Raw genomic sequence first — 60,948 nt, forward strand, 5'->3', positions numbered from 1 at the left:
AAGAGGTAAGAAGAGTCTGGAAACTACCCATGTAGAGAAAAGGGCTTAGGGTAAAAGGTGGAAAGGACCGAAAGGTCCCCGTGTAGGCTGGTGTAGAAGTAGGGTGTAAAAGGGTTGGGGGTAATATATATATATTTTTTAATATGTTAATGGACCCAGAGCCGTGTACCCGATTATAACCGGGTGTTTTGAAAACCAATATCCGGCTCTGAGTCTGGGTACCAACCCGGTTTTTGAGTTTTTCGGTTATTCGGAGCCGGTTGGTGCCCAGAGCCGGTTATTACTGGTCCGGATTTACATCCCCCTACAAATAACCGGATATGAATTTCAAAGCTCTAGAAACCAAATTTCTTACAACCCATCAACTAACATAGACAAGTTGACTACCAAAATTCAAAATTTTCAAAATCAAATAACCATTAAATCCTTGAAGTTCAATCATGAATGAGAAGAAACACAGGCTTATCGGCTCAAAGAATCACCTTCAACCGAGCAAGCGAGAGCAATCGTGGCTTCGACAAAGAGCAATCGTGGCTTCGACAGAGAGCCATCTCCACCTTCAACCACATGAAGAGAAGAGGGATAGAGAGAGGTTGAGCGAGCGAGAGAGAGGAAGAGAAAGATTTAGAGACAACAATGAAGAGGGACAGAAAAATGGTGAGAACAAATTTATATATATATATATATATATATATATATATATATATATATATATATATATATACATTGATTGCCCAAATATAGGCAGGCACTGTAACAAAATGTGGGATTTAGGGTCCGTTTGGGTTTACGATTTAAAAAGTGCGATTTCAAAATAGTGATTTTGAAATGTGCGATTTGAAAAAAATGATTTTTAAAAACGCAGTTAAGCGTTTGGCAAAATCGCAGTTTGGCCTTTAAAATCGCAGATTAACTTTTTAAAATACTGCGTTTTCAAAAAAGCACCACATTGCCTGCGATTTGAATAAGCACTTTTTTGCGTTTTCAAATCGTAATTTTTTAAAAACACAATTTCCAAACAATTCATTTTCTGTGATTTTGTTTAAAATCTCACTTTTTCTCTACGAAATCACAATCTCAAACGCACCCTTAGACAATGGGAATAACTAAAAATATTTGCATTTATCTATTATGTTTCGTATACCAGGATTGAGTAAAAAATTGATTTCGTTTGGGAGTAGCTATTAAAATTTGTTTTTAGTTTTAAACTATGAAATTGATTTTATTGTTAATCGTGTATTAGGGGTGAAAATGCGGATGCAGTTATTAGCAATATCCGCATCCGCATAATGTGGTTATCACTTGTAGGTATACGCATCCATATCTGCATAATGCGATTACTATCCGCATCCGTGCGGTTATGTGGTTATTATCCGCTATCCGCAGATGAGTAATACACATTTTGGATTATTATCTAAATCTATATGCAATATTAGATAATGCAGTTATTACTATATGCAAGCTTAAAGAAATTAAGGTTTCACTTGTTACGTAATTCACTACTATCAACCATAGAGGGTCATTGTTTCATAGAGTAATCGGGATTTGGATTACCCAAAGAAAATAAAAAAATAAATATAGTGAGGTATTATTTTGAGATGATAGTGAAAAAAACCTAACATAACCTAAAGGTATTAAACTTACCAAATTCAAAACGACCTCGTTTTAGTGAATTTAATTAAATATATATAATATCTATTATATATAAAGGGAATTCAGCTATCCACATCTACATATGCGGATAATGAATTTTGATAACAGCATCCGCATCTACACATGTGGATAGCGGATGCGGGTAGTTATTATCCGCCTGCATTTTCACCCCTATCGTATATATATACACACACACGAGAGAGAGAGAGAGAGAGAGAGAGAGAGAGTCATAAACAAGCGAATTCTCAAAATCCAACAAAACCAATCAAAGAGCCTCAAGCAATCATATATTAATTTCAAAGCTCCAGAAACCAAATTTCTTAAAACCCATCAACTACCATTGAAAAGTTGACTACTAAAATTCAAATTTTCCAAAATAAAAAGAACCATTAAACTCCTTGAAGAGCAATCATGAATGAGAAGAAACACAGGCTCAAAGACTAACCTTCAATCGAGTGAGCAAGAGGATTCTTGGCTTCCACGGAGACCCCGATTCCACCTTCAGTCACAAGAAGACAAGATGGTGTAATGAGCTAGCCACATCATATCTGAGCTATCACTCTAAAATTACTTATCATTTTAGAGTGATAGCTCAGATGTGGCTAGTACTTTTTGCTGGGTCATTACAAATGGTATTAGAGTGACCTAGTAACGTTAGACCATGTGGTACTGGAGCACTGCATAACGTGGCCTTGAAAATGACACTTCGATCCCATATTAGGAAGAGATAAGTAGCTCCTATAGAGTGAGTAGTTTATTAAGATACTTATGGGTGTTAAGTCCAATATTGCTTAGTTACTAAGTGAAACTAGGCTCTATAAGAGATTCTAGGAAAGCTCTAAATTAGTCTGTTTGGAGTGATAGCGTAGATGTGGTTAAAACATTTCCTTGGGTCATTACAAATGGTATAAGAGCCACCTAGTAACGCCGTCATGTGGTACTAAAGTTCTGTATGACGTGGTCCTGACGAGATAAAGATAGTCATGGGTACTAAGTTTTATATTGCTTAATTATTAGGTGAAATTGGGTTTTATAAGGAATTATGTGAAAACTCCAAATTGATTAGTCTTTTTAAAATGATAGCGCAGATGTGGCTAACACTTTTTTTTGGATTGTTACATAGGAATTGAGAAAGGTCTAGCGAGCAAGAGGAAGAGAGAGTTTCAGAGACAACGATGAAGAGGGACCGAGAAATAGTGAGAAATGATTAAAAAAGATAAAAGAAAAAGAAAACATGCATCAGGTGTAACAAAACGTGGGATTTCCACAATATATGGGAAGACAATCCTTTATTAACTAAATTAGAAAACAGGTGTCTTCTACATAAGCTGCTGGAGATGTTCTACAGTCTAAATTATATATTTTTAAACATTGTTGGAAAGTCTTATTCAAGGTCTGTCTATTCAAATGTAACAACAATTAATGTGTCTAGCTAGGTCAACAGACATAAAACTACACACTTAGCTTTCTTGTTGTCGTAGGACCGGCAAACTTTACCTTTAGAACAAAGTAACACAGATGGTAATTTAATACTTTTATAAATAATTCTTCTGTAAACAAAAAAAAAAAAATAAATAAAAAAAAATTAATTAATTATTAATAAAAGCGGCGGCGTTCTTATAAACTAGCACCGAAAGCATTTATGTCTGTTGACCGCGCGTACAGCTGCATGCTAATTAAGCTCTTCTAATTATATATACTTTACAAATACAATTAGATTCGTAGGTGCATGGTTGGTGATCTCTAGCTGTTCGATATATATGCTTGCTATGAGCCTATAATAAATTAATTAATAGCAATGGTCAAATTTTGAACTTGTGAGAGAATTTTTTTTTTTTACTTTCCTAGGCCTGGCCTCCAAGTGGGCTTTCTTTCTTTGTTAATTCAAAATTAAATAATATAATTGAATGCGAAACACAAGAATTAATGTATATTATGCCCAGTTTGTATGTTGTTCGATCAGCATGACAAGCTAAAGACATCTCTATTCTTGCAGCAAAGAACTTCTCTCTCTCTCTCTGTGGCAATTAAGATCGACCCAAAAGTATAATATTGAAAATAATATTACAACCCGCAAATTATATGATATTCTCTGTAAATTAATGAATATATTTATGGTTCTTGCAACATGCATCCAGATGCATGTTCAACAAAGTAAGGTGCATATAGTCTTTGGTGAGACAAGATCTTTCACCAGCTCAAATTATTGGTGGAATCGTGGAGACATTTGCTTGGGTCTCAAGTAAAAACCACTTCAGCGTACACAGGGCAAAGGTGATTACGTTATATATGCGTAGACGAAAAGTAGTATATAGAATATTGTGGCACATCGATCACGAGCTCCACAATAGGGTTTTCATCTGCTTTTAGTATTCTATGAGGTCATTAATATATCTCTTTTAGGGCTGGATCTGATGGTCATGCCGTACTTAATTCTCAGCAACATAGATTTGAAAAGACCAAAGGAGAGAGAGAGAGAGAGAGAGATAGAGAGATTTCTCTCGATGCCTAAATGACACATATATTAATATCAGAAATTCTTACATCTCAGTAAACTTTTTTTTTTTTTTTTTTCAAATTAACTATATTAGATTTGTAGCAGATCTTACAAATTTAATGATTAATTTAAAAAAAGATGTACCACATATCGCAGGTCTTAATTAATATACATTTTAATACGCCTAAATGCATTGCACAATCAATCGGACAAGGATTCTCTCCATTTCATTTCATTTGAAGCGTGTGAATAATATTAATTTCATAGTTATGATTTAAAGTTGATGTATTTAATGATATATGTATGATGTGTCAACGCTGACTTTATATGTATATACCGTTAGATGCATCAATTTTAAATGCTGACCATTCTGACTATGAAATGGCGATTGACTGTCCTATCAATAGTGTATTATGCTCCGTTTGTTTCGACGTATAATGGTTTCCGTCATAAAATATTTTTAACGAAATCATTTTTAGAAAAAATGATTTTCTCCAAAATATTTTCCGGCATTTGGTGCGCACGAAAAAATTATGAAAGGCGAAAATGCAACTGTTGCCGGAATCCGGCACTGTTCGGTCACCGTTGCCGGATTCCGGCGAGCATGTTTGGCCGGATTCCTGTCGGACTCCTCCAGATTCTGCCGGATCCCAGCCATTTTAGCCAGATCCGACCAGATCAGTTGCCGTATCAGTCCAAATCTGGCTGGATCTCGGCCATTTTGCCTAGATCCGGTATGATCAATGGTCAGATCCTGGCCATTTTGGCTAGATCCGGCTGGATTCTGACCATGGCCGGATTCCAACCAGTTTTGGCCGGAATTTGGTCCGCCGGCATCCGGCGACGGTGGCCAGATGTCACCGGATTCCAGTGCTGTCAGTATTCCGGTGGCCGGATATTGCAAGGTTTCGGCGCCGCCTAGATTCCGACAACCGACCATTGCTGGATTCCGGCAATCGGATATCAAACATGCGTGCAAGGACCAAGAGTTTAATTTCGCGATTTACGGTTTTAAAAACCGTAAATCGTTTTCCAAAAATTAAAGAAATTTTTCGGTCAAATCGAAAATGATTTTCGTTGACTATTATTTTCATCCTTAACAAATACCATAAAATGCCGAAATCATTTTTTAGAAATTATTTTACGGCGAAACAAACGGAGCATTAGTCTAATCAATTTTTTTATTTTTTATTTTTTTTCCTTCCTGATCAGGTAGTCTAATCAATTAATGCATAAGCATCAATACTCGTTTTAATAGAATACACAATCTTCCCCAGATAATTTTAGGATATATACTTGCCTTCAAAGTGGGGACAGGAAGGACCTCCTACAACCCAATAATGCAGCACATAAAGTGGTTGCGATTTGTCTAAATAAAGAATGCTGGCGATCATTTGACCATAAGCACATGAACATTTGCGAGCTTGGTGTCTAAATCAAAGCATAATCTGAACCAGTTGAAGAAGATTGGAATAATTAACATGCAATATATCTTGCAAAAGAGCTACTGTTAAATATATTTGGTTCTCTTTTTATTTTGATTTAATCCATCTTTTTCTTTCCTTACAATCAATATATCTTTTGAGATCCTGATGAAACCCATCCAATGTGTGAAATTTTGAAATGGCTTCTCGGCCGGGTACATTCTTGTCTAGTAATTGTACTAAAGCTCAAAACATATTTTAGCTATGTATCAGATACTTTGTGTTTTTCTTTTTCTTTTTTGTTTGTTTTTAGTGGGGGGAGGATTACACTAATTCATCCCTCCATGATATCACTTTTGTATTCCAAATTTTTAAAAAGGGATACTTAGTTCTATCACTTTCTTGCAAGTTACATTTTCTATTAGCTTCCGACATTAAAATGGATGGAAAATGACACATTTGATGTGCAAATGTACACTAATTTTTAACTTGAAATGCCCAAATTACTCCTATAAATTTGCAAAAAGTAAATATTAAAAAAAAAAAATTAAAAAGGTTGATGGGTGGTTTGGCTACCCCAAATTGGCCGAGCCACCCAATTCTGAGTCTTCCTCTTTTTTCAAAATAATAATAATAATTTTTAGGGGTAATTTTGGTATTTCAAGTAAAAAATTAGCAAATGAACATCATCTATACCACTTTCCATCATTTTTAATATCTGAAGACTTATACCAAAGTTGTAATTTAAACAAGCCAAGTATTACTTTTTAAAGTTTGCAGGTCATTTTGCAAAATAGGTGTAATTTTGGGAGGTTAAGCATAGTTTCTTTTTTTTCTTTTTTTTTTTTGAATTATTTTGACGATATAGGAGAAAATAATTAGAAATTCCAATTCTCCATTTGAAGAAAACTAGGGAAATCAGGTCAAGACCTCCATGTGCTCTTGGTAATTTTGACTTTAAGACTGGATTTTTAATTTGACATATATTTAAGACCAAAGATTTGGGCATTCCAAATTCTAGACCGGCCTCCACAACCTTTCCATCAAATAGATCACAAAAATGATTGTGACACTATTGTTATTCCCTCATATCAAAACTACTTTTTTAAAAAAAGGAAAAAAAAGTGGTTAGGCTGCGTAAATGTAGCCCAACCACAACCAAAGCCATGGGACATGGCACAACTTAGACATGGTCGGGTCTAGGCTTAGCAATTTTTGACACGACCTGTGAACCCGAGACAAACATGACACGAAAATACAGGGTTTGAATTTGGGATAATTGGGTTCGGGTCATAATCGGGTCAACTCGATTATGACACGGTTAACATTGTGTCCAGGTTGACCCGCTAACACGATTATAACCCTTTTTTTTTTAAAAAAAATGAAACAAACCCTAGCCGCACCCGCATCCCTTTTCTTTTCAGTTTTTTCACTTTCTTTCACCATTTCACGCCGCTTGAGTCCTCTCCTTCAGTCCTTCTTTCACCGTTTCAAAGTTGGGATTTTTTTTTATCGGAATTTAAAGGTTTGTTCATAATCAGATGACCCTTTTGTTTCTTTTCCCTTTTCTCTTCTTTAAGACCGAGCCTGGCTGATCTCACTAAAGTTCTGGGTCTTATAAATGGAAGAATAATCTTTGTTTTTTTGTTGCTTTAATTTGAATGTTTGCTAGGTGATAATGGTAAAGGGCAGTGGACTTAAAGTTTGAAATGTATGTGACTGAGAGACTCCACCTCCATGGCTAAAGATTTCATCTTGAAAACCCCATTTGCTTTCCGTTTGAGTTTGAAATATTGGCCGTGGGAAAGAGAGGAAGACCAAGCATGCATATGTCACTATGGAAGCCTATCACCCAATGTGCCGCTATAAAGATGGTTCTGGTTAGACTGAAGAAGGGAAGCGAAGGCCCTCGATTCTCAGGCAATTGCAGGAGAACAAGCTCAGGGAGGATCTTGAGGAAGCGTCCGAAGCTCGGTCTCTTTCAAAATCCCAAGATGTTGATCCTTCAGAGTCTTCAAACCAAGAGGGTGGCGGTGGTGGTCTCGGGCACTCCAGATCCCTTGCTCGCCTTCTTCAGTTCTTCTTCTTCACAACGGGTTACTCGGGTCGTGTTCGGGTAACTCGATTGACAATAGGGTCGTGTTTGGGGTTAAAAATTCAACCAGATTAATAATCGGGTCGGGTTCGTGTTGGACCTGATTGTGTAATTGGGTCGGTCGGGTTGACACAAAGCCGACCTGTGAACCCGAATTGCCAAGCCTAGTTGGGTCGACTCCTAGCATCCCAAGGCATAGGAGGTGGTTGAGAGCCAAAGGGTGGCTAGTAGCCCTCCTTTGATGAAGGATAGCACATGATCATCCCTTTTGTTGAAGGGGTGGCCCGCAAGTCATCTTCAAAGTGGTAGGGAGTGTAACGCTCTCAAAAATTAAATTAATTAATATAATTAACTTGGAGAGTTACTAATAGTATCTCCACACTAATTAACTAGTAATCAGTTGTATTTACTACCTCAAATTCTAATTATCAAAGTAAATTATAGCACAAAGCTGAAAAAAATAATATTAGACAAACTAAAATATCTTCCATATTGTCATTAATTATCATCAATATAAATTTGGAGCTTTCAAAGAGAAATACTACAAAATTTAACAACTTCTATCGAATCTATGCAAACCTAACAATACAAACTCTTCGCTCTACATCTTCATCCCTACGAGGTACTCAACTCTACAGTCTAGCCTGTCAATGTGCAAAACACCGAGTTGTTTCATATGTGGAAAAGTAACTGCGTAACTCTATGATTAAGTAAGTAAATTATTACAAAACTTTTTATGTGATGAGCTTTAGTAACAATTCGGATCTTGTAAACTTTGATAATTGAGAATGTCATGAGTTTTACAAAATTGATTAGTGTTGCCTCTGCTATTATGCCGATCGAGAAAATTGGATATTTTAAGATAGAGCAAGCATAATTTCAGGGACAATTCACAATATGGTTTACTATAGAAATCATGCAAGTGAAAAATTTATATGTAAATATACATTGTCATAAATTTCCTCCATATAGTTTATTCGAGCTCTTAATCATTTCTCAATAGGATTGGCGCTGTCCCATGGGAACATCGGTGCCTCAAATGTTGCCACATACCGTCCATTACTAGTAGCCCAAACAGTAGGTTAATATAAAACTTATTGGTATACATCTAAAGCTTCCAGACAGTAGTTAATCATTCAAGAACAACAAGGAATCACATGCTTAATCATAACCATAACCTACCCATCCATTAACCAACATTCAACCCCACATTATTAAACCTAGAAATCCAAACCTACAAGATATGAAAACTACGAAAATGCATTTAGGCAATAACTAAACACATTCATAATATGCTAATAACAACAATGAAAACGAGTTACCTCTCCTTCCAGATAAAGCTTCAAGAAATCACATTCTCTCTCTAAAACTTAGTCTCTCTCTCTTTCTCTCTCTCTCTCTCTCTCTCCCCCTCTTACTCTAGGATTTTTCCAAGGCAATGAGTGACATAATGGACAAGAATGGATGTAAAGATGCTTAAATAGGTTCTTCATGCATGATGAAAATGGTAAATGTGTCAAAATTAGATGCTTTGAGACTGTCATTGAACGTTCGTCCTCGAAGGTCGATCGTTTGAAGTTGTGTCAATAGATCAATGACAGCTGTCCATCGATCGTTCGAGGTTGTAACGATTGTTCGATGCTAGAAATTCGTTTTGAATATTATTAATATTATTATTGTTATATTATTATTATTATGAAAATACTTTTGAGCACACTTTATATTGTTTTGGTTTTATACTTTAAATATTTTGTTGAGGATTTTCATTTATAAATGATTTCTTAAAATATGGGGTAATTACCTTTTCCCCCCATGAACTACCAGCCGTTGTCAACTTGCCCCCATGAACTGACACATCGACCAAAATAGAGCATCCAACTACCATCTTTACAGGTTTTCCCCCCATCCGTCAGTCAGGCCCGTTAACTCCAACGGTCAAAGGACCATGTGCGCCTCACGTGCCCACTAAGCCGATTTCCTTCCCATTTTGCCCTCAGCCTCGGTTGCTTAAAGATGAATATACCCTTATTAAAAAACCGGCTGAATTTTAAAAATTCCACTAATTGATTTATGCATATACCCTTAGTTTTACATGTGGAATACCTTTAATGCCCCGTCCCCCATGTTTGAATGTCCAAACTAACCTAATTGGAGCATTGTTGCGCCGCACACTTCACTCTCGTTTGGATGAACAGCCACACACTTCACTGTCCGCACTCAAAACCCTAGAAAACGCGATCTTCGAACATCAATCCGTCTCAAACCCAATATCTGCTACAAGCGAGAATCACTCGAGATTTTCAGCATTGTAAGTATTTTTATTTATTCTTTTGTTTTCAATATCGTTATAGCACCAAAGTTGTTGATTTCTTTTTTTCCGGTTATTTGTTGGTGGTACCCATAGTTCTGCTACTCGGGATTTGATCTTTTACTTGTTTATTGGTTTCCTTTTTGTCTGAAGTGGTCCCACGGTGGTCGGCCCTTTTTGGGTTTTTTTTTTTGTTTTTTTTTTTTGCCTTTTTTTTTTTTTTTTTTCTTTTTTTTTTTTTTTTTTTTTTTTTTTTTTTTTTTTTCGTTCTTTCCTGAAGTGGTCCCCATCTGAAATGGTCCCATTACTTTTTCCCTTCGTGTGTTGGGTTTTTGAATTTTTTCCCCTGAAGTGGTCCCGCGGTGGTCGCCCCTTTGTCGATGTTTGTTACTGGAGCTTACAATCTTGAAGCTTTATTTGAAGTACTCTAACGAATGTTAGATTTGATAAGGAACGAACGAATTATAAATGTTATCATTAAAATAAAAATAAAAAACGAGGAAGAGAAAAGGTATATATGATGGATCACACCAACAGACTGAATTTAATAAATATGTTGTGTAATTCAAATCCTCACATCTTACTCTGAACATTTGGAATATATGTACACTGAATGATTGACTTTACTATTTCCAAATTCAATATTTTGGTTTGTTCAAGTAATTCATTGAAGTTTTATTTACTGATGAAGTTGTTCCAAGTTTGTTTTAATTTTTTAGGAGAATCAAGATTATAATTCTAGTTGTTTCAAACAACTGTTTTATTTTTGCCATATGATGATGGTATGGTTAAGTGCATCGAATTAAACCAACTTTTTTTTAAAAAAGAAAAAAGATGCATAAATGGTACTACTTGTAACAATTATGGTGCGTTTGGTTCGTAATATTATTCAATATTCGAACCGGGTTTTTATTCAAAAACCCATACCCGGATCCAAGTTGAATAAAACCCATGGGTCACTTGAATAAAGTTTGAATAGTTTGAATAAACCCATCATATATTTATTATTATTATTCTTTACCATACCAATCATTATACACAACTTTTCATACAATCCAATCATTTCCAATCATTTTATACTATTATAAAACACTTTTTTAAAACCCATCATATATTTTTTATTATTATTTTTTACCATACCAATCATTATACACAATTTTTCATACAATCCAATCACTTCTAATCACTTTATACTATTATAAAATACTTTTTTCCAATCTTTCAAATTCAACACCCAAACACATATTCAAAAGATCTAAAATTATATTCAACATCCAAACACATTTTCATTGCCTTGAAATCCGTGATCAGATTCAGAATATTATTCATATTCGAAATATTCGATACCAAACTTAAATGGTCCCCTTTGTTCCCATTTGTTTGTTGGGTGTTTTTTTTTTTTTTTTTTTTTTTTCGTTTCCATGAAGTGTTCCTGAATTGCTCTTGGAATCTATCAAACAAATTATTCAAATGCAAATCCATACTGCCCCTATTATCAGATCTAACTTAAATTTTGAAACCACTAATTCCTCATACACCTGTAATTTGAGAATCTTATTATAATGTGAAGTAGAGTTAGTAGTGTTTATTTAAAACTCAATTCAAGTCAATACGTAAGGAACTTTTTGTTTGGAATATTGAGTATTGTTTTAAAAAAATAAAAACCTTTTAATGCTTTCTTGTCTGTTCACTTTGCTTGATTTATTTTTGCTTGTCACTTCTATTGTATATACTTCACATTAGTTGCTTAGTTGCTTATTTTTTGGATTAACAGTATAGTATAGTTAAGTGTCACTTACCAAAGAAAAGAAAACTATAGTATTGTAAAGTGTAGTATAGTAAAGTATAGTATAGTATAGTATATCCATACTGTCCATCCTTTATGTCTAACCAAATAAAAATGTTTGTTCTTTTTGACTTAGTGTTACATATAAAATGGCAAGCAACGACGTAATTTTTAGAGTTCATCATGGGGGCCGGTTTGATAGGCGACACAAGTGCATATATGTTGGAGGGGATATAGGGTTATATAAAGAGTCCTATGACCTGGATAGTCTCTTTTTTTTTTTTTAGATTTAAACGGTGGCGAGGAAGTTTGGATACCAACCAGGTGACCTGATTTACTATCAAGAACCCAATAGAGATCTAGATGATGGGTTGGTCTTATTAACTTCTGATGCGGATGTCATCAGAATGGCTAAGGTCCATTTAGGTCATAAACTTGTACTACTGTACACTGTTTCTTTTGCAATTGATGGTGAGGAAGTAGGCTCAGATGTGGGTGAGGGTGAAGAGGAAAGGAGAATGGAGGTTATAAATGACCCATACTGGAGGTCATTGATGAGTGATGATGACAATGTATGGGATGGGGCTGATGAACCAGAAGCTGATGGTGATTTTCTTTCTAATTCTGATGAGGGTGATTCTGATGATGAGGATGGTGGAGATAGTGATGTGGCGAGTTGCCATGATGAGGATGGTGATGAGAAGGGTGGCAATGAAAAGGCAGCTCAACCAGAGACCACTCATGTTGGTGGCTCAAGTGTTCCGACTACTTTGGATGGCCAATTGTTGGATGATGTAGAAGAGGATGAGGTATCCTCTTCTTTGGCTAGAAGTGATATCTTGATCACTCCCCCTAAAAGTGATGAGGAATATGAAGTGGCTAATAGGGCTAACTGTGTTAGTAAGACTTATCAGTTTGAGGATGTGGACATGGAAGACCCACAATTGGATGTTGGTATGACATTTGAATCGGCTGCACAGTTCAGGAAAGTTGTGAGGGAATACAATTTGTTTAGGGGGAAGGATGTTGTGTTCACAAAAAATGATAGTGACCGTGTGATTGGAGTGTGTAGGAGTAGGGACAAAGGTTGTCCTTGGAGGGTTTATGGCGCACTGGTAACAGGTGAGATGACTTTTATGCTTAAGTCACTGAACCCTAAGCACCAGTGTACACGATGTTACAAGTCTTCGATTGTAACGTCTAGTTGGATTGCAGATAGAATGGTCCACAAATTTAAGACACAGCCAAACTATCCACTTGCAGCTCTATTTACTGATGTAAAAAGGAGATGGAATGTGGATGTCACTACCAGACAACTGTACAGGGCTAAGGTGAAGGCTAAACAACAGATAGAAGGTAAGCACAAGGATCAGTACAAGCGGCTATGGGATTATTGTGCAATAGTGAGGCAATTTAATCGAGGGAGTATAATGGTGATGAAAGTTGAGAGGCCTACCTTAGATGTCCCACCTACTTTTCAAAGGTTGTATATGTCTTTGGTAGCATGCAAGGAGGGTTTTAAGAAGGCTTGTAGGCCTGTGAAGGTGTTGATGGTTGCTTTCTTAAGGGACGTTATGGGGGTCAATTGTTGGCTGCTGTGGGAAGAGATCCGAATGACAATATTTATCCCATTGCAATTGCTGTGGTTGAAGCTGAAACCAAGGATAGTTGGTCCTGGTTTCTAGAGACTTTAGTGGGTGACCTAGGCCCAAACGGCTCTACTGGATGGACATTCATATCTCACAGACAAAAGGTATGTCTGTTTGCTTAGTTTGAATATTAAGTTATTGTCTTTTCATAAACTTTCATTAGTGCATTGACTTTTATGGTGTGAACTCTGTTTTCTATTTTTATTTAGTCTTCTTTTGTTGTTTTTTTGCCTAGGGATTGATACCAAGCTTTGAGGCGGTCCTACCAAGTGCACCGCATCGCATATATATGAGACACTTGTATGCCAACTTTAGGGGAGAAGGGCACAAAGGACTAGTGTTAAAAGACAAGTTGTGGAAAGCAGCTGCTGCATATACTGTTCATGGTTTCCAAAGGGAAATGGAGGCTATGAAAAAATTGAGTCCAGCTGCTCATGCTTATGTGGAGAAGATTGACCCCCATACATGGGCTAGGGCTTTTTTTGACATCACCCCGAAGTGCGACTTGATCATGAACAACTTATGTGAGAGCTTCAACTCTTACATCATCAAATCTCGAGACAAGCCAATCATTACCATGCTGGAGATGATTAGGAAGAAGTTGATGAAGCGATACCAGAAGAAGAGGCAGGGAATAAGGGAGTATGTAGGGGAGTGGTGCCCAAAGATATTGGCAAAGTTGGATAAGTGTGGAAAGGATGCTGTAGAGTGCATTTCACATTATGCTGGGGAGGGGCTCTATGAAGTGGAGTGCAGTTATGGCTCATATGTGGTTGACTTGATGCACCGTAGTTATGGGTGCAGGCAGTGGGACATGACTGGCATTCCATGCCCACATGCCATCTCAACCATCTTATATCATTCCTCCAAGCCTGAACAGTACCTGCATCAATATTATAGTGTTCAGAATTACAAAATGGCTTACGACCCAATGATATACCCAGTGCCAAGTGAGGACCAATGGGTTAGAACTAGCCAAGATGAGGTGGACCCACCTGTTGTTAGAGCTGGCCCAGGCAGGCCCAAGAAGGTGAGGAGAAGGGGTCCTGATGAGCCAAGAAATCCACATTGCATAAGAAAGGGTGGTGTGACCATGAGATGCTCAAACTGCAGGGCGGTTGGCCACAATGCTAGGACTTGCCCTAGGAGGAAAAGGGTGTCCACTCCAAGCAAATCGCGAATAAGTGTACCCACAAGCACTGCAACGGAGTTGAGCTTTGCTGATGTAAGTATATATCCTTAACATATGTTTATAATAAAATGTCATTACCAATACAGGTGCTTAGTTGCTTAACTTTGGTTGTTTTGTGTTGCAGATTCCTTCTCAGCCACTTCCTGATAATTCATAGCCAATTCCTGATAATTCACAGCCTACGCAGCCACCTTCTGTTTCAAGGCCCAGCAAGAGAATCGCATCTAATACTGTTGTTGTATGTATTAGTAACATTTGTTATTACTTTATTATATATTTTTGTTATTTATAATGGTTATGTTGCATATGCAGTCTCCTTCTAACAAAAGGATGAAGACAAAAGCTGACTCAATGCATACTCGGCCATCAGGAAAAGGAAACCTCACAAATGTATGTAAACACACACATGAACACATAAAACTATATTTATAATTAAATACCACATCGACTTATTAACTCCTCATGTGTTGCATAGGTAACTGCACCTCCTAGACAAAAGACATTGGGTCTTGGATATCATGGTGCACCTACTAGAAGATTTAATAGGTTGTTAGCTACGTTTAAAAACTCGGATCCCAATAAAAAAAATACCAGCTGTTGATCTCACAGAGGATGCCCGTCAACCAGCAACTGCACCAGAAGTGGTCATTCGGGAACCTGCTAGGGCATTGGGAGTTGTCATTCGGGAACCTTCAAGGAGATCTGCAAGAGTGCTGGTACCAACTGTTGAGAAGGGTATCCAGCGTATGGAAGCCAAGAACAAAGACAAAGGGAAAAGACCAATATGGCAGCCTTGATGGGATATTGAAAAAATTGTTGTGTATGTGTTTAGTTTGGTTGGAAAAGAGCAGGGAACATTTTGGTGTGTTGGTTATGTATGAAGTGACAGTTTTACATTATGGTTATGTATGACAGTTTTACATTATGGTTGTTTAAGTTTGACAGTTTGACATTATTGTTGTACTTTGGTTGTTTGGTGACCTATGTTGTGTTTTGTTGTTGGAAATATTGTTGGGTGATGAGGTTGATGACCTATGTTGTGTTTTGTTGTTGGAAATATTGTTGTTTAAGTGTGTTGGTGACAGGATTGTTGTGCATGTGTTTGGGTCTGTAGGAAATCTAGGTTGATGACCTATGTTGTGTTTTGTTGTTGGAAATATTGTTGTTTAAGTGTGTTGGTGACAGGATTGTTGTGCATGTGTTTGGGTCTGTAGGAAATCTAGGTTGATGACCTATGTTGTGTTTTGTTGTTGGAAATATTGTTGTTTAAGTGTGTTGGTGACAGGATTGTTGTGCATGTGTTTGGGTTTGTAGGAAATCTAGGTTGATGACCTATGTTGTGTTTTGTTGTTGGAAATATTGTTGTTTAAGTGCGTTGGTGACATAATTGTTGTGCATGTGTTTGGGTTTGTAGGAAATCTAGGTTGATGACCTATGTTGTGTTTTGTTTTTAGAAATATTGTTGTTTAAGTTTGTTGGTGTTGGTTTCATGATGTTGATGTTGGTGACAGGATTGTTGTGCATGTGTTTGGGTTTGTAGGGTGATGAGGTTGATGACCTATGTTGTGTTTTGTTGTTAGAAATATTGTTGTTTAAGTTTGTTGGTGTTGGTTTCATGATGTTGATGTTGGTGACAGGATTGTTGTGCATGTGTTTGGGTTTGTAGGGTGATGAGGTTGATGACCTATTGGATGGCCAATTGTTGGCAATATTGTTGTTTAAGTTTGTTGGAAATGAGAGTCCAAATAATTTTGGTTGTACAAGGAATGTAATTAATCAATTTGGAGTTGGTGTAGGTATCATGTAAATATATATTGATGAACTATGTTGGTCTTGTGGTTGGAACTATAGTACTTTAGGTTTGTTGGAGAATTCAGGCCAAATAAACATGCAAATACTGAATCAGTTTGTAGTTGTCAAACTTTTGTGTGTAATACTGATCAATTTACAATCACCAATACCAAATTTCATGCCATTTAATCGTACGATTTTTTTACATTTTCTCCTCATGAACTAGCTATAATTGTCAAAAAGCCACCATGAACTGACAACCCTAACCAAAGTAGGGCATTGAACTACCGTATGGTACCAACCGAATTCAAATTTGAACATTACAAATAACATTAACATTAGTCAATACAACACACATTACAAAGTAAGGCATTGAGCTACCAACCGAATTCAAATTTGAACATTAGTCATTACAAACATTTCCTGATAATTCACATTAGTCATTACAAGTCTACCAATACACTACTAGTCATAGTTTAACAATACACGACTGATTACAAAGTTTACCAATACACAATACACCACAAAGTTTCAAACTTACATATCGAATAACAAAGTTAAATAAACCATTTTTTTCATGGTAGCCGTTTGTAATGCAAATGTCCATTACATGCAACATAATAGTTGCCCCAAAACACAGCTACAAAGAACCCCAAAAAAACCCAGGAAATTGCCAAAACTTGAATATTTGTCTTCGACTGTTTCACTTGCATCTCATATCGAATTGCTTCAATGTTTAACTTCGCATTCAATTCCATAATCTGTTTGTTTTGAGTCGTGAATCTGTGTTGCAAACGAAGGGACAATCGTTGGGCATGGTCACACATGTCAGTATCTTTCCATCAGAAGAATCCACACGACCGACCAGCCTATTCAAATTAAAGACCATAAAATCAAGTTAGTTTATCGAAGTTAAAAAACATTAAATAAAAGGCCAATTATAATTAAGAGTTGGTACCACTTTACTAACATACTTAACACTATTAATGTTGGACTAAGTTATATTTTGTTAAGTTTAGGTAGTTAACAGGCTATAGGCTACATTACACTATTAATGTTGGCTACTCACTGATAAACAACATAGCATAAACATTATACTATAATGTCACTATGTTAAGTATCTTTATACCACAAAGATCATACTTCATATCTCTTATGCTTGCTGTGGTTAAGAGATATGACAAATTATTACATTCAGACATAAATATTCACACAAGCACCTGCATCATTATACACATTCAGACAAAGGAGCCAATAAAGCTTTACAAAAGCAAAATCGTAACTACCAAAACAAGAAGGAACTCATTTCTCATAACTACTATCTTTAAACCTTCATTGTACACAATAACATAGAATTACATAGCATGTTTTTGACTTGACCCAAAAACAAAAAATATGTGATGAAGAAACAGATCGGGCCAAAAAACTGACCAAACGAAAAAAAAACCTAAAAGCAGCTCGGACAAAAACAAGAAACAGCTCAACAACAACAAAAGAAAAATTCCAAAAACAAACATCCGAATCTAAGATCTAAACTTTCAAACCCTAAAAAAAAATTACCCATTATCTACGAAATATAATAGAAGAACTCATCACTTCCGAAACCAAATCTTTAAGAAGTTACAGATCTATGAAAAAAATGCTTACCTCAAAGTTAATACAACCGTAGAACAAACGGCCGAAGTTGTCCTCAGTTAAGGAAGTCTTCAAAGGTGCAGGTACTCCACATCGGCACAAGGGCTCCCCAGACGTAGCTTCGCTCTTCAGTGAACACGACATTGTTGCTCTTTACGTCGACACCTCAAGAACTCCTGTTGTCTCGAGTTGAAGTGGGAGATACGAAAATGACGTGAAGAAGCTTCGAGTTCCTCTTTTAACATTTTTTTTTTTGTTCAGATTTATTAAACAATCGAGAGGCTGAGGGCAAAATGGGAAGGAAATCGGCTTAGTGGGCACGTGAGGCGCACATGGCCCTTTGACCGTTGGAGTTAACAGGTCTGACTGACGGATGGGGGAAAAACTTGTAAAGATGGTAGTTGGATGCTCTATTTTTGTCGAGGTGTCAGTTCATGGGGGCAAGTTGACAACGGCTGGTAGTTCATGGGGGGAAAAGGTAATTACCCCTTAAAATATTTAAGGATATTGGGTTTTGTAAAATAATAATTGTCACGCGTTTAGGTGAGGTGTTACAGGTGGTGAGGTCATGAGTCTTAATATTTTATCAAATTGCTTTGTAAGGTTTAAAATTGATCAAATAACTCCTTAAAGTATGGTTTTTTTTATCAAGTCACTCATCCCTTAAATTTTTTAATGGAAATTGTAACACGTAGGCATAAGGCCATTTCAAACCCAATAAAAAAGCTCCACATGTACAGATGTGCAACCTCAACTTGACACATGATGGAAAATATATATATATATATATATATATATATATATATATATATATATATATATATATATATATATATATATAAACACTAAAAGAAAATAGAAACAAAAAAGAAAGATAAAAAAAATAAAAGAGGAGGGGGAGGTTGGCTACCCACAACTCCATGGAGGACGAGGGTTGGTCACTTCACCCACTCACACCGCCGTCGGCGAAGGGGGCATGGGTAGGTTACCCCATCAACCCACGCGGGGGGTGGTGGGTGGCTACCCAGCAAAGTCATCAAGGCTGTGGGTAGGTGGGTTGCTCCATCCATCAACAAAGCAAGGTAGGGTTGCTCCTCTGCCCTATCTCCTCCTATTGGCGGAGGACATGGGTCGTTTACTCATGCACTCTGTCAATGGGCCACCACGCCCTAGCGTGGGTGTGTGCAGCATCCTTGCCTCCGTGGGTTGGTGGGTATCATGTACACGTGAAGTTTTTTTTTTTACTAGGTTTGACATAGCCTTACGTCTACATATCACAATTTCCATTAAAATTCTAACATAGGGAGCAATTTGATAACATTTCATATCTTAAGGGGTGATTTGATCAATTTATACCTTAGAGAGTGAATTGATAAAAGGTTATACCTTAGGGACCTCTACAATATTTTTATCTTATCTTATTTTATTTTATTTTATTATCTAAGAGGTATATTTATCTTTTCACAATCATTTATGCTATCTATTTAATTGAAAGTCTAACAAAGGCTTAAAATTTGGAATGAGTGTAAACTATATCTCTAATCTATTAAATTGAAAACTTGGATATTAAAGTCGAAATGATAAAAAGTACGTACATAGGATTTATAACATTATTCCTCATAAAACATTTGATTTTCTTACTATTTAATGTTGTTGAAGGAATTTGATTGGAAGAGGAGGCATGCTCTTTACTGGGATAAGTTAGGGCATTGCTTTTTAGTTTGGGAAGTCTAGAATTTCTCTTTTGGTTTAAGAGAATATCAAAATAAGTTATAGCCCATTTTCAATAAAGTTTATGAGGTGGGGAAATTTCATCTATTTATTTTAAAAGCAACAATTGAGATTTTATATATGAACTCTATATAAAAGAGTAGCCTAAGAATGTTAGAGGATCCTCAAATTTTAGAGTACATCAAAAATATCAAATTTTAGTTCATCCATTTGAAGGGTTTTATGGATAATGTGCATAGACCAGTATTTAGAGGGATAAAAAAGAAAAAGAAAAAAAACCGAGCTTTGCCCCATTTTCAGAATGCTTTAGTTCAATAAGAATTAAAATAAGAAGTTATGTTAGTGAAATATTTGCAACTTTATATTTGGAATACAAGTCTGTCACACGTCCCAAATAAACCTCACACCACATGTATTCGTGTCAAAGCTAGGTGAAACATGGAGAACCATATATAAGGAAAAAACCGAAGATTAAACCCCATTAATTTTTAGAATACTTTATTCAGAAAGAAAGAAAGATGATATTTTTTTCTCTTTAAATTTTTTGTCAATCATAATATATATGTTAAATCACCACTTATTCTAAAAGCTTAAGCTGATAGTGAATTTAATTATTTAACTAATACTTTAATACCCCATCATGTGCTGGACCAGAAAATATGTGGACTATTTTAATTGAAATGGGAGGTGAATGAAAAATGCAAAGTTTGAACTCAAGGTTTTGACTTTGGTACCATGTAGAAATTTGTGATAAAATCTAAATTGTGATCAAATGAGCGAAAGCAACGCATCTAAATTGGCGTTAGATGCCTACGCCCACTACTAAGAATTGTCCTTGGTATTATTTAAAGTATTAATTAAATAATTAAATTTATGTTTTCCTATTAGTTCAAGCTTTTAGGATAAGTGGTGATTTTATATGGTATTAGAGCCACTTTTATGTGGACTCCAACCATTTCAAATATGTTGTCTTCATTGGCCCACGTGGCCTTGTCCTGGCTCGAGTGCCCTAATCTTTTGGCCCAAGTGGCCCAGTCTTTTGGTCCATAGTAGACCTTATCTTCGGCTGATAGTTAGATCAATTTGGCCCATTATTGGCTTTGTTTTTAGTCCATAGTTGGCCCTATATCTTGCCAGGCTGCTGTATCTAGTCGTCGCCTCCTAATTCCACGCCAAGTTTTGGCTACGTATCACACCTAATTCAGTCCCTAGCCAAGCTCCTATCCAGCCTTTTGCTGCTGCTGCACAGGATTCTTAATAACTTCATAAACGGATCAAAATGTCGAGATCATGTTTAGAATTTGGTTATTGTGTTTGCATTTATTCCACCTACTGCATTTCTCCTATAAAAAAGGGTAACTTGTATTGTAAACAGATTAAGTTAAATAAGAGCAAAATGTAACCCTTAGGGCAATTCCTAATTGTCAAAGTATGCATTTCACGCTAAACCACTACTAAATTCTATTACCTCATTTTTCTTTCTTGCTTTCACTCCATTTCGCACAATTTACATTCTTTCACAAATTTCGTCAATATAAGGGAGCAACCACAATTCCTTTTATTACCATACATTTGTTCTTGCGATTTCATAATTAATTCACAGAAAGTCATAAAAACCTTGGAAAATTAGGTAGTGTAAAGTAAAAGAAAATAAAAAATTGTTAGCATGGATTGTTGATTAAAGTGTTACAATGTATCAATAATGTTCTTCTAAATATGAGATCATATTGATTATGTTGCTTAATTTATTGGATCGCCGTTACGAGTTTAATTAAGTTGTAATGACATTAGAGATACAACTATTTATTTATTCTCAACTTACAAATGATTTTTTTCTCCCCAAATGGTAGCATTAGAATCTACAATGGAGTGTTATTCAAGTGTTGATTAGCAGTGTATTTTCTCTGCTCTTGCTCCGTAGCAACAAGGCTTAAGGGGTGAAGTGTGAGTCTCCTACCCTTAAGGGCCGTAGAGGTTTTGTGCATGACGGATCAAGGGAAAGGAATGGCAAAGGAGTTGGAAGAGCAGTGGGCACAATTCACTCTGACAGAAGGGGAACAAGAGGGGATCTTGCTACTGTTAGTGACAATAACACTGGTGTAACTGTTAGCAACCAACAATTCAATCTCCCAAATACTGCACCAACTACTGCAACAGTTCAAAGAAATGTGGGTATTTATCTATTATTTTATTTTAGTGTTTTTTTTTTCAAAAAAAAATGTATTATTGTCTTGGCGCCAACAACCTTATTAAGCCCTTACACTAAACTTATGGCCGCAAAATATTGTGGGACTTAGAGTGCCAAGCTGGATCAGATAACCTCCAGCATTTAGGAGTAGGGCTAGTAATTTTTGACACGACCCGCAAACTCAACACGAACCCGACACGAAGTTAAAGCATTAGGGTTAAGCTTAAAAGGGTTTGGGTCATAAAAAGGTTGACCCGTTAGACCCGTTTAATAAAATGGTCATTATAGGATCAACTCGTTTGACCCGTATACTTAAACTTTTTTTTTCAACATTAAAAATTAAATCTAAACAATCATGTTATCTCTCTCTTTCTTTCATTGTCTAAAGAGTAAAGACTAAACTAAAAAAATCTCACAAAAAACAAAACAAGTCTTTTTCTTTTATTAAGTTGGAACTTGAACAAAAAAGGTAAATACTAAAAAAAATTAAGCAGATTTTTTTTTTTTTCCCTTTCAAGTTTTCAAATTTAGAAGTTGAATCAAAACAAGTAAACAATAAAACAACTCAATGTTTCATATTTCAACTATGAAATAATATGATTTTTCTTAGTTTAAATTTTTGTTTTTATTTTTATTTTTATAAACTTTATTAATAAACGGGTTAAACGGGTCGTGTCAGGGTTGACCCTTAACGGGTTAGCGGGTCAAACGGGTCGTGTCAACCCGTTTTGACAGCATTATTTAGGAGAGTGTCTAGCAAAATCAAGGCCATGATGCGCAGTGTTCCTATTAATCCTCAACCAAGTGTTTGGATTTACCTAATTGCTAATACTATTGTTGGAGCTACAGGAAGAAGAATATGGAGAGATGTTGCGGGTGCTGGTAGAGGGGCTACAACAACTATTATTGCACCACTTGTTATTGAAGATGGTGCAGCAACGACATCCTCAACAGCGGCCAAAGAAAAATCCGAAAGAAAAAGAATTGCACCTACCGTGGAAAAATGAATACAAATTATGGAGTTCAAGATGAAAAAATGAAGCCAGATTGGAAGTGTCGACAAATATTTTGGAAATGTTTGGACAAGTATTTTGGAAATCTAAAAAAAGAAAAGAAAAAAGAGTACACACTAATAGTCTAATTAACGACCCATGAAAAAATGCTAGCCATATCTGCGCTATCACCTTAAAGGACTAGTCAATTTGGAATTTTTCTAGAATCCATTATAAAGTCCAGTTTCACTTAGTAACTAGGCAATATGGGACTCAACACCCATGAGTATCTTTATAAACCACACACTCTATGTAAGCTATTCATCTCTTCCCAATATGGGACCGAGGTGTTACAAACTCCCCCTTTTAAACCCTTGATGTCATCGTCAGGGCCACGTCATGCAGTGCTCCAGTACCACATGACCTGGCATTACTAGGTGGCTTTGATACCATTTGTAACGACCCAAGGAAAAACACTAATCACATTTGCACCATCACCCGAAAAAGTATTAGTCAATTTGAAGCTTTTCCTAGAATCACTTATAAAACCCAGTTTCACCTAGTAATTAGGCAATGTGGGACTTAACACTCATCTATCTCTATGTGAGTTGTTTATTTCTTCATAATATGGGACCGAGGTATTACAACCTCCCCCCCTTAAACCCTTGACGTCATCCTCAGGGCCACACCATGTAGTGCTCCAATACCCACACAACTTGGCATTACTAGGTGGCTTTGATATCATTTGTAACGACTCATGAAAAAGTGCTAGCCACATCTGCGCTATCACCCCAAAAAGACTAGTCAATTTGGAGCTTTCCTAGAATCCATTATAAAGCCCAGTTTCACCTAGTAACTAGGCAATGTGGGACCCATGAGTATCTTTATAAACCACTCACTCTATGTGAGCTATTCATCTCTTCCCCATATGGGATCAAGGTGTTACACTAATAATATGAACCCATCCTCTTAATAATGCAAATTTCTGTAGTCTAATATGCTGGTCATGGTTTATATCATTAACTTCTTACTGGTGTACAATCATAGCATGAATGAAAACTAAGGCTTTAACACATACGAAATCGATACTCTAACAACAAAAACTCGGGGATTTCAAGATTCCGAACACATTGATAAACAAAACCCAATATTTTATTACTAACTAAATTCATCACTACTCATGACAAACAATAATAGTTTTGTCATTATGTTTTATGAAATTTAACGATGGGTGTAAAAATGCACAAACATTATTACTAAACTGCAGTTTCGAGCTTTGTAGAGACAATACATTTTCATTTTATAACAACCATTTATTTTGTTAAGAAGAAATCAAGAAATTGAACATATTATCGAAAACACCCAAATCTATGACACACACCCGGCACATATGTTCAAAATACTCAACATAAAATATACACCGAAGGTGAGTTTGCAAATTATTTACCTTGTAATTCTTACATTTTAAAAAATTTCTACCGAAATTTCGTTCTGTATAAGAAGTTAAGTCTTTGCTGCAGATGTTGCCCCACTTCTTATGGAATATTTGGAGTTTGTAGAATGAGTGCCCAACGGTTCCATCTTCAACAAGATGATTCTCGGTAATTGAAGCAAATCTTTGAAAACCCTAGTTTCTGCCGGGAGTTGTTGATATGAGAAAATAATGGTAAGTGCACACAAGCAGGCTGAATGGGTTTCCGTTTCCGTCCAAAGAGATGGACAACATGAATGGAAGGTATTATTTATTAAAGTTGGCTAAATTGGGGAGAATGTATATACTACCGATTTCTGAACATTTGTGGATATTTCAAGGGAAAGTCTACTTTCCCAAAAATAAAATCAATGAGTTTCAATTCTGAGTGATTAATTGTCAGAGAATACAAACGAGTCGTGGTCACGTTGAAACTCTTGTCCAGGTGTGTCGATCTTGGTTCTCTTTACAAGTCAGAGGCCGTCGGGTCCCCATTTTTGTGCTGAGCCAGCCAGACTCGCCAGCTCCTAATGGCGACGTACTTCTTGTTTTAATTTGCACCGCCAGTTACCTGTTTGTCGGGTCCCCATTTTTGTGCTGAGCCAGACTCGCCAGCTCCTAATGGCGACGTACTTCTTGTTTTAATTTGCACCGCCAGTTGCCTGTTTCTCGTCGTTTTTGTGACAATTTGCAACTAATGTACATTAGAACGCACGGATTCATTCATCTTGCCTTCTTTCCGGACATCCCATATATATATGGCCGGTGGGGTGGAAAGATTTTGGATTAATCAGCGATTGTTTTGGATTGTACGACTTGACTTGGTTGCATATCCGACGCGCATTACTTGTCAACTCCAATGTATCTATCAATCACGTCTAGCGACAAATCCATTTGGGGAGGGGGCGGCAAAGATTTTGAAAATATAATGTGATATTTTGTTTAAGTCCAAAATTTATATTTGTGAAGTTTGGTTGTGAACAGGACCCAAGTCAGGATATTTATCTAGGGGAACAAATATAATTATGTAATAAAATAAAATATATTTTCTAACAATTAATTTATGATTCAATCTGATTTAAGTATTTAAATAAAAACTTACATATTTTATAAACATTGTAAAATGTATAATTAAAGAGATAGAATATAAGAAATTATTAATTTTGCCACACTGTCTTTTCTACATACTACTTAGTAAATATATATGAGATAGTGAAGAGGATGATTGTAACTTTAAATATACATAACTGTGCAAACAATACGTGAAAAATGTAATGGTATTTAGGCCAAGAAATAGGATGCATTTACAAAATTAGTGTTAATGAAAAATGAAAAAAATTTCAAAAAAATATATGCCAAAACAGCTTTTCGGTGAAGAAATTTGAAAGTACCAAAAAAAAGAGAGATAAAACTAACTACGATTTCGCCTAGAAATAATAATAAAAATAGATAAATAAAGAAAACATAACTGAAAAGTAATAAATAAATAAATAAAACATGATAGATGAAGGTAGCCATGATTGCATGGTTTATGATTAATATATTAGTATCGTTTTGCAGCTAAAACGACACTAATTCGATTAGTATTATTTTACTGTTCAAATTATATATACCTAATAATTTGGAGTCGTTTTGCAGCTAAAACGATTCTAATTATTTGGAGTTGTTCACTGTTTTAACGACTCCAAACGATTAATGTTGCTTTCATTCAAATGAATTTAATTGAAATCGTTTGAACAGTAAACAATCATAATTTGGAGTTTTTTTTTTTGAACAGATAACATGAGTCACCATATATTACTGAAAAACGCTCGAAGGCAATTACACAGAACAGAGGTACAAGACCCCATACACCCTAAGCCAGAAAAATCTGACTTAAAATAGCTATCTAAACAACACACAAACATTACATGAATAACGTTTGAGCCGCTCTTTACGTTTAAGCACAATCTAAACAAAGAAAAAGATGGCTAATTTAACTACTATGCAAACAAATAGTCCAGTAGTAATTGAGCATTACAAAGGCAGACTGTGAACAGAAAAATAAAAAACCTAAACAAAAACCAAACGAAACCGGTGTCGGGAAAAAGCTGTCACCGGTACTGTAAACAAGCGCCTTCATCGGGGACCTCCCTCTGCAGCAGCCGACCGCCAAAACCACCGATCTCCAACGATCTCTGCCATAGAGAGGTGCGTGTCATGAAGGACCCAGCCGAAGAACACAGATCTGGCTCTAAAGAAGACATCAAAAAAGCACAACCAGAAAAAACTCGCCAGAGACACACCAGAAAAGCCGCTCCCTAACACATACGTCCCGTGTAGCCTTCTGTCAAGAAAACCAATAGAAAAAAGCACAAGGAAAAATTAAAAAGCAACCTCCATAGCCCTAGAAGGACTAGGAGAACATCAACCACCATCAGATTTAGCCCGGGGGAACAAAACTCCCTAGAAGGGATATGAGATAAACCAAAGCAAAGAAAACAGGAAAAAACATAAAGGAAATGAGAGAGGAGAGGAGGGAAGAGAAGAGACCCTTCCCTCCTCCCTCACCGGCTGCACGAAGAAGAAGAAGAATACTAGGAGAGAGAAGTGATGTTTTGAGAGGGGTGGTGGCTAGGTTATTTTTAATTGGGAGTTTTAACCTCATGTGTTAAGTGATTTTTCAACTGACACTATTCAAATAATTTAATATGAATAGCTATTTTTTTTTTTTTCTCCCCTAAAAACAACACTATTCAAGCGACTTAAAACATAGGGTTTGTTGTAGTCATTAGGCAATTAATTTACAATGGCCCGCCCCCAAACTTTCAGTTTAAGGAATATTTCCCCTCTTCAAATTATCATAAATTTGTAATGTACTCATTTTCGAACCACAAAAAGAAAAAGAAAAAAATCCCTAAAAAATCTCAAAAAAGACAAAAAAAAAATTATAAATTTCCATAAAAAAAATTTTAAAAAAAATTCACGGTGGCCGTGGGTCTTGTGAAGACCTGCAATGGATGTGGGTGGGTCTAGTGAAGACCCAAGACAAGTGCCGTGGGTCACTAGTTTATTTGTTAATTTTTTATTTTTTTTTTAAAAGATATTTTTGTTATCTTTGATAAAAGAAAGATATATTGCAATTTTTTGATAAATTAAGAGAAAAACATCGCTTCAATGAAAAGTTTAAAAGGAAATTACAAATTAACTGATCGATTGTATAAAAAGAGTATAAATACTTGTTTTTATTTTTTATTTTTTTCATGTCGGTAGGCAACTAACAACAATATAATAAAAGTTTCACAATCTTTGTAATAGACTAGAAAAGGGATTTTTAATCAAAAAATAATAATAAAAAAAAGACTAGAAAAGGGATTGGAAGAAAACGCCGACATGATAAAAGCCCATACATATTTATTATTATTGTTTTGACAGTTATTTATTATTTTTTGAAGTATGAAAAGAAAAAAGAAAGCGACAGTTTTAACCAATAATTCCATAAAGTTGGAAAAACTCATTATTATCATTAATGGACATAAGCTGCCCATAAATTTGGAATATTAATATTTTGGGGAGAAGAAATAAAAAAATAAAAAGTAAACAAAATAGGATTCCTATTGAACGTCATATATAGTATAAATATTAAGTTTTGACGCCCGCATGGCGATCCTTATCGAGCTTTTTCTCCCAATAGAAAATGATTAATGGAGAGAAATATAGTAGTAGTTTTTTTTTTAATGATAGGTTCGAGTATTTCATTGTTCAAATATTACAAGTATATATAAAGCTCTTACATTATAAAATATAAAATTTTGTAAAATCATAACTATATGTTATGATTTTACAATAAAGTACTATCTATAACTTTCATCTTTCGCTAACCCATGTAAAAAAATAGTAAAAAAAATTGCTTCAAGCAGACTAGATCTAAAATAAAGGTAGCCAAATATCCTAGAAAAATTCATTTAAACTGGCCGTGAGAGATAACCCCTCACACCGAACTATCCAAGCCATGAGAGATAATCCCTCACACCTGATTAACCTCCATCCCATAGATCGTCCATGAGGGTAGATCTTGGGGAAGAAAACTCTTATTCAAAATAAAAACACAACCAACAAACAGCAGCAGCGATCATAGAGGAGATAAACGGGAAATATAAGCAGTGTTGAGATACTAATTAATTTTTTTTTTTTTTTTTTTTTTTTTAAAAAAAACACAGTTGACCTTAAAAAAATTGTTAATATATATTTAATATTTGTGGCTGTCCCCCAATCAACATCGAATGTATATGTCAGCAAAATGAAGAAATAGAGCATTCTTATATATTGTGCCCATCCATGCCCTCAAAGAAGCAATATATCTATAGTTCTTCAGATTTCCGGAAGCCACGATTGATGACAGAGGTCGATAGTCTTGTAGGCTTTTTTTTAATCAAGTCTTTGTTTCCTTTTCAACAAACAAGTTTTTTTGAGTAATTTATTTTGTTCTAGTTTTTATAGTTTATTAATTTTCTGATAGGTTATTATGAAATTATAAATTTCTCTTAAAAAATTATGTGAAATCAAAGAGAATAGCTCCTATAAGGATATGTCACAAACCAAGTCTTTTGTGCCATCCAATAAGAGACAGACACATTAGCTAATGTGGAGCACCAAAAGAGAATAAGATGAAACATCAAATCGATCTCATCTTATTCTCTACATGGATGAACGTTCAAGAGAAAATTGACCCACTGCCCCCGGCCTCTCCTTTGTTGGACGTTGTTCTACCATCGCCAATTGGAGAATGATAGAGAAAATGTTTTGTCGATTTATGTTTGGCAAATTACATGTTTTCAATAAATGATTCAAGTTCGGCAAATGACGTGTTTTCAAAGTTTCAATAAATTTTAAAAAATGTTACATGTACTTAAACTTTTAAAAATGGAGCCTTACTAAGATGATGTGGAACTTATTCATTGGTACTCGTAGCATTTATTTTTTTTAATTATTTTGATCATCTCCAATAAATAAGCTCCACATCAGTTAGTAAGACTCAATTTCTAAAAGTTTTAAGTACATGTAGCATTTATCATAAATTTTTCATCAATGTGTTTTCAAGGAAAAGAAGGGGTAGTTCTTATGGTTTATGCCTGGTTAATGAAAATGTGAAAATATCCTTTATATCCATGAAAATATGATCGATGACTGTGGTTATGTCAAAGATATTAGGAAGTACAAAAGTAAAATAGCTTTATGTAAAGAGTACTATGGTGAGATTTGGTGTTTTCATCTTAATCATTTTTATTGGAGAGCAGAAAAGACTTGATTTGTGTCGGATCTTTATAGAAATTTTCCTCCAACGGAATGAGAAAAATAAAAAAAAAAAAAAAAAAAAAAAAAAAAAAAAAAAGAAAGAAAGAAGAGAAAAATAAAAAAAGAGATGGAGTTGGGTGGTCGGCCATCCCAAATAAATTGACTAGATTGAACCACCCCAACACCCCCTCTTGGTGGCTTGGGGTGGGCAAGTAGGCGACCACTATCACAGGCGACCATCGTCAAGTGGTTGGCCACCCACCGCCAACCCCCCAATCTTTTTTTTTTATAATTTTTTATAATTTATATAGGGTGAACTAGTAATTTCATAATGATCATGTCAAAAATAATGCTAAAATTTGTACTAAGTTATTTGTTGCACATGTATAACAAAGAAAGTTATTTGTCACTTTTAAAATTCTAAAAAAAAAATTTATGAAGCATTAATTTAACTGTTTTTCCTTAATTCTTTTTGGAACCCATCCAAGCTAAGCATCGATGTCATGATGGGTTTGCCCAAGGAGAAATGCTACTAAGAAAGTTATTTGTCACTTTTAAAATTTTAAAAAATTATGTATGAAGCATTAATTTAACTATTTTTCCTTAATTCTTTTTGGAACCCATCCAAGCTAAGCATCGATGTCATGATGGGTTTGCCCAAGGAGAAATGCTAGGATTCTCAAAAAAAATTTCTAAAATTTATTTTTTAAATAATGTGTCACAATTGTTTGAGAGATTGATACATTTTTCAAAATAATAGATCACATGAGATTGTGACATATCATTTAAGAACTAATTTTTTTTTTTTTTAAAAAAATAAATAAATAAAAAATTGCGATGTATAGCATTGCTCTTGGCCAAGTTAGATGGAAACCCCTTGTGAGGAGAGATTGTCATTGTGGGAGGGAACAAAGAGTCCAAATTTGAGTAAGCTAACGCATGGTGGTCACATAAGAGCAAATTAAGCAATAGAAAATTAATCAGGAAAATGTAATTATTTTTCGTTATTTTGGATTTAAATTTTTGTTAACTATGAATCCATTTTCTATAACTATGTATATAAGGTATTTGACAACACGTAAAATACAAAAACAATGATAAAGTTTTTCTAGAGTTTAATTTCTTAGATAATATTTTTTTTTTTAATTGAATAAGAAAATGGTTATAGGAAATGATCGATCACTTCAACTCCTGATCCAAAAGGAACGAGTGAATGATCCTAAAAAATGAAATGGAGTAGGCTTCTTAACAACAGACCCAACATAATCTAAAACAGTGCAAAAATAAATTACAACAAGTAAAAAATAAGTCAAACAAGGGTCTGGTACCATTTCTTTGAGAACTTAGGTAGAGTTGATCCATTTTAACTTTATTTTTGTTTTGCCTGTTGGGAACGACAACTTTTGATTTTTCAAAGTTGAATTGCACATATTCAAAAACCCAACAAATGAGGTCTAATTATATATTAATAGTTTTATACTGCCAATTTACGTAATTAATTTCTTTTAATTTTTCTATTCTAATAATCAAATCCAATCAAAGAATTTAAAATTGATAAAATTTGATTGGCATGGTTCTTTAACGACTCTTTTTGACAAGAGAACGTCAAGTCCATTAATTATGACTTTCACCATCCATGATTGCTAGTAGAGTTGGTGTAATTTTAATCCCAAAATATTGGCTCTACTGGTAAGTTCTTGTTCTTGGTGGCATTCTTTTCTTGAGTTTAAAGCTCAAATCTTTTTATGTGCTAACAATTTTTAGATCATAACCGCCAACAAAGTAAAAGTCTTATCCGATCCGTTGGAGATATCACTTTACATCGATTCTAAGTTTACAACTATATGAAATAGCTTTGCCTTGGTGGGTTCTCAAATTAAAATAATAATAATAATAATAATAATAATAAAGAGAGAGTTATAATTTTGAGGAATTTTAAACAATTTGAAGTTTGTGAGGGTGACATTTTCATGTCCGTTGTTATTAGTTAAAAGTTTCTTTTTTCTAGTTTTTTTTTTTTTTTTTTTTTTTTCGAGAACAACATCATTAAACCGTTCTAAACCTTAATTTGATTGAATTAGGTTGTCAGAAAACTAAAAAATATTTCAAATTGATTGAAATCCGGCCATATTAAACATTTATTTATTTGAAAATATATTAAACATTTATTAATTTTGGTAATAGATTAATTAAATAGTTTAGAGAGTAAAAGTAGAATATTTAACGTAAGATCCACGTGGTGACCACGATCATTCAACTCCAATCAACGGTCAAGGATGACCATAACTCTGTTTAGAACGACTAGAAAAGAAGCCAGAATTCCTACTCAAAAGTTCCCACGATTCTCGCAAAAACGACAACTTCGACCATACGTATGGTAGAATCGTTATAATTCACTGGAAAGAGAAGGCCCAATTTTTTTTTTAATTTAATTTAATTTTTTATTCAAGTAATCCCAAGTTGATCATTCTTCGCTGTTAAGAAAGAATCTTGAAGGGCCTTCACCATACCTCAGTAAAACCAAAACAATTAAACTAGATGTTTAACCTTGGTTAATTTTTTTTTTTTTTTTTTTTTTTTAACGAGTCTATCATAGATTAAAATATTTTTATACTTCTAGTAATAACTTTACAGTAAATTTATTAAAATATTAATAATTAGTTTTGAATAAATCAAATAATATAGATTCGATTTTACTAGCTACCTTAATAAATTAAACAGTAGTAAAATGAAATTCTAAACCATTTAATTTATGATAAAAACTTATTAAGGTTATTTCATAAACAATTCCAGCTTAACTCGAATTCGATTCGTTTATTAAATAAACTAAATAATTTTAATAGAAATTGAAGTTCGATTATTAAACAAGCCGAACTCGTACTAATTCTAGCTACTCAGCTCTTGTATAACTTTATTTTCATTTTTTTTTTTTTAACTTTTGTAATCCAAACATCTTAAGTATTTAAAAAGATAAAAGAAAATTTTCTTCTTAATAGGATATGTATAGCTTAAATTATTCTGATTGTAAGTTTTGATATAGATATAGGTGTGTATGGAGAAATTATTTTCTTACATCTCTCATACATCTCTTTTCTAGATTAATAATTGGATATGTAGGACCCACAATTAAGAACCTATATGTGAGTTCTACAGATCTAATAATTGATTTAGAAAAGAGATGTATGAGAGATGTACAAAAGATATACATCTAACATGCATGTCTCTATGTGTATGTATATGATGAATGTATATGCAAATATATTTTAAAACTCAGCTATATATAGACTCAAGATTGGATTGCTTTAGATTTGAGTTAACTTCAATGACAAAATCTTAATAATAATTAAATAGATAATAATTATCATAGATTTACAAACGAAATATAAATAATCACGATATTTACATTATATAAGGTATGAATAAGTTATTTAGGAGCTTGTGTACAAGTTCGAATTTATTCGAAAAATAAATGAATTGAGTTTGAAATAAGTATCTAGATCGAAAAATACTTCTTTGCGTTTTGGTGAGATGTAGATAAGATGGACGCTAGGATACAAAGAAGCATTTTTCAATTATCTAACTTGATGATAAGTTCGAGCTCAACTTATATTTAAAATAAAATTAAACAAACCAAACCAAAACATTTAATACTCAATTTAACTCAACTTGCCTTAAATCAATATAAAGTTTTTAACATTTTGATTATTCTTAAATGGAATAACTTATACTTTTTTAATGTCAACATTAAATACTTATATATGAGATGATACTAACGATGATGAATATTGAAATGATAAAATCAAAATTATTTAATACAAAATATTTAAAATAATAATTAATATTTGAAAAATTTGCCCCATAAAATCTAAAGTTCCTAATCTCCACCCCCACCACCCCTTCTATATAAACGCTCTCTTACTCCCTCCCTGATCATCCACCATTTCTCAGCTCTCCCTCTTTCTGGGGTTTTCGTTTCACTGACCGCCTTCTGTTTCCTTTTCTTTTTCTTTCTTCTTTTCTTTCGTTTGCTAAGCAACCAAACACAAAAGAACATGTCATCAGAACACTACTATCTCTTCCTTTCACCAGTAATCCTCAGCTTCGAGCTTTTCCTCTGCGTCTTTCTCTTCGTTGCTGTCTTTGCCCTCTGGCTCTCCCCGGGCGGTCTTTCATGGGCACTCTCTAGAACCCGAGGCCCCGCCATTCCCGGCCCTTCTGGTCTGCCGCTTCTTGGCATGGTTTTCATTTTTACAGGGTCTTTGACTCACAGAGCTCTCGCTAAGCTTGCTGAGGCTTTTAAGGCGAAGCCGTTGATGGCATTCTCAGTGGGGTTCACTCGTTTCATTATCTCAAGCCGCCCAGACACGGCTAAAGAGATTTTGAACAGCTCAGCTTTCGCTGACCGGCCCGTTAAGGAGTCGGCTTACCAGCTTCTCTTCCACAAGGCAATGGGCTTTGCTCCGTTCGGCGAGTACTGGAGGAACCTGAGGAGAATCTCGGCAACCCATTTGTTCAGTCCGAAAAGAATTGCTTCTTTCGGGGAGTTTCGGACGAGTATCGGGTCCAAAATGGTAGACGAGATAAAGGTTTTGATGGGGAGGAACGTTAATGGTGAGGTTGAGGTGAGGAAAGTGTTGCATTTTGGGTCGTTGAACAATGTCATGATGAGTGTGTTTGGAAGGAATTACGTGTTTGGTGAGCGGTGTGGGAATTATGAAGGGTGTGAGCTTGAGGGTATGGTGAGTGAAGGGTATGAGCTTCTAGGGGTTTTTAATTGGAGTGATCACTTTCCTCTTTTGGGTTGGTTGGATTTGCAAGGAGTGAGGAAAAGGTGCAGGATTCTGGTGGCAAAGGTTAATGTTTTTGTCGGGAGGATTATAGAGGAGCATAGGGCGAAGAGGGTTGAGAATGGAACAATACTTATCACTGGGGAGGCTGATGAGGGCTCGGGTGATTTTGTTGATGTGCTGCTTGATCTGGAGAAAGAGAATAGGCTCAGTGACTCTGATATGATTGCTGTTTTATGGGTAAGTTTTGGTACCCTGTTAATTTATTTATTTATTTTTTATAGCCGAGGTATTTAGGGCTTCATATCCCGTCTAGATCTTCGAGAGATCGTGCAAAGCACCTCCCTCATACAGGTCAAGTAAAGCTTAAGCTTTTGCTAGGAATATGACCTAAGAAATTATTTGCATTCAAGGGGATGAACTTTAGACCTGCTATTTCATAAGGCATCAGAGCTAATTGACTTACCATTCAAATCAATTTGTTTGAGCCGGGTTAACCTTTGAATTCCTTTCGGTATCTCTTTATAATTGTATGATATGTTTGTAACATTAATTAGTTCAGATTTTAGAGAGATCAGAATTTTCTTCATCAAGCTGGCTAGTCTTGCTCAACTCACAAGAGACGTTACATTTCATAATCAATTTCTAATTCATGATCAGATTGTTCAGAGAATCAGACCGGTATTGGTCGATGACCAAAAAAACTGATCATTAGTTTGCATTAACTTGCCATTCATGTTGTTTTCTTTACCATGCAATTAAATTAACCACTATATGAATGATTGAAGTAATTAGAGTTTCCTGACTAATGGCCTAATGGGTAAATTCTTGTACTGTTCTTTCCCCTTGTCTTTCTTATCTTTATTTATTCACATGGGGAAAGAGATCTCAACTTTATTTGGGAATATTTTCTTTTTGGCTTTCCTTGATGCATCTACTTGGTTCTTTTTGCTTTGGTTTTTCATCTTTTTCTGTTTTGTTAGTTTGCTGAAAATTGAATGTTCAAAAATGCTTGAACGAAGATAATAAGTTTTTCTCTTTTAGGCATCCGATGATAGTGAGAACCTGAAAATATATTTTCTTTATTTGAGAATATTTTCTTTTTGCCTGAAGAGACTTCTCTTTAATCGCAGGAAATGATCTTCAGGGGGACCGACACAGTGGCAATCCTCCTAGAATGGATTCTTGCACGAATGGTACTTCACCCAGATATCCAAGCCAAAGCCCAAGCTGAAATCGATACCATTGTCGGCCGGAGCCAATCAGTGTCCGATTCCGACCTCCCTAACCTACCCTACCTCCACGCCATAGTAAAAGAAACCTTGAGAATGCACCCGCCAGGTCCCCTCCTCTCCTGGGCTAGGCTCGCCGTGCATGACACCCACGTAGGCCGACACTTCATTCCGGCCGGCACGACCGCGATTGTTAATATGTGGGCGATAACTCACGACGAGCAGGTCTGGCCTGAGCCCGGAGAATTCAAGCCAGAGCGGTTTATGCAGGAAGATGTAGCCATCATGGGGTCTGATCTTAGGTTGGCTCCATTTGGTTCTGGAAGAAGGGTCTGTCCAGGCAAGGCCATGGGCATTGCCACTGTTGAGCTCTGGCTTGCACAGTTGCTCCAGAGCTTCAAATGGATGCCTTCTGATCGTGGTGTCGACTTGTCAGAGTGTTTGAAACTTTCATTGGAGATGAAACATTCCTTGGTCTGCAAGGCTGTTCCTAGGATTGCTTGACATGAATTTGATGGGGCTTTTGTTGTTACCAGGATGCATATGATATGATGTGATCCATGTAGGGGAAGGATTAAATAGTTTGATTTAATTACTTTCCATGCATGCATGTTTTCTTAGCTATATATGTTATGTAATTTTGGTTTTGGCTTTAATTAGGGTAGGGTTTCTGGTTGGTTATTTTGTTAAATGGTGTTTGGATTTGCTTTGGTGGAACTTTCATGCCCCTGTACACATTTCCTAATGAATTATATTAATGCACTATCAGTTTGTCCTTCCAGTTTTGCTTCGATCTTCTTAATTACTTATGTATGATCTCTCTATCGTTGGTGATACTTTCTGCTTAGGTCCAACTAGTTTAGTTTAGGTCATTAGAACCTTTTTCATTTTTGTCTGTTTTTGTTTGAGTACTAATGCTATTCTTCACACTCATTTTACATCAGCTGACGTCATTTTAAGTAGCTAATTGAGATGGGAATACACTTAAAATGAGTAATGTTATTTAGAAGACTGCATGTTATATTACTGCTATACAACTTGATGATGTAATAGTAAAAATCAACAATTGAATTAGCACTTGTAAAAAATAAAAAATCAATGGCTGATTTTTTACTGTCTCGTCATTTTAATTATATGGCAGACGTATGAGAGTCTACTAAATAACAATACTACACTAAATACATGCCACATTAGGTCAGATTCGAAAGCATAGTGAAATGTTACCATCCTAAGGGTTAAAGGTTTAACCCAATCAAAATCCAACATTCCTAGGGTTTCTTGATAAATACTAATAGGTGAGTAGAACCACTAAAAAGAGAAAGAGTTACTATTAGGTCAGATTCAAAAGCATAGTAAAATGTTACAATCCTAAGGGTTAAATATTTAACTCAATCAAAATCCAAAAGCATAGTGGAATGTTACCTTCCAGTTTTGCTTCGTTCTTCCTAATTACTTATGTATGATCTCACTATCGTTGGTGATACTTTCTGCTTAGGTCCAACCAATTTAGTTTAGGTAATTAGAACATTTTTCATTTCTAACTGTTTTCGTTTGAGCACTTATAATGCTACTCTTCACACTCATTTTATATCGACTAACGTAATGCGTTTTAAGTAGTTAATTAAGATGGAAATACACTTAAAACGAGTAATGCTATTGATAAGACTGCATGTTATATGACTGTTATACAACTTGATGATGTATAGTAAAACTCAACAATTAGATTAGCACTTGTAAAAAATAAAAATCAATGGCTGACTTTTATGGTCTCGTCATCTTAGTTATGTAGCAGTCGTATGAGAGTCTACTAAATAGCAATACTACGCTTAACAAATGTTACGTTAGCCATTATAAAATAAGTGTGATAAATGAATGTGAGAAGCAACAATATTACTCTTTCCGTTTTCATTGTTTGGTATAAATGTTTAGAATTTGAGTAATTCTAAATACTCAGTCCTCATACTGCAGTGGCAGTGCCCGTCAGTCATTATATTTTTTATTATTATTTTTTAATAGAGGCTATTCCAAAGAGCTGATGGGTACCACCACATCAGTCCAGTAAAATATGGGGTAAAATGGGAGTTGAATAAAGAGCATTAGTCTTAAAATTTACTTGGAGTCAAGTTTATTTCATTCAGTTATAGTAGGCAGTAGTGAGTGCATGTTGTGATGAGGGGATAATGAAATTAATAAACAATCATGGAGGAGGTTGGTCTGTCGTTTTGGGTAAAACGATATTGCGAAGTGCAGGTTTGTTTTATACAGTCCTTTTGGTGCTTCAATTTACCATAATATCACTGCTCCAAAAAATACCCCCAATCAGTGTCTGTTGGCGAACATCATGGCTCAACCTGAATTGGAACATTAAAATCATCAGTTTAATTATTTTTTAAAATAAATATTTCAACGTGTACGTGTTAAATCACCCTAGCCTATAAATGGGGCTCAATTTAATTTACATTTTAATTCTTTTCTTGATGTGTTGGATCAAATTCTTTCTTAATAAGTAAGCAAAGATAGGGTTTGAATTAACTCAAAATTTTTGTTCTGATCCATATTAAATCATAAAATAAAATTATTTAATTTATATTCTAACACAATAAAAATATTATGAACCGTGCTCCAAATGAAATAATTAACATCAAAGGTTCTTGTAATTTGATTTATATAGTCAGAAAGTTTAGAGTTAGTAGTCACCAATTAATGATTACACTGAATAGGCCAGAATGAGATTTAGATGGATGGAAATGTGACAGCAGTGACAAATTAAGTATATTAATAGCCATCATTCGATCTAATCTCAGAGGATTTAAATTATAATTAGTGATTGATCATCTGATCTACTTGAAACTGAGTATATATTATATATATGTCAGGTGAAGTTGATTGCAAGCATGGTGGTCCAAGAAACTTGTCTATTTAGGAATCGTGCCATACTGCTAAAATAGGGGCATCCTAGCTAGTCTACAAATCTCATTTTTCCTTAATATAATCAATTTCTCAAGATCTGATCATCATAGTTTGCATGCCTCCTCCCTCCTCTTTTCCACTCTATCTTTGATTCTTTATTCTTTCATGCTTGCTGTGCCTTTATCCCCTACATAGCCTTTCGAATGTGCATGTAAATGGAAATATAAATATAAAAATAAAAGAGAAAAAAGTTGTGTATATTACTAATTAATTAACAAACTAAGATTCCTTTGTTAAGGGTTGTGATCAGTTGTGACTATAAACAATTTTATTATTATTATTATTTTTTTTTTTTGCCTTTCTTTTGATTTTTATCATCACTCCAGAGAATCTTTAAATGATTGAGGAATAAGAACCTAAGCCAAACAATGATATGGGTCACTCTTTTTTGGGGATCCAAATCCTTCCAAGAATATATTTTGTGAAATAGTACTGCGTAGTTGTGAAAAGCTTTGCTACTTTTTCTCTCCTATAAAGAATAAGGGTGCATAGGGCATTTGAATATCCAAATTAACTGGATTCCTTTTATCGATCCTCACATCAATTGAAAAACACATGTGCAGCTAATGATAGAAAATGATCTCTTTGTACAATTGGTGTTAATCATGATATATTCAATATAATAGTACCCATTAATTATAATTACCCAATGGATATGATCGAGCAGCTAGCTAATTACCATACAAATTAGGTCTAGCTAGCTTCATACAAATTAAGTTTCACTTGTCATGTATGACGTACGTCAACCACTATGAGTGCATGATAAATTTTGATGTCATGAATATATGCCAAAGGATGGACATTGGATGCAAAAAGTTTCAAAAAACAGTTAATGGCATCTTTATATTATTCCAGGACTAATCTTGTCGGTACGTTTGTAAAGGGAAGGAATGTAGGTTGTCTTACTTGCTAGCTTTAGGACATGGTCTTGAAAGAGTGGTTATTCCTTAGATCACCAATATATGAGGTGGGAATTCACCTCTAAATCATACTACTATCTCCACCTCTTTATGCTTGCAAATAAAGGAGTTGAATAGGACTTTACGATTCCTATGGGAGAATATGTTAAAATTCGAAGGGTTAAAGGAGGTATTAAAATAGACACAACGTCACAAGTTTTAGTGACAAAAGAGGTGACCTATTGGCTAGATTAATATGCCTTGATATTATGTATGAGTATAATGTTAATTCACTAAATACTAATAGGTGAGTGGAGGTACCGGCCACCACAAAGAGAAATAGTTACTAGTAGGTCAGTTGCGATAGAGTAGGCAACCATGGTCATTAGATATATTCGAAAGCGTAGTGGAATGTAACGATGCATCCTAAGGGTTAAATGTTTTTCCCAATCAAAATCCAACATTCCTAGGGTTTTTGTTAATTATTAGGCCCTTAACAGAGTACAAGTAAGACTGCTTCGAAAGCATATTGGCTTCAATTAAGCTTGTATGGCATGCTTGGCTTTAATTTGTAGATTAATAGATACTTGGTAGTAGTAACATGAAAAGAAAAAGGAAGGAACATTTTACACAAAACAGTGTGTTATATATGTTGAGCTGATTTCACAATTGCTTGTAATTTTATTCTAGCACTTAATTAAGCAAAAACCTGTTGTAAGTAATCTACTGCCTGTAGGTCTTCTCTTTCATGGAATCCTTTAAAACCTTAATTACCGGACTAATTAAGCATTAAAAAATAGATTTTTAGTAAGTTTTTTTTTTAGTGGCGGTCTCAAAAAAATGGTTTTCAAAAACGTTTTCAGCGACCGCTGGTAGTTTTTAAAATAGCGGCGCTCAAGTTCACTTCAATAGTGGTGAATTTTATTTTATTTTTTTAAAAAAAAAGAAAGAAAAAGAAAAGATGTTGCTAAACTTATGGAACTAGAGGCGTTTAAAAAAATGTTACTAGTTTAAGCGCTAGATTAGCAGTACTGTTTTAAGATAAACCCCTCTAGATTTGTGATGTTTCTCAAAAAAAAGTCATTAATTAGGTTAACATTTAGGAAAATGTCATTGTTTCTCTTTCTCTAGCTAGTCGATGAAAACCCTTCTTTCTTCTTCTTTTTCCTCACTACTCCCTATCATTTCTTATTTCTTCTTCTTCTCCGTCGCTCACCAAGTCGAAGACAGAATCAGGGGCCTTCTAGATCTTCTAACAACCGTCGAACAATCCCATAAACCCTAGCCACCACGCTCGCATGAGCAAGAAACCCTATCCACCGCAACACAGTACTGTCGAACACATGCCTAAAAGGGTGTTCGTATTTGTTAAAGTATGCTCATAGCTATAAAAGTGATACAAATAAACAAAAAGACGTAGAAGAGCACATAATCTAGGAAATTAAATAGATAAGAATAAGAAAGAGCGACACACAATTAATATGATTAGTATAGAAACTAATAATTTATAAAGATAAAGGAAAGAGATGAAACAGACAGAGATTAATTAGGCGGTTCGGCCTCTGGCCTACGTCCACAAGTCAAAGTTTTAATTTTCTTTTGCTACATCTTTCCTTCATTTATTTGATCGTATACAAGACTTTATTTATAGAGAAAGAGTTTGAACGTTACAAGTCTCTTCCACTTTTATATTAACAACAATAAATCTAAATTATCATCTTATAACTCTTGTTTTTTGAGTACTTATAACTCTTGCCTCTTAAATGCTAATAATTTTTGTTTCTTGATTTCTTGTAACTTTTGTCACATAAATGCTAATAACTTTTGTTTTTTAAATTCTTATTACTTTTGTTCGTAAGTTCTTGTAACTCTTGTCCCAATAACTATACATAAATATTTGGTAATGCCTTGTGCATGCAACTTGTTACAAAATCATAAAGCTGACAATAAGTAGGTAGAGTTGCAGATGATGAGGCCTACCATTGACCCGTGCAGGCTTTAGCTTGGCATGAGGAGCTAGGGGTGATTGGATAACGCGGTTAGAATATTAAAGAATCACAAACCAGTGCTGTGTGAATAAGTTTGAACACCCATAACCATAGGGTTCGAAAGCCCTAGCTAGAAGAAGCATATGGGCAACTCATCATCCACCGCCATAACCCATATCCATTTTTTAAATTGAGAATTTTAATCATGTTGCAGTTGTTGTACTGGGGAAGATTTGTAAAGCACATTCTCCTTTAGATTGCATGCGTATTAAAGTGGAAGAGATCATTTGTTAATTAGTGGGTGTTCCTCGATCATCATAGATATTCTCTAGCTTGTACGATGCTTCTCCGACATTAACTATTCTTATTTTAAATCAACATATATATTAAGTTCTTCTAGCTGCTCGATCTTATTCCAACTGACTTTTGTTAGATAATTAATCATGCTTAATTTCATCCAAGAAATATCAAAAAAAACAAAAAAAAAAAATCATGCTCAAATAGGTGACCTTATATGTATGAATGAACAATTAATCAATTAAGTACTATTGTCTTGGTGATCCCAGTTAGGAGCAAATCCATTCTCTGTTGTAGGGCACAAAAATAGAGAAGTTTTAATGACAATTGTCTTGGTGGGTGTCAAAGGTTTCATACTTGCTAGCTGTTTTATGGAAAATGGTGGATCTCATGCTTTTCTTCCTATGGAGGTCCCTATAATTAAGTCGATATATGCCTTTGTTTATGCTCTATCTCCTTGTGTAAGATATATGGATCCGCGGGCCCTGGTACATAATCAACTTTATCATTCGGTGATGACAATGATGACTATAACATTAACAAGACAGTGTACTAAGAATATTTTATCAAATCGAAGGAAAGCACCCAATTATTCTTTCTCTTTTGTTTTTGTTTTTTTTTTTCTTTTTTTGGGGTGAGACTATTTTTCCTATCCAGCTCTCTAACAAAGCTAGCTACTAGATGATCATGAGACCTAACCCTTCTCAAAAAGTATATACCTGTCAAGTAAGCTAAAGAGAATTATTTAAGAACTTAGCTGCCATATGATGATTCAGTCGATTGCAGGGCCGGCCAGGTTCATACTACAACTGCCTGCAAAAGAGATGGAAAGTAAACTCGGAGACTTACCATGAGTCTCACTATTTCAGTGAAAGATACCTCTTATGCTTAAATTAAGGAAAAAGTACACATGACCCACTTAAATTACTACCTCATTGTCAATGTATTTCCTAAACTACTAATTGTATCAATGTCCCCCTTTAAATTATCAAAAAATATTAATGTCTCCCTAATGACAAAAATGCCCTTCATAAAATTATTAAAATAAAATAAAAACTAAAAAAAAAAATTTATTAAAAAAATAGAAAATAACAAAATTTTATTCCAAAAAAATAATAAAAAATTCAAACTGTTTTTTATTTATTTTTATTTTTAAAAAAATAATAGTAATTTTCAGTTTTTTTTTCGTTTTAAAAAAAAATTGTTCTTTTTGCGTTTTTTTAATTTAATAAAAACTGGTTTTTTTTTTTCATTTGTTTTATTTTTTTTAAAAAAAATAATCAGTTATTTTTTGTTTTTTCGTTTTTTTTTTCTTTAAAAAAAATTGTTCTTTTTTGTTTTTTAATTTAATAAAAACTGGTTTTTCTTTTTTTCATTTGTTTTATTTTTTTAAAAAAAATAAAAAATAAATTTCTGTTATTTTTTGTTTGCTTTTTTTTTTTAAAAGAATAAAAAATTTGTTCTTTTTTTTTTCGTTTTTTATTTAATTTTTTTTAGTTTTTTATTTTTTTTTGTAAGTTTTTTAGTTTTAGTTTTAATGTTTTGAATTTATGATGACATTTTTGTCTTATTCAAAAAAAATTAGGGTCATTTTTGTCTTTTTGTTGGTCTTAGGGGGGACATTGACATTTTTTGGTAGTTTAAGGGGACATTAACACAATTGGTAGTTTATGGGGTACATTGACAATTGAGTGATAGTTTGAGGAGATTATGTGTATTTTTTTTCCTTAAATTAACAAAGTTTTATTTCACTACAAAAAATAAGGTTATTAATGTCGCCGCTAAAATTGCAATTGTCACCACTATTGTTCAATAGTAGCGACATGTCGCGTTGATAAACCAATGCTAATGATCATCAGCGTCAACTTTAAAGTCGTCCCTGATGATGACCCCAACATAAATGTCACCGCTAGTAATATTTTTGGTCAACAATGATCGATTTATAACTAAAACCATATGTTGTCACTAAAAATATTTTTGGTCGACACTGATAGTTTAGAATTGAAACCATGCATATGTCACCACTGATAATGCACGTTTTTTTTTTTTTTTTTTGCTTTTTTTCAAAAAAAAAAAAGAAAAACTATAGCACATTAGGAAGACATGCGCGCTTCATAATTATTATTGCCAAACACGTATTCCAAACAGTTAAAATATAATACATTTCATAAAAATATCATTACAGTCAAATAAAATTCATTACCAAAAATCACCCAAAAGAGTACTGTAGACACCAAATAAATTAGTTTGCATAGACAATCACCCCAAGCACACATATAACCTCAAACAATGGCTACAAATTAAATCAGAACATATAGACAAAGCATATGATAGCCTTTTCTTAGGCAAGGTAATGCGAGACTTGTGTAAGACCCCATTGTTGCACAGAGGCAAGAATTAACATTAAAAGATCATCAGATAAAAATTAAAATGAAGAGCAAAGTTGAATTTTTACAGTTGATAACATGTTAAACTAGAAGGATCAGAAGAGGCGACCAATAAAGTATCACATGAAGTATAGCTCAATAAAACATGCAAGGGTAAAGACACAATCCTGAAAATGATCCAAAATCCATTATATTTTTCTAACACATTCAAAGAAACCTCAAGAAAGACGACATAAAATCAGTAGGCTATGGTGAGCTAAATAAATACCCTCCAGTAGTTTATTATGGAGATATTTCCTAGCTATGATGACAGCACATCCGTCAGAAACATACATGGAAAATTTCCATTTCATAGGTCTAAACTCATTTTCTTTCTTATTTCTTATTGCTGAAACTGGTACAGTTTCTGAACCGGCCAGTTTCTCTCACCTCCATCTATCTCCAAAAGATAAAATGGAGTTTTCATTTACATGTTATGTGGGAATCTGAAAATGGCACACTCCGGTGCTATATGCTTTTTATATCTTTTCATCTGGGTATATGAATTTCTTCCCCTGGCCACCCTTAAATTTTCAGAAACAATAAAGAAAAAAAAAAAAAAAAAAAAAAAAAATTTGAGTGACTGTTTGGTTGCCAAAAAGTGACACCTACGTCAACAAACTCAAGCCAACCAACAAATATAACATAATCATTAGCCAAACACTCCAAATCCCATTCCACTCTTCCTTATAACTCCACGCAAGCCTCACGCTTGCTACATTTTACAGTACTTCCACCAACAAGTGAATGACAATGGAATGAAATAATTTACCATCACTTGAGTCCTTTAATGCCGTAATTTCTTGCCTATTTTTCTCTCTTTCTATCTTGCATCCAATTAAATAGAAAATAATATTATATAATTTTACTTCCTTACTTTGTTTACTAAAAGTTATTTAACCTTGATAAACATGTCAAGAGAGGTTTAAACTCAAAGTTCTTAAACAAAAAATTGCCCGAATCTCTTACACTCTAATACAAACCAAAATTGTTCGAATTTTTTATACTACTAATAAAAAGTCCTAAAAAAAAAAAAAAAATACAATCAAAGCTCTTTCAAAAGTTGCCTTGGCTTGATTGACCTCCAGCTGAGCCCCCTCCAAGCCTAGGAAGAATAAAATTCATATCATAATCAATAGTCTTTCTAACAATTACTTGAGATGTGTGTGTGTGTGTGAAAAAATAAAAGTAATTGGAAAGATTCTCTAACCCTCCAGAATGTAGTAGTAACCTATCCAAATCTGCTCCCATCCTAGCCTGTGATGCCTCTAGCTTTACCCACATTCTACTACATTCTTGCACCATCTTTGCCCGAATTCTAGTTTGTTCTTTGATAAAAATTGAATGTTGCACATTCTATCCTCTTAACTCACATATATTAATTTCTTAGCGTTGTTCTTTGTTCAAGTTTGTTTTGTTTTCATGTTTCGGGGCATTATATGATAGATGCAAGAATTCCAGTAGAAATTGGGCTTAAAAGACACTTTGGAAGCATACTGACAGTCATGGGATTGAGCACACCAGCCAAGGGAAGTGCACTCGAGCACCTCATCACATAGGCTTGAGTGCACATACGCTCAAGCGCACTTCCCTTGGGCTCGAGTGCATGCGTGCGTACAGTACACGATAGCAATCTTTTTCCATCTTGGAAAGAGTTATCATTCTCCTACTTGGACTAGGAGACTAATTTCTGTTTTTTCTAGGATTCCTAGGGCTTCTAGGGTTCTTTTAATCCCTATAAATAGGCATCTAAACATTGAAGAAAAACACACAAGTCTTGGAAAGAATCAAAGGCTACTTCAAGAATGCTATTTTCTTTAATTTTTCTCTTTTCTTTGTTATTTTCTTATGAGGATGATTTTCATCTGAATTATGTGTAACTAATAATTTAGTTAGGTCTCGATTGAAGCCTTAATTATGTCTCTTTAAGGTTTCAATTTGTCTTGCTACAATTCGTATATTGATGCTTAACTTGATTATTTTTAGTTTTATTGAATTCCTCACATGTTTATATTTGATCATCATATGCATGTGGTATGGATTTGTTATTTATGTCAATTTGGATGGCCAAGTTCTGGGCATAATAGAGTAACGAAAGAGCCCCATCACAAATTTTTGGATTAATCAACATGGAAAACCATATGTAGATGCCATGCTCTAGGCTTCATGTGTTTGTTGATCTCCATAGTTTTATGCTTTCTCAAAGAACAACTTAGTAGATGCATGCCATGCTAAATCCTTTGAGAAAGAAAAGAATTAGAGTAGATGCCATATCTAATTCGTGGCTTAGAGAGGTCAATAGCCTAAGGAGTAGATGTCAAGCCCTTAGGTTGTCAAACATTAAGTATCATGTTATGATTGTAGCATTGTGCATATTGTGAATCTTAATTGAGTATGATTAGCGGTGGATATCGAAGCCCTACCTTTTCTTCTTATTATTTCAATTCAATATTTTATCTCATTTTATTTAATATATTTATTTAGGAAATTCTCTTTAAGCATAATTTATACCATTCCTCGTGGAAATGATCTCGTACTTGCAAGTAAAACGTACAATTATTTACCTATTTATTGAGGTAGATATTTGCACAATAAGTTTTTGACACCGTTGCCAGGGATTGCGTTGAATTGTGTTTAGAATTTTTCTTTTTATTTATATATTTTTGCTTAAATTCAAAAAAAAAAAAAAAAAAAATCTAATATGTTTTATGGATTTTGTGCAGAATTTTGATTATGGTCTGCAGTAGTACGATCGAGTGCATATCTATATACGCTCGAGCACACCTCTTCCAAACAGCAGCACTAAAGTTGTTGTCCACTAATACAATATTTTTTGCCTATGCAAGGCCATCGATATCAGAATTTCGAAATCATTTCATACGATCCAGAGATCTAACGCACTATTCAACAACCTCAAAGACAAAGAGACAACTCTGAAACAGAAAACATATTTGAAGTTGAGGAAAAGATGGCAGAAACACATGTAGAGAATCCACCCGAGCGAAAGCCGATGAAGAGTTCCTTCATACCACAAAATCTAAACTAGCTATCGTGCATTGCTTTCCAGCCACATGTGCAAACCAATTTTAATTTGTCTCATCACCTGCTCAATATGGTTCCACACTATAGAGGCACAGTTACAGAGGATCCTTATCTACACATTCAGGACTTCTTTGACCTTTGCAAAATGCAAAACATCCATGGTTTAAATGCGGAAGGAATCAGGTTAATTCTTTTTCCTTTTTCCTTGAAAGATAATGCTAGGCTATGGTTGAATTCTTTGGTTGCATGATCTATTCACAGTTGGGAGGAGTTGGCGATAAAGTTATTGAAAAAGTTATTCCCATCCCAAAGGACTAGGCAATTGCAGAGGAAGATTCAAACCTTCCAACAAAAAGATGGAGACCTATTCTTTGAGGCGTGGGAGCACTTCAATGAGCTACTTCTAAACTGCCCACATCATAACCTATCTCAAGATGATCAGGTACAAGCCTTTTATGAAGGTTTAAATGACTCTAACAAAAGTGTTGTAGATTCAGCTTGTGGGGGGTGTGCTAATGGAGAAAAATAGAGAGGAGGCCATACAACGCTTTGAGACTTTAAGTGAGAACTCCCAACAATTCTCATCCCGAGGGAGGCAAGGACTCAAAGGAAATGGCATATGTGAAGTTAATATAAAAGGCGGAGTTCAAACTCAGATAGCTACCATGAAGAAAAACCTGGATATTGAAAGCCATGAAAAAGTTGAGGTATGTGCATATGTTCCCATTTTGACCACACCACTGAAACTTGCCCCATGCCTTCATTTATAGATCAGGAGCAAGCGAACTATGTGGGCCAAAATAACTATCCTCTGAAAAACAATCCATACTCCAACACTAACAATGCAAGATGGCAAAACCACCCCAATCTTTCATGGAGTAACAATCTAAATGTGCAGAATCCACAAAGGCATCAAAGTAATTTCCAGAAGGAAAATAACAATCAAGCTCCACCATAAGCGGTCCAACCGAATCCAAAGCCAAAGAAGAATAACCTCGAAGGTGCTATACTCCAATTTTTGACTGTGCAACAATAGACCAATGCTCAGAATAGTTAAATTCTGGGATAATTACACTTTACCCCCTGTTTTATCCACGGGGTGGCGATTTAGCCCCCAATGTACCAAAATTGTTAGATGAGCCTCCCAAACATGCCAACGTGTGACAAAATTTACCTTCCGTCCACTCGCCCGTCCATTTGGACTGAAAGTCAGTCACGTGCGTTGCATGTGACCATTTAATGCATTTTCCCTTTCAAAAATACCCCTGTCACCAACAGCTTTCATTCCTGCACATGCATTAAAAAAAAAAAAAAAAAAAAAAAAAAAAAAAAAAAAAAAAAAAAAACCATTCAACCCATTCCGATCTCTACTATCCAGTTGCTCTGACACGCTTTAAAACAGAGAGAAGACACGCTTAAAACTACAAACGATAGAGAGAACAAAAAAAGGTAATAGCATCAGTGGCGAACCTTATTCATGGCTTGTGCATCTTGCTACCTCAGTAGCTTATTCAAGCTTTTGACAGGTGATGATGGCAAACTTAATCTAGTCCTTCTTAAATCCTTTGATCATCAATGGCATTGCCAAAGCACCTTTTATGGTTTTTAGTCCTCATACACTTGTTAGTTAGATGTAGGACATGATTGGACGTCGGACCAAGGCCGTTTTGATTCAAGCTCGTAGGTCTCGACGGTGGCTTTGCCGGAAGGTACACTGCAGGTAGGTTTGGAAGCTCCAGGTATGGCCCCTTCACTCTCCTCTCCTGCGGTTTTTCCTGGGTTGGCTCTAGGAGGGTGTCTTAAGCCGGAGGCCTCGTCGGGGGCTATGGTTGAAGGGCTTCAGAAAAGAACAAAGCAAAAATTTCTCTAATATTTCATTTTTGGATTCTCAACTCTATATGGACTTCTATAAAGCCACCAGAACATGTGAGCCTCTACACAGCACAGACGTTTCTATGGAAAGGTTAACAACAAAGATGTGACAGAGGAAGTAAAAAGGAGGTGGCTAGAAGATTAATAAAGAGTTATTTACTGGGTCAAACTTCAACATATCCCCATTGCTCGGGCCCATCAGCGGTTCCTGCAGCATAGGCAGATCGAGTATCCATGCAAAAAGGAGAAACCAAGCAAGAGAGAAAGATAGAGAAAGAAGTAGTGCTTTTCCATGGCAATTAACGAACTCTTTGGTGATCATATGAAATGGTCTACATGAGAATATATATATATAGAGAGATTGAGAGAGATCAGACGTATTGCATAAGAAGCATCACCTATTTGTCTTTGACTAAGAAGAGGCATATAGACAAATGCGAACTAATGTGACAAATCCAACGAATCAGGCTATGTACGAAACATGAAAACGAAATCAACGGGTAACATACGTAAACTTGTCGGTTTCATAGCTTTGACATTAATCGGTAGAGAAATAGAGAAGTGGGCAAGACTTTGTTGTTACATATTGAGAAACATGGACCGAGCAATGGCTACTAGCCGTTGAAGAGAAACCAGGAACTACCAAGCAACGACAACTAGCAGTTGAAGAGAAATCTGTTGGTGTACTATTACCGTTGGTTGAGCTGTCATGCGATGATGTAGGCTCCTTTCCGATCTCCTGAATTTTTTGAACTTCTGGAGTAGTTCATACTCTCCACGACTTGCTTCACGTTTTCGCCCATTGCCGACGTGGCCTAAATGCATGCAAATCGCCCGGGCGGTCCAATTTCTTCACATTTACGCACCATGCCTTGGACGGCCACCACACTGAACAGGGAAATTCACATTATTGAAGTAGCAAAAGTCATCTCCTATGAATTTATGACACAAAACTTGGATCCATGAAAGCTTAAAACCATAGACCATTTGATCATAAACGTCTGTACACATACTTGGGTAATATACTGTCGAAAACATTGTACCTTTGATCGCTGCAGATTGGTGGATATTGCCGCAAGATGAAGGAGGACAGTGGTGATCATGACTATCGTTGGCACTGGAAGCTTTGTGGACTAGGACAAGAACAACAATTATGACCAGGAGTCCAACAATAAAGAGCATTCCTCTTGCTATGGATGGAGAGAGAGAGAGAGAGAGAGAGAGAGAGAGAGAGAGAGAGAGAGAGAGAGAGAGAGAGAGGGTATAGCTTCCACAATCCACCGCATGCGATCTTAGTTTTGATGTGAAGTGGCGACTGGGAGATGCCGGTATTTATAGGTGAGTGAGGGAGTGGGTGAGGGACACATATGAGACAATGTGTAGGGAATATTTTGCCATTCTTCACTTTGCATGGCTTCCCAACCCTAACTTCTTACACGTACCTCATGATGCTTCTTAAGGAGCGCAGGTGGCTCTCTTCTTCATGAATATTCAGAGAAAGTTGAGAAACAAATAATCACCCATGAATTGCATGTCTTTTTCACGAACAAAGTTTTTATATATTTGATTCTTTTCCGTGATTTTTAGGTCTATCATCTCACATCTGCTACAAACCAATCTCAATGATCCACATCTCCTCCCATTGATCGAGTGGTCTCAATTGCCTCTGTTCCTCTCTTCTCCAACGACAATCACACGAGACCTGTAGACGAAGAAGCAAAAGCTACATGGCTTAGCAATCACCCGCAATGGTTGCAATCTTAGCTCGGAAATCTCTTCAGGCTCTTCGCGCTCGCCAGCTCGTAAGAACTCTCATGCCTAGCCATTTTTTGTCGTTAGCCACGCTGCCCATCCAATCTGCTTCAAGTCAACTAGTGGTTTTGCGGTTGTCCAGTTACTCTCCATCATGTCCGTTACAATTTCAGCCATTCTGGAATCTGGGTCGCTACTAGCTAGCCGGCGAGAAAGTTTAGAGAGAGAGTGAGAGAGACAGAGAGAGTTTGCAGAAGCTTTCACGCAAACATGTGTGGGTATAAAAGCTGATGGGGTTGGGGGTATTTTTGGAAGGGAAAATGCATTAAATGGTCACCTGCAACGCACATGACCAACTTTCCGTCCAAACAGATGGGCGAGTGGACAAAAAGTAAAAATTTGCCACACGTTGGCAAGTTTGGGAGGGTGATCTAACAATTTTGGTACATTGGAGGCTAAATCGCCACCCCGTTGATAAAATAGGGGGGTAAAGTGTAATTATCCCTTAAATTATTCAAAGGCTGAAGGCCACTGCAAGTCAAGCTATTTAAAGACTGGAAGCACAAGTGGGGCAGTCGGCCAAAGAGCTAAGCCAAAGAAAGAGGGGTGAATTTTCATCCTAAACAATACCCAATCCAAGAGGTCACGAGCAACTCATGGCTGTGACAACCCTCAGAAGTGGGAAGACCATTGATAACAAGGTGGGAACTTATGAGACAATACTAGCATCTCCAACTGAAGCCACAACTTCCAAGGTAAACGAAAAGGAGAAGGTGAATGCACCACCCTTCCCATAGTGACTTTGAGAAAAGTTAAAACAACCATTCATTTATTAGATGCAATTCCATAAATTCCTTCTTATGCTAACTTTTTAAAGGACTGTTGCACTTATAAAAAGGAATGTTAGGATCATGAAAAAGTTGTTTTAACAAAAGAGGTAAGTGTGGTGCTATTGAAAAAGTTGCCACCAAAGTTGAAAGATCCAGGTAGTTTCACTATTCCTTGTAGGATTGGTGACCAACATTTTGATCGTGCATTGCTAGATTTGGGAGCAAGTATCAATTTGCTGCCATACAATGTGTATGAGACATTGGGTTTGGGGGAGCTCCAACCAACCTCGATCACCTTACAATTGATAGACAAAAGCATTAAAAGACCGAGAGGTATCTTGGAAGATGTCCTAGTCAAGGTAGATTAATCTATCTTACCTCCTGATTTCATTGTGCTAGATATGGAAGAATCCTTGATGCCATTGCCTTTGCCTATTATTTTGAGAAGACCCTTTATGAGAACTACAGATACTAAAATTTGTGTGGAAAAAGGTACTGTGAGTATGAAGGTGAATGGGGAGAAAATAGAATTCAAAATTTTTTAAAGCATTGAAATTAGCCCAAGATAATCTTGATTGTTTTCATGCCTGTGTAATTCAAAATGCTGTGGAGGAAGTGTTTCATGTACATCATATTGATCCAATGGAGGCCACTCTCACTCACAGTTTCACGAGGCAAGAAATCGAGCCAGATTTTGAGGATGTTATTGATGACATCAATGAAGCCGTGCAATTCCTTGAAGCCTCTCCACCTTATCCAAGTGAGTCTGCACCTCCCTTTGAAATGCTTGTGCCAGCTAATACTACTCTTGTTCCATCTATTGTCCAAGCACCAGTTTTAGAGTTGAAACAGCTTCCAGCCCATTTGAAATATGCCTACCTAAAAGACAATCAGACACTATTGGTGATAATTGCTTTAGAATTAAGTTTGGGGGAAGAGGAGAAGCTTTTAAAGGTTCTTAGAAATCATAAGATTGCACTAAGGTGGACTATTACCAACATCAAAGGCATAAGCCCATCCAAATGTATGCACAAAATTCTCCTTGGGGATGAAGCAAGGCCAACTAGGGACTATATTGACTATCGAAGGCTCAAGAAGGAGACCCGAAAATGGGATCTAGGCTCAACACTGACCATGGTGGTCAACAACTACACAAACTGCGCTCGAGCGTATTTCAGTCTAGGCGCGAGCGCATCTGCACCGATTAGTGGTATTGAGGCCACATCATGCACTGAAACGGCCATATCCTTTTAAAAAAATTATGTTGATTTTATTTTTGTTTTATTTTCAATTTTTTTTTATTTTTTTTCGCATTTTCAGTTTTCCTTTGTTTTGCTTTTGTAGTTTTGTTTTTCAAGAAAAATGTGTTAGCATTCAAATTTGGGGGTATGCTATGAGCCATACCTAGTCCAACCAGTTTTCTCATCTCCCTGGTATGGTATCTCCATTTTCTCTACACATTGAGGACAATATGTAATTCAAGTTTGTGGGTATGGGAACACACACACTTTTTCCAATATTTTTGAAATTACATGTTCATGTTATTTTTAAGACTTTGGTTGATCTAAAAAATGTGATTTGAATTTCATTGGTGAGCTTAACATGATGAACACATGATCACTTGACTAGGGAATTTAGAGCGTTGTTACTTTCTTTGGCAACATGAGATATTACATGTTTCAATTTAATTATTACAAGCACATTAGCACATGGGTTGCGAGGTTTGAAATCTGAAATCAAGTTATGTCTGTTGTAAATATCTTGAACGCCGTTGGGCAACTTATTGAAGGAATATATATATATATATATATATATATATATATATATATATATATATATCACTTTGAGCTTTTCATTGAGTAACCGGACATCTTGCCTCATTAAGCAATGAGTGTTCGTGTCAAAAGGTAGAAGCGTCGTTTGATTGATAACATGGCTAGCTTGGCTTCGTTGCCTTTTTTACTCGAGTTGGTAAGCCATTTGGGATGTCTTTACATCTAACGCCCTAAAATCATCTGGTTTGGGAGCCATTGGCTTAAAGCTCGATACATGGGTCAGTTAAAAAGCTTAAGGGAGCTAAGCACTGCACAGCCTATATATATATATATATATATATATAAATAGTGAAAAAAAAAATATGCCTTGGTTGTTTTATCCAAAGGGGAGTCCAGCCAATTTTGAGTATTGAACCACTCATAATTGAGATTAGTTTTTGAAACCTCATGACTATGTGTTAAGATCACTTTACACTAGTTGAATCTTGTGATATCTCATAATGCTATGTTAGTAGCTTGATTTTAATTTCCTAAAAATGTGCAGATGGAGTTTGTTTTGTTAAGCTTGCTAATGAATGAGAACCACGATTTTTATTATCCTGTATTCTTGAGAATAACATGGTAGGAACAAATGTTTATGGGTATCATTTCTGGCAAACCCTCACGAGACTTCACTCGTCCACTAGGGAGTCATAGGGGTTTAAAAGGCTTATTACATACGCTAAATGCAATTGTACATCCCATGAAAGAATGATTTATCTTGTTGTTTTTCAGTTTCTTTTCTATTTTGTATTGCTAAGGGACTAGCAATATGTAAGTTTGGGGGTGTGATAAGCATCGAATGTTGCACATTCTAGCCCCTTAACTCACATATGTTAATTCCTTAGCATTGTTATTTGTTTAAATTTGTTTGTTTTTATGCTTCATGGCTTTATATGATAGATGCAAGAATTCTAGTGGAAATTGGGCTTAAAAGACACTTTGGAAGCATACTGGCAGTCATGGGATCGAACACATCAGCCAAGGGCTCGAGCGCACCTATGCTCGAGCGCCTCATCACCTAGGCTCGAGCGCAAATACGCTCAAGTACACTTTCCTCGGGCTCGAGCGCACGCGTGCATACAGTACATGGCAGCAATCATTTTCCTTAGAAAGAGTTGTCCCTCTCCTACACGCTCAAGTACACTTCCCTCGGGCTCGAGCGCACGCGTGCGTACAGTACAAGACAGCAATCATTTTCCTCGGAAAGAGTTGTCCCTCTCCTAATTGGACTAGGTGATGCAGAGGAAAATCAAGCATAAGATTTGAAGATTATTTCTTGAATAAGATCGGCCCAAGAATGAAAGAATCGTACAAAATATTCGAAGATTATTTTTAGAATAATATATTTTACTTTTTGACAAATATTTTGTTTTGTCTCAAAGGTTACGGTTACTTTTGTATTTTTATTTCTTTCTTTTTCTCCAAGTATTATGCTTGGAAAGTACTCAAACTTTGCCTATATAAAGACAGGTCTGTATTATTTTGGAACCAAATTTTGAAGTATCAATTAAATTTTAAGTCTTCAGAGTTATTTCTCTGTTTGCTTATTTGGGGCAATTAGGGGTTATCACTTCCCTATTTGGTATTTTCTCTCTTCTTGAATTCCCTTTTCTATCTTCAATTCATAGTTTCTGCTGCTATCATATGCTATCAGAATAATCTCAGTTCTGCCCGGCGTCAGTTGGTATCAGAGCTTAGCGTCTTCTTGGGGTGAATTTTTATGACTAGTGGTCATGGTTGGCATGGACAAGTTCTGAATGAGGAAGTTCCCTACCATGAACGCAGTGTACAAGAGATAATGATTGAAGACTTACAAAATCAAGTTGTAGAGTTAACCCAGCGTCTAGCGTCGCAAAACATGGAGATGTATCGCAATATTGATAGTCGCGATTCAGAATCTAATTTCGAGAACCCGTGTCACAATCCTATTCTAGTTCGGGAACAACGTGGGCAGGATGAAAAATTTGTTGATGAAGAGTTTCAATATGAAGAAGACGTTGAAGATCCTTGTCAATATTTTGTAGATTGGAATTCTCCACCAATTTATGACATCTATCATGATGAAGAGGATTTATTGAAAGAGGTAAGTTTTATGGTTGATGCAATAAAATTTATTGAAGAAAATAATGACTACCATGTGTTTGATGAAAGTCCACATAACGAGAGATTTCAGTTTAGTAATGAGGAAATTAGTTTTGTTGATTTTCTTGGGATTGAAAATTTTCTATCAAATTCTCCTAGTAATAATTTGGATGTTGGTTTTGGCGTGTTGGATGACAATTTTAATTTTTGTGGTAAAGAAAGAATTGATAATTCTTTGAAGACTTTTATGGAGTGTGAATTGGAGAAAATAAATGAAAAACTTGAGAAGATTGATTTATTTTAAGTTGTTGTGAGAAAATTCATATCTAATATTCATAATCAAGCTGTGATGGGTTGCAACTTGATTATCTTCTAGTTTCAAGTTATTTTGGTATTAAGAAATACGAGATGGAATAAATTGATCGAACATCCAAAAGATCGAGGCAAAGATGATTCGAATTCGAGGATGAATTCTTTCCAACTCGGTGAGACTGATGCAGGAGAAAATCATGCATAAGATTTGAAAATTATTTCTTGAATAAGATCAACCTGAGAATGGAAAGAATCAAACAAAATATTTGAAGATTATTTTTAGAATAATATATTTTACTTTCTGTACAAATATTTTGTTTTATCTTAAAGGTTACAGTTATTTGTGTATTTTTATTTCTTTCTTTTTCTCCAAGTATTCTCCTCGGAAAGCACTCAAACTTTGCCTATATAAAGGCAGGTTTGTATTATTTTGCAATCAAGTTTTGAAGTATCAATTAAATTTTAAGTCTTTCAGAGTTATCTCTCTATTTGTTTATTTCGAGCAATTAGGGGTTATCTCTTCCCTATTTATTATTTTCTCTCTTCCTGAATTCCCTTTTCTATATTCAATTCATAGTTTCTGCTGCTATCATACGCTATTAGAATAATCTTTGTTCTGCCCGGCATCACTAGGAGACTAATTTTCAATTTTTCTACGATTCCTAGGGCTTCTAGGGTTCTTTTAATCCCTATAAATATGCCTCTAAACATTGAAGAAAAACACACAAGCTTTGGGAATGATCAAAGGGTACTTCAAGAATGGGGTTTTCTTTAGTTTTTCTCTTTTCTTTGTTATTTTCTTATGAGGATGATTTTCATTCGAATTATGTGTACCTAATACTTTAGTTAGGCCTGGATTAAAGCCCTAATCATTTCTCTTTAAGGTTTCAATTTGCCTTGCTACAATATATATATTGATGCTTAACATGATTATTTCTAGTTTTATTGAATTCCTCACATGTTTATGCTTGATCATCATATGCATGTGGTATGGATTTGTTATTTATGTCAATTTGGGTGTCTAAGTTTTGAGCATAATAGAGTAACGAAAAAACTCTATCACAAGTTCTTGGATTAATCAACATGGAAAGCCGGATGTAGATGTCATGCTCTAGGCTTCATGTGTTTGTCGATCCCCATAGTTTTATGCTTTCTCAAAGAACAACTTAGTAGATGCCATGCTAAATCCTTTGAGAAAGAAAAGAATTAGAGTAGATTACATGCCTAATTCGTTGCTTAGGGAGATCAATAGCCTAAGGAGTAGATGACTTGCCCTTAGGTTGGTAAACATTAAGTATCATGTTTGATTGTAGCATTGTGTATACTGTGAATCTTAATTGAGTATGATTAGTGGTGGATATTGAATCCCTACATTTTCTTCTTATTATTTCAATTCAATATTTTATCTCATCTCATTCAAAATATTTATTTCGGAAATACTCTTTAAGCATAATTTATACTAATCCTCGTGGGAATAATCTTGTACTTTCTTTCTATACTATCGTTTTGATCTTGTGCACTTGCGAGTAAACATACAATTATTTACCTATTTATTTAGGTCGATATTTGCACAACATTCTTCCTCATCTTTGCCCGCATTTTACCTTGATCTTCCTGTAGCCTAGCCTATTTGTTTAGTGCCTCTTCCAATTTTTGTCAGTCTCTTGTTGTTTGATCCTGCATTCATCATGGTTGTCAAACTAGACGTCGGAACACGGTCAAGATAAACTTAACTGGTTAGGTATGATACCATACCCCAATCCTCTAACATGTCCTCAGTGTGGCACCTAGCACTTGTGACACTATTTCTTATTGGCTGCAATTCATGTTGTCAGACTTTGCTCTTGATTCCATTTCATTATGCACAAGCCATATAAACCTTAACAAAATAATTCAATCGATTGTCAATTATACATATTCATTATGAATAAACATTTTATTTACTTACAAATAACCTCCCAATATCTTGGTTCACAAAAATCCCATCCTTTTTCGTGTGGGTGTCCCTATAAAGTTCGATAGCATTGGGCCTACTAGCAATTAACTTTGTCTACACAAAATACACATAATTAATGGTCACACTGAAGAACATCACGATAATGTAATACTATAAAATTCTTACCTTGTTATGAATAACATTGATGAATGATGAGGTGCCATCAGTGTGATTTGTTAGCAAAAGGCTTCTATTATCCATATTACGGCTAAACCGAGCTTGAAAAATTTCAACAAAAAATAAAATCTTCATTAGATTTCTTACAGGTATATCCAAATCTTATAAAAATAAGATATATTTACCTTCCACGTGTTGGTTTCAAATGTTGACATATCGCAGGCCATTGTTCCCGACAAACACCTTTCGGAACATTGGCCCTCACCTCAACTTGAGCATTGGCCACTACCGCCAAATCTGCACTATTAATGCCTTCAAAATAAATTTTTTAGTGCAATATGTTCAGGTTGGAGCAAATCCTGTAACAATTATGACTCATTGTATGTCTTAAGTCCCTCATGTGCGATGCGTGATCCAAATCCAACTTGAAGGCAACCTGAGACATAGTAATTACGAAAACTACGGTCAAACCTGTCACATTATTTGTAGCAAGTGACATAATATACATAAACAATAAGAGTCGTACCTTCACATTGTTTCTAACACCAGCTTCATTTTAGCTAGACCTGGGTCCAACAACCATAATGGAGGTCTCAATGGTTGAGGACCATCTCACTAATCTTCCTTGACCACCATGAGGCATTTTCGCCTACAAGTGCCGCATGGCATCCTGTATTTCTATATGGATGGGATCACCCCTGTCAACCATTTCATTCAACCTCTTATTACTGTTCTTACCCCTTGGCCTTCTGACAGACATGCTAGCTATTGGTCAAAACATGGAAACGTAGTCAGTTGTATCGGGCAAAGTAGTTCGCAAAGTTTCTACAATAAACCAAAAAAAAGGCCATATGTTCACTTACAGGACGCGATGGGTATGGCTCCCTATGAAACAAAGCATGCTGATGAGTGTACGGGACCAAACGGCTCTTGGGAAGGATGGCCCTTTGCTAGGGGTGTAACCGAACAAAGCTAGTCATGAACATACTCGGTCTCGGCTCGACTAAACTTAGCTCGTGCTCGACTCGATTATTAAATGAGTCGTTCATGTCCACAAAACTAAACTCAATTATTATACGATACATACTTGTATAAACTCGGCTCGAATCGATTAATGTTCGTGAACAAGCTCATATAAGGCTTGACTCGCTTGTTAGGGCTCAACTCGTATATATTTATTAATATGGCTAATTACATTTTTTCCCCATGAACTATCGCCCATTATCAGTATACCCCTATGAACTTACACTCTCACGACCCGACCGCATCGAACTACCATTTACTTACCAAAACCCTCCTTCCGTCGGTCAACCTCGTTAAATCAGATGGTCAACCTATCACATGCACTTCACATGTGGTTTTATTAATTTTTTTTCCCTCTTTTGTTCTCACAATAAAGGGTTGTACTATTTTAGTATTTGGCCATGTGGTATGTTGTTCTCTCACGCATTTGACAATTTCGGAAGGAAAGTAAGATTTGCAGTGATCCTTCTTCTTCGTTGGACAAGGACACCATATCTTTGCATTCACGAATGTACGCCTTTAGCCTTGGAAGTCGAGGCCATTTCGGAAGTGAGTCTAACAAGATCAACTAGACCTAATCATAACCAAACCAAGAACTTGTACATAAGCTCAGCGAACAGCTCCTATAATGTGTACAAGTGGGGGTGCCCATCAAAACTACCCGTCTAGAAAGCGTGTAATGGGTACACCCATCGGGATTTTCCATCGACAAAAGCGTCAAAAAGTGGTGCTCCTCTTGGTAACACTAATCGATATTCAAGCACGGCAGCCTCAACTTCCTCCATAGCTTGCTATCTCTTATGATCAACAACACGTGTTTGTCGTTCTCGTGGTGAGCATTGTAGTAGTTGAACAAGGTGGGCTCGTCGAAGAGGATTTCCAGGAAGCTCTCTGATACTTTAAATGTACTTGTGCAGTAGAATCAGGGTTGGGTCTCTAACAAAAGCTAGAATAATAGGAAGGAAAAAAAAAAAAAAAAAAAAAAAAGATGCACTTATGCTGTAGAATCATGGGAATAAGTGTCAGACATTAACAATTTATTTGTAAATTATTAGTTTATTAATTAGTCATGACAGTAAGTTAGCATAGGAGCTGGATTGTTAGCGTGTTAATTAGATTAGTTTTACAGGTGAGATGGTTTCTAATCTTGTATATATAGACAGCTTTGTTTCTGAGATATAATAACAGAGTATTATTTTGCTCCTTCCGTTCTTGAACTCTTGCTTTATTGCTTTCATTTTCAATAATAAGTCTTCACAGAAAATTATTAACTGCACAGGTAGAGCCTTGGTTGAAAGTCTTATGAACGTGGATCGCAACAATGATGTGCATTTAAAGAAGTCTTTATTTCTGGGGCTCTTCTAGCTTCAAAAAGTTTGAAATATGATTTGAAAATGGTTTAAGTGATACTAGTAATGTTCTATTCAATGTATATTTATAGATGTACAATTGCAATGCATGAGTGCTAAAGATAACTGAAAAATTAAATTGACTTCAAATATAAACAAGTGTGTGTGTGTGCACAAAGTGTTAACAAAATAATATCAATGCGGAATTTAAACAACACAAGAATTTTGTTAATGAAGTGAAAACTCAATAAGAGAAAAACCACTCCGGGGTAGCCAAATCCAGGATATCCACTATTCAGAAAACAAGACTAGTTACAAAGTAGTAGCACTCGCATGCCCCTGATGTAGTGGTTGTACCTTGCACTATAATGTGTAGCCTAACACGAACACCTCCCAACCAGGTCACCTACTTGAAGGGGTCTTCAATGGAATCATTTACCTTAGGGCCAACCCCTAAGATAGACTTCAGAT

At 35.4% G+C, this 60,948-nt stretch overlaps 2 protein-coding genes and 1 non-coding gene across 3 annotated transcripts; 2 read left to right on the plus strand and 1 right to left on the minus strand.

The window, feature by feature from the left end:
• Nucleotides 1-13,812: 13,812 nt before the first annotated feature.
• On the plus strand, nt 13,813-14,761 carry LOC133876098 (uncharacterized). Its single transcript, XM_062314382.1, has 2 exons — nt 13,813-14,637; nt 14,729-14,761. The coding sequence occupies exons 1-2, from the start codon at nt 13,813-13,815 to the stop codon at nt 14,759-14,761; spliced, it is 858 nt and encodes a 285-aa protein (XP_062170366.1).
• Nucleotides 14,762-33,610: 18,849 nt separating this feature from the next.
• LOC133875073 (cytochrome P450 78A5) lies at nt 33,611-36,486 on the plus strand. Its single transcript, XM_062313071.1, has 2 exons — nt 33,611-34,713; nt 35,607-36,486. Exons 1-2 carry the CDS (start codon nt 33,739-33,741, stop codon nt 36,207-36,209), a joined length of 1,578 nt encoding a protein of 525 aa, XP_062169055.1. The 5' UTR covers nt 33,611-33,738; the 3' UTR covers nt 36,210-36,486.
• Nucleotides 36,487-47,647: 11,161 nt separating this feature from the next.
• Nucleotides 47,648-47,753, minus strand: LOC133876586 (small nucleolar RNA R71). The gene has a single exon (XR_009901579.1). It is a non-coding gene; the product is annotated as a small nucleolar RNA R71 (small nucleolar RNA).
• Nucleotides 47,754-60,948: the final 13,195 nt, after the last annotated feature.

This window comes from Alnus glutinosa, chromosome 8, assembly GCF_958979055.1.
Source record: "Alnus glutinosa chromosome 8, dhAlnGlut1.1, whole genome shotgun sequence".
Classification (NCBI taxonomy): domain Eukaryota; kingdom Viridiplantae; phylum Streptophyta; class Magnoliopsida; order Fagales; family Betulaceae; genus Alnus; species Alnus glutinosa.

Bases quoted from the DNA above. Each gene is read 5' to 3' on its own strand.
- LOC133876098 (XM_062314382.1), top strand. From the start codon at position 13,813: ATGGAGGCTATGAAAAAATTGAGTCCAGCTGCTCATGCTTATGTGGAG. The intron at 14,638-14,728 runs GTAAGTATATAT...TTTGTGTTGCAG, and splicing joins CGGAGTTGAGCTTTGCTGAT to ATTCCTTCTCAGCCACTTCC.
- LOC133875073 (XM_062313071.1), top strand. From the start codon at position 33,739: ATGTCATCAGAACACTACTATCTCTTCCTTTCACCAGTAATCCTCAGC. The intron at 34,714-35,606 runs GTAAGTTTTGGT...CTTTAATCGCAG, and splicing joins ATATGATTGCTGTTTTATGG to GAAATGATCTTCAGGGGGAC.